At 38.0% G+C, this 72,089-nt stretch overlaps 1 long non-coding RNA gene across 1 annotated transcript; it reads right to left on the reverse strand.

The window, feature by feature from the left end:
* Positions 1 to 38,220: 38,220 nt before the first annotated feature.
* On the reverse strand, positions 38,221 to 60,026 carry LOC116439833. Its single transcript, XR_004238315.1, has 3 exons — positions 59,946 to 60,026; positions 40,731 to 40,736; positions 38,221 to 38,231 (listed from the first exon to the last, which is right to left on the reverse strand). It is a non-coding gene; the product is annotated as an uncharacterized LOC116439833 (long non-coding RNA).
* Between the last annotated feature and the right edge of the window lie 12,063 nt (positions 60,027 to 72,089).

Below are 72,089 nucleotides of genomic sequence, written 5' to 3' on the forward strand. Positions count from 1 at the left end.
GACCTATTTGTATGAGTACTGGCATTTGCCAAATAATTTTACATGATCATACGTTAATGTTGTGAACTGCTTGTGTGAAAATATATGATAAAAAAAAAAGAGAGAGAAAGTGAAGTGAAGAATCAGAAAGAAAAGTGATAAATAAAGCACTAACTGAGTATCCAGTTACAGGTAAAAGACTAACAAGGCCCAATTAAAGCATATAATTCTAATTTCCTGAAATATGAAGATCCAAACTGGTACAGAACTGGAGAAGTGAGAATCCTGAAGACAAAGGTAAGCCAGCATTTAAGATGTCTGGGTCTCAGCAGCTGTAAAACAAGAGGACAGGCTTTAAGCAAGAGTTCAAACAAATCAAACATGAAGTGACTATTTCCAGGGGAAATTGAACAACTGGAGATATAAATATGAATTATATAGATGAAACAAGAAGTAAAATATTTTTGGCACTTTTTCCTACACAAAGAGGAAATATAGAAGCTTGAATTGTAAGCTCTGAAGTGCAATGTTGATGTTTTAAGTAAACACTGTGAAAATTAGGTCTCACAGCTTCATGCCCATTCTCATGGCACTGCTTTAGTTGACATTTGAAATGATGTACTTGAAATACTTTATTTGAAATACCAAACAATTGAGTTGTTACACCTCCATGAGCATTTGATTAATTACTTTTAGTCACAATTTAGCACCAATTGTGTAACTAAAATAGGAATACTATTATATACATTGCCTTTGGCTAACATTCTCAAGGTCTCTACTATGACTGGAAGTCATGACCAGTGCCTGCTCCTGAGTTATGTGTGTATGAATCAGAGCTGCTTTTCACTTCACATATTGCCATCCAAATGAGGCACACCTCTGTGTGCAAAGGGATGTTTCATGACTAGAGTTTTATTATGGCTATTTCTGATAAAATTTCATTTTGAAAACTGCTTTTAAAACATTTAAGTACCCATTAGCTCTCAGTGCAGTATATAAATTAGAAAATTGCAGAAAACACTTAGCCCAATGAAGGGTTCTCTACGGTCTTGGAAAGTATGTGTTTCTAGTTAATCATCCAATGATACTGCATTTTCTACTTTATGTGGCAGGTGAAGAAGAGAAAAAATGAAGCCATAAAGAGACCTCATTGACACACCCATGCCAATTACCCTCCCTTTTGAGTATTTATTTGCATAGATACTTTGCAATTCTTCATATGACTTGCAATTACTACATTACTGTATTTGATCATGTCCTTGAAGCTATTCATTGAAGTTATTCATAATCATTTTCCCAGTCTCAGAACAGAAATTCCCTGCAATTTCACTTTGCTTATATTGAAAAAATATTTAAAATGCACTTTTACAATCCTCTGTTGACAAAATTAATAGTTTTTGCAAATAATCTTATTGGAAAATGAGTATCAAATGGGCTTTAATTGTCAAGGTTGATCAAGATCATTTCTCTGAAGAATGGTTGTATTCAAATAACTGGGAAAATAAAGGAAGTTTCCATGAGGAAATGAAAAAGCAAAATAAACAGCAGATGCTGTCAACAAAATGGTATGGATATTGAAGACCACGAAACAGTGCCACAGGTTTCATGGACTGTACAGTGGGTTGCAATGATGTCAGTTTCATCAGCAACTGGACATTTTCTCTCTTGCAGTCTTCAGTTTTTAGAATAAGTATCTCTGGGTTTTCAGGGTTAAAAACTTTGGCAGGAAGACACTGTAAATACTCCCCAGCCACTAGAGAACAACTATTCTGTAAGGAATATATGCTTTGCTGTTCAGAAGGGGACCCATAGCAATTTTCCATGCAGCCAACCTCCATATAACAAAAGAGGGTCACACGCACTGTTGTTATAGACAGCTGCAGAAACTTACTCACATTTCTGGCTTCCAGTGCCAAGCTACTACATCCTCAGGGATGCAGAATGGTGAGAAAATGAACATGTATTTTATGTCATCAGAAACAAAAGATGTTTCTCCAAGAGGAGATGAAATGCAAGATCTTGCCTTCCTGTAGCTATCATATTTTGCCAAGATTACAGACAGAATTAATGGATAAAAGAAAATACACTATATAAAAAAAGACATCCTCCCTGCAGTTTTCTTATGCCTGGAGGATGAATTGCTCCAGTGGATGTCCTCCTTGCCTTTCATGATGAGGTCAAGAAATCTGCTGTCACTACCACTGTTGTGATTAATGATCTGACTGGTAGTGACAGTAATCAAACCATAGACTCTGGAGTACAGCTAGTTCGTGCTACTCTCCCAGTGGCTTGAATCACTGCACTGACAGGGGATCTATCTGCTTCTCCTACAGACATCTCCTCGTGTCCTTCTTGAAGCAACTTTCCATGAAAGTACTGGCAAAACCAGAGCAAGTCATGATGATTAAAAAATTAAAACATCACATTCTATTTTTTAAAACCAAGTGACAAAAACCTTTGTTACATTTGGAAAAAGAGTGCATAATGAATAATTAAACTATTAATAATATAATCCTCTTAAAAGCATAGAATCACTACTTGAGAAGATTAGGCGTCTAACAGCTCTCAGTGCAATGAAAGTGGTATAAGGGAAGAAGCTGAATTTCCTTCTTTCTTTCTCCATTTTTTGTAACAGATTTTCAGTGCATTCACTTTGATTATATTTTAATAAATGTTCATTAGTTGAGCATACAAAAATATCTGTATATAAGTATTAGTAGGCAAAAGGTTAGTATAAAAATATCACAATTGCTAAACAATGATAAGGATTAAAGAGTTAAATTTTGAAACTCGGATGATGGTAAAGTCCACTGAAATCCTGAAGGTGAAGACAGAATACAGGAGAGGAGATGACAGCTGAAATGAAAGAGACTGATAAAAAGGTTATACAAAAATAACAATGGAAAAATCTATGAAACCTACTCTATTCTCAGAAATAAATTTCAACTTCCATCTGGTTAAATGCTATCTAAATTAATTCTTTGAATCACACAGGAGATAGAGTACTAGAAATAGAAAGTACTTACAATATTCTTGAATCTAGTTAACAAGTCAACTCCTATTCCATTTCTCACTGTTTGAAGTTCTCTCTCCAAGCCTATCCCATAGCAGGATATTTAGCACATCCTACTGTCATGAGGGAAATGATGAACATTGGCATTGGCAAGTCAAAAAGGAGCACGTGAAGAAAAGGAGACCATATTGGGGGACAGCAAGTGAGAGATCACTGGGTGCAGCCTAGTGGACTGTCGGCTTCCCAGCAGCAACTCGCAGTTTTGTTTTGTGTCACAACTTTGCTCTTTAACACACTAAGCAAGATACAGATACAAGCCTTGGCAGGTGAAATTCTCACTTCTATCAAGAGGGAGACTGGGTGGTTTGTAGGGAGAGAGCCAGACTGGGCAGAACAATGAGTTTTAATTACGTGAAGACAGCTATTTTGACTTTTTCTAACATACTGGGCTTTAGGACAGATGTTGCTATGAATGTGTGGTCTCTGTCTAAAGGAGTGCTCAGCGTGAAGAAATACGTAAGTTATGTAACTCCTACTTCAAGGAGCTATTACCCTGATCTCTTGCCTTGACAGAAGCAATTAGCTGCCTATTATTGTATTTAGTATGCTTTATTTATGTATTCATTTATCTATTTTGAAAAAATAAAATTTAAAAAAAACCACAAAACACACCATTCTGACCACAGTTTGGGGAAAAAAATAAAAGTCAAAAGGTATCATATCCAGTTATCTAAGTGTAACATTGTCCTCTAATGGTAATCAAGGTCCAATAACCAGTCTAGGAAAAATAAAAATCCTACCAGCAACAAAGGTTTGATAGCTTTTAGTACCATGAAGAAAAAAGCATGATAGATAGATAGATAGATAGATATAGATAGATAGATTCCAGTCTAATTTTAAGCTCTTTTATTGTTGTTCAGAAAATAATTTTGTTCCTTCTCATAGAGTTTTACTTGAGCGATCATCTACCAGATAGACATTGACTACCCTGTCATAGAATGGAATAATAAATGTTTCACTTTAAATTAATCTTATTAATAAAACATTCATAGAAAAGAGCTGAACTACATTTATTTGCTGCTAAATTCTGAGAGCTACATTTTAATCTCATTGTAATATGACCTTCCAAAGTCTCTGCTACTTAGTCCTTTTTGGGATGGAGGAGAGAACTGGTTGCTTTATTTTGTCCTTAACTGTATTTAAGGCATGCAGAAGAAGATACACTTTGTACTTAGTTTGCCTAGGTAAAAGGGGTATGGGGATCAGGAGGGGAGGGAAGGCAAGAGCAATAATAAGCTTTAATAAGGATATGAAAATAGCCTTCATAAAACAAGGATAAACAACATTGCGATCTAATTTACCCCCACATAAAATGCAAAATAGAACTCTGTGTGTAATAAAACATTAGTATCTTCATAGCCAGCATAATCTTAACTAATCTTTTCTTACATTACTTCAATAGTTACAGTAATTCATCTGCATGAAATTTTAATGAATAAGGTTAGCCTTGCAATTGAAACTATGCCGATTCTTACTCTTCTTCTATTCACAAAATCCTTCATTAGTATTTGCATATGTTCCTAAGTCAGTTCCAGGCAGGATCAGCCTCCTCAGAATGTCAGCAGCCCAGAACTGCTTTCCTCTGAACACCCCCTTCCTTTGCAATACATAAATACAATCTTCTGGGGCTCTGTAATTATCCAAAATGAGCTTTAATGTTGCAAATTACTTCAGCACCCCTATGATTTATCTGTTGTAAACACACTTTATAATATTTATATTCCTATTAGAACCTCCACTAATAATGAACTGACAGAACATAAATATTTACATGATAGTACATGGACAAATGCTTGATACCCTCATATTAGTTACATTTCTTGTTCTCTCTATCACACTTGGAAAAAAAATAAACCTTTGCAATTTGCCATCTTCACAAAAATATCTTTGAAAATGGCTCAGAACATTAACGGAGCTTCACATTTGCCACACTTTTCTTTAAAAGAATGGCATTCCTTCATACTTATGCAGTCTGGGTTATTGCTTCTTCACATTATGCATCATTACTCTGAGTAGGTGTCTTATCTGCAGCTCCAGTTGTTGTGGAGACGATTGGAATTAAGCACTGGAAGCTTTTTATTTATCTTACTTGCTTTATTCCTACAAGATTTTCAGCATATAAGCTTCTTTGTTCAGCTCAGAATTGGATACATTGCCAGGCATTGTAAAATTTACATCTTCCAGTTTTTGTATTTGTTCTTAAATTGCATTGAAAACAAAGTATGGCTTTAATTAAAGCTCTGCTTAACAATAGAAAATTTTTCCATACAGTGGAATTTCTGAGCAGTTGTGAGGATTTTGCAAAGACCTAATAGGTGACATTCACCACTAAGCTCCAAACAGAACTGGAATATACTTACCTGTGCTAAGTGTCTGCCTGACAATACTCACACAAAGAAAACTAATAATGCTGTCGAAATACTGACTTAGCCAACAAAACCCATGGAATTTAAAGTGAAGGTTGCTTTAAACTGGGTATGATATATAATAACTTACAAGTTCAAAGGATAAATGTTGATGTTTAGAGAAGTAAAAGGAAAGAAAGGGAAGGCAGGGAAGGAAGCAAGGCAGGAAGGAGAGTAGGCAGGCAGGCAAGCAGGAAGGAAGGAAGGATGGAAGGAAGGAAGGAAGGAAGGAAGGAAGGAAGAATATCTACTGTCTACCATTCTTCATCAAATCTAGTTTGCATAACATGGACACACAAAGTTTGGGAATACAGAACTAGAAATAAATTTCAGCTTTTCTGTCAAGGCTGATTCTACACTAGATATGCTGCAGATGACAGAAGGATGAAAAACAAAATACCCAACCAAATTTACTGGTCAGTCTGTTAAAAGCTGTTCGATAAACATCCCCATTCCAAAGACTGCCTGAGGCTTTTCTCCCTGCTTTCCTCAATATTTCACAGAAGACATCTGTTGCTCAAACACAGATTTTCCATTGCCTGATGAAATTGAAGACAGTTGCTTTTTGAAATTATTGCCAAAAATATTGTACTTGAGGTGATAATGTGTAAGAAATGCATAGACACTTCCCAGTCCGCACTGAACAAAGGACCAATAATTATATTTTTCTGGAGGGCTGTCAGAAATATCTAGAGCACCTGTCCAGCACACTTCATTTGTGACATGCTTACATGTCAGTAGCCTGGTGGATCTGCTTTGAGGATCTGAGCAGTAGGCTCTCCCTGCTTGGAGGGAGACTGAGAGTAGGAGAAGATCAGCCAGGATAACCTGCTTTGCAGAGAGAATGAAAGAAGTCACTCAACCAAGCATTACTACAAATTGGTTAATTTCTAAGTACCCTGTAATGTACTGCTGTACCTGTCAAAATAAAAAAAAAAAATGTCACCCTGAAGGTGACTCAGCTTCCTACAGAGGCTGCTTCTATTGCTAAGTCGTTCACAGCTAAAATAGAAAATAATAGAAAAAAAGAAGATGCTAAAGTAAAATCTCCAAAGTTAAGGGTATGAGATGATAGAGAAGCCCATGACAATAAAGTGCATTCCATTGCATGGAAAAAGTCCAAGGTGATTTTTAAAGTACCAAGTCTAACAACTGCCTGATACTATGTTTTTTAGCTGGGTTATAACAAGTATTGGTGTAGATGCTACAGTGAAAAGTCACACTATCATGATGCTGTGTCAAACGGACAGACTGCTCAACAGAGTCACAGTCCCACTTCAGAGCAGGTCAGTGACCAGAATACTGGGCTGCAGAGACACCACTGAAAGACTGAGCGACAGGATATCTTCTCTTTTTCTCTATTTCCATGGACGTTTCATGTATTTCATTGTGTCATCTGTGCTTTAATAAAAAAGAAAAACTAAAGGATTTCAATTTTATGTGAGTAAAATTAACAGAGATGTGGGGGAAAGGGAGATTTACTACAGCTTTTCAGTCCATAAAAGTCCCAGAAACATTGTAAAACAAGGCAATAATATAATTTGGGAAATTAATTTTCACTTAACCACAATACAAACAAAAACAAATGGACTTCCAAAAAGTATAAATAACTTCTAAACAAACACAAAATATCTAATGTTATTTGCAGTATTTTAGATCATTAAAATGTGAATATGATGCTTTTGAAAATACCACTGCATCACTTCTACAATAATCTTAATTCCTCTAAAAGATTGAGTTCTTGCCTCTTCTCCAATACTCTCCTATCATCCATCTATTTTGCTGTACTTAGCATAATTCCAAATACAGAAAAATAAATTTACAGGAGACTAACAGGCATCATGCTGTAAGTTTCATGTTTTGTTCAGACAAATCACCTTGTCTTTCTAGCAAGTACTTTTTCAGGTTGGTGTTGCTGAAGCACGTAAGCAATCAAGGTCTCCAAAACAGATAAAAAAATAAGAACTGCAGTATTAGATTAAACTCAGAGTTCAACTATATCTTTTCTCCTGGTTTGCACCAAAGCAAAAAAACCACACAGACAGCAAATGTCTCATAATCTATTCCTTCTATATTTCCTTGAAATTCAAATAGCTACAGATTTTTTTAAAGTCTGAAAAGTGTGAATACAGTGGTCACCAGGCTCACATTGATACACAAAAACAAGAAAAAGAGGAACATCTTTTTTTTTTTCTGATGGGGATTTTCATTGGTTAAACGCAATGAGAAAATGTATCAGGTTATATTACAGATAAATCAGATGCCAATGTAATTTCTGAAAAGGAGAATATTTTTAGATTTTATGACAGAAAAAAAATATGGCTTTAAAATGGGTAATCTTCTATTTCACTAAATGTGCTCCCTGACTGAGACCTTGTATGCCAAGCTTCAGCCTGAAGCAAATTGTTATAGTCAAGCTATTAACTTCTAAAAATAGGGGGATGTGATGGAAACATTAAGAAACCCACTACTGGGCACAACCACAATCCAGGGGAGGATGAAACAACACTCCTTTATTTTTCCTTCTTTACCTCATCACATTAGTGCAGTTTGTGGCACTGAACTGTGTCTGCGTTAAATGCATTTTGTTTAGCCACTTTCCTTCTAAAAAGCAGCTTATGATGGTGATATTTAATCTCTCTCCCTCTCTCTTGTGTTTGAAGAAACTTAATAGCAGCCAAATACTTCAGGTCAGGCACTTGCCATTTGTGACTTAGTACTTAAAAAAGGTGCTACTTCCTGGGGGAGAGAACAGACAGGCTGGAGGGTTGCAAGAGTGATCTGAAATTAAAATGCTTTGCAAAAGGAGATTTTTGCATTTTCACTTGAAGCATTTTGAGAAACAGAACAGTAGAATTACATTTTGTAACAAAATGTGCAGCAGTGATTTACTTTTCTGTCATGAACTGTGCATTCTCTGTGTTTTATTGTAGTGTACAAAATTTCTCATCACCTGCTATTTATTTTACATTCAGCACAGTAAAACCAAAAAAGCACTGGCTCATGAGTCAGCAGGTGGGTGCCCCTCTCTAGAGGCATTCCATGCTTTTTTGCCAAACCATTTAGCACATCTGAAGCCTTCACTAAATCATTTTTAAAAGTAATATCAGTAATAAGAGTCAGAGAGCCTTGAAAGGTATGTGTGGTATGTGTTCTGCAAACAGGCTTTCAGCAAAAATCCCTAGAGCTAGGAACAACAGTAAAAATCATCTCAAAGGAGCAGTAGAGAGTGGAGAAAATGGATCTTGGTATAGAGGACATGCTATTTATGGAGGTCAATCTGCATCAGCGACATAACATTTCAGGACTATTCAGCTATAAACACATTCTCATGAGTCGTGCTGGGTTTTAAGGAAGAGATCAAAAGATGAGCACACACAATGAGTGTGTGTGAGTGCTTCTCACAGCATAACAGACTGCTTTTCTACTTTGACTACAGAGGGGTGTGTTGCAATCAGGGCAAAGACAAACTGGAAAACAGGCTTTAACACTTCAGAAGGACTAACTAAATCAATACACTTGAGTCCCAGAAAATGCATTGCATTGCAGGAGTTTTTAAAACTGTCAAGAAACTTAGAATCTTGCTAGTGCCTGTGCTCCTGAGTCACCTGGACAGCCTAAAGTCACTCCCAGTACACCTACTGGACCAGCCCAAATTCTGAAAATGTTTCACTGCAGGTGGATGCAGACAACTGTTAAAATCAAGTTAAAGTTTCTGGGAGTGTGTAGGGTGCAAGAGGTTTGCCCTCATGCACAAACCTACTCTTCAGATTGCTTAGATCAATAGGCAACTTGTAAGAGTATTTTGCTTGCTTGTGGGGGACAAGAGATTAGACTTTCAGAGCTTAAATGTCTAACTCAATTTGAATCCCCCTTCTAAATCTATCTAAATCCCTTTGGTTATTTGACAAGCAAGGTAATAATTTGTCATGCCAGAGTCTTCCATGTGTTTTTCAGAAAACATATTGACCTCTGAAACCGCATTTTCTGGATAATTTCTGGCTTCTATGGCTACTGTTCTTCAATTGCTGCCATACCATGCTTCCAATCATCTGGTCATCTCAGCAAAACTGCCTCATTCACTTGCCCAAGAGCATGTGGCATTGCAAACCACCTTCTCTGAATTTCTGCCAACATAGTTTAGACAATACACAGAACAGTCCTCCCACAAAATTTTCCATTCCTCTTCAATCCCAGTAAGATGAATGCTTATCTGTCTCTACATTCTTTCTTGTTTTAGTCTGTGTTGGCACCGGGAAGTTTCAGAGAACCTGATAATAGAAAATCACTTCTTTCATGTGACACAGATTTTACAGTGTTTGTCAAAATATTTATTACTTCTTATTTAAAGTAATACTGTCCAGAGCTTGAAATACTGCAAAAGTTGTCCTGGATGCTGGATTTCAGTAAGTATGCACTTCTCCATGTTTCAGAAACATTACATTCAGATAAATTCAACTGACTTTCTACAGTTTCAAATGTTGAAATTACTTTGTTTTCTTTAGCATTTTATGGACATTTTTTGGATGCCCTACTAGTTCTGTGAAGTCCAAAAAACAAAGTTGATGCAAGAAAGCAACTTAATTTTTTGTGTGTTGAAATTTTATGCAGACCATAAAAGAAAGCTTAAGACAAAATGCTGAAAAAAAAAAAAAAAAAAGAATAAACATGAGAAAAAAAAATACAGAAATCCTGGAGGCACACTGAAAAAGAATGAGAAAGGAAAACGGAGAAACTTGAGAATCCAAGGAATTTCAATGTAAAGGAAACATTCAAATGATTTTTTAATGCTTCTAACTTGGAAAATTTAATGCAAATTAAAAAACATGCCCCAAATTCACCTGATAATTTCACAAGGACAATTATAAGAGATAAGTGTAAATCGTGTTCAGTTAATTGGAAGTAATGGATATAACAAAGGTAAATTGATAAGGTAAAATATACACAGAAAATGCATTTTGATAATAACAGATAGTATTTGATAGGCATTTCCAAAAGAGAGAGGGGTGGATAGAAATGAAAAAAAGGCAAAGCAATAGACCACTTTGTAGATACACTTGCAGGCAGACCAGAACTGCCTGCTGTGTACACACAAGAGAGCACTGCAATTTTATGGGGCACAAGCATTCAGCCAAGATGTCATGCCAGCATACTGCTCCTAGTTAGTGCCTACAGAATTCATGTCATGTCCTCCTCCTCCTTGCCTCCACTCCTCCCACAGTGGCCAAAAAGACACAGGAGAGCTCCAGTTGTGTGCTATTGCTCTTCATGATCGTGACAATAAAAGAGTTCACTTCCTGGCAACTGATTCTGCTCTGCAAGCACAACATAAAAATTTCTTAAAGGGAAGAAAGAAATGCTCTGAAGAGGATCCTGGAGTAATACAATAGTGAGATAAAAGACCTTTGAGACAATAATTTTCATTCTATTGGTTTGAAGAGGAAACAGTATCTTTATAAACATTTCTCTCAGAACAGGGAGAAGATGACAAATGCAGAACATTTCAACCTTACCTGCAGCTGAACAGCCAGTACTGACAGTGATTTTACTGTATAGGACTGTAATGACTGTGTCAGACATATCAGAACTATTTCATTTTTTCAGGTCCTCAGATTGTCCCACTGAGCAGGTACCACTCCTCACTCCATCCTGCCACTTTGGTGTTTGGTGTTTAGTCACACTGGCTTTGGTGTTTAGACACAGTCTATGTCTCCATAAAACCTTGCAACTTGTACTGTCATTTAAATCTCTACAAACTGAGTGCTGCACATGCCAAAAATACCCCCAGACTATCCTGACAAGACACACTTTTTTCCCTTCACTGTCACTATCTATATGGAAAAGATATCAGGCAAGTACAATCATGTCAGCGTCCCTGATCATATTAGCTACCTTCAGTGAATCCTGAAGGGACATGCATCCCTTAAGTCCATTTGTAATCTGACTATGCTGCAAAGCAGCAGCCCAAGTATGAAATGTGTGTTTCTCATTTGTAAGGTATACAAGCACTTTAGGAAAAACTGGGGCTACCTTTCCCTTTCCAGACAGTTGGCAGATTTGATCACATGAAGTTTTCAAAAAGTGACTTCAGAGCAGAGATACCATTGAATACAAATTAAACCTATGTTTCTTTTCCACCATTTGAAATTCCCGGCCCTTCCAGATAAATTTATACTGAAATGTGAGCATCTGATTGTGATTTAATGTGTCTAATCAGAGTGCCTAGAGTTACTGAGCTACAGATTCCACACTCGGATACTCTCTTGTGTTGGAAATGCCTCATATCCCTATAGTATCTACACTTACGATACAGTCACAGGGACACCTATGTAGGCATCTATAAATTGTCATATGTATTTGACCAGACATAGATTTTTCTGAGTGGCTCAGAGCCCTTGGTGTTTCCTACACTTGGGAAGACTTCTCATCAATTCCATGGGGGAATAGTGCATTGAATCTACTGAATCAGCTGGGCAGAAAAGAGAAAAAGAAATTACTGATTTTTCGCTTGGTGGGTCAAACTCTCGTATGGGATACAGGAAATCATTCTTTTGTGGGTTGTGGGGTTTGGTGGTTTGGGGGGTGGTGGTTTTTGTATATGCAATTATTTATTTAAAAGATATAACAGCTTGGAGAGGGAATAACGAAATTTTTCATTCCCTCAGACTGCTGCTTTCTGGTGTCTTTTTTTTTTAACCTGGGCTGTAGAAGCCTGGATTTATGTTTCTCTTCTAAGCTATGCCACTGGGACTGCAAGATAAGGCACAGCCTTGTCCCAGTGACTGCTGTATTGACTATCCATAGATGTCAAGGAAGTCTTTGCCTGCCTCCCAGGAGAAAGAGCTGGCCATAAGTACTTAATTCTAGAAAGTTCGTAGCTGACAATCTGATATCAGAGGGATCTCCTGTGGGAAATCACTGCCTCCCTGTGTTCTGGAATATTATGTCTGACCATGTTCAGCTCTTGGGGGTTAGGGCCCCCTCTCTATTTTCAGATTCTCAAAGCAAATAGCCTGCTCAAGCAGCTGAATCCTGCTTATTTATTTTTTCTTAAGATTATCTCTTGTCATTGTACTCAGAAAATGTTTGGGGATTTGCAGGAATGGGGAGGATGCAGCATATTTTTTGAAAGAACCTATAGACATTTTGGACCTATGGCTTTGTACTTAACTATTATAAACATTTATTTTCAGAAATAAATTCAAATAATCTAAAGAGCTTCCATTTTGTTATTTCTGATTGACAATTTTGCCCTCAAAGCACAAGGCCATGTTTCAGTGTTATCAGTGAAATGTACTTCAACACTTGGCAGAAGTCAGCAATCTGTTGCAGAAGAGGGACTTGCCTCTCCCAAGGGCACAGAAGGGAGGCCATGGCCAACTTCCTCACTTCGAGTTTAAAGAACAAGCAGAACACTTCAACTACAAGGACAAACTTAAAAGGATATCCAGTTAGGTGCACAATGCAGGTGTTTGATTTCCATGTAATAGAGACAAAGACAGTGTTTCAAGATGGACATTTCCTTGCCCAAAGGTTTCTCTGGGTAGCAAACCCTTTGCATGTGTCTCTCCCATAACCAGTCTCAACAGAACAGCGCTGTGGACAGGAAGTCATTTGCTCATATATTCAGATTCATATTCAAATCTGAATTTTTTTTTCTCTTTGATCAAAACAAAGCAAAACAAAACAAAAAACCAACTAACCAACCAAACTAACACAAAAAACATTTTCATAAGGGTTAATAGTATTATTCTGTACCCTAACTTGCACAGGTTAAAGAAAAAAAATTGCATCACGCTAACAAGCATCTAATTTGATAAAGAAATTTTTCTCATTACAACTGCATTTAAAGGTTTAGTGACGCTATTAGTGATTATTTTTCTGGTGCCCATAAAAATATCTTTTTCAGTGAAAAAAGAAAAACAACTAAAGTTGTGTAGTTTTAATTACCATCTCCTCTAGCATAAGAGCACCAAAGGAGGGAAATGTAACACTAAATGTAATAAAAAAGCAACAGTGTTCAGATAATATTGCAGAAGAAATCAAATATTGTGAAGCATGGAATTACACATCAGAAATCTCATATAAATTTAAATGAAAAGTTCTAATGGAAGGCCTTTTAATCTAATGAAAACATATGAATTTGCAAAGGACAATGTCTCTCATTTAAGCTATCAAATTTGATAAAATGATCTCAGAAAGGTTTAGGTCTAATTATATTTTCAAAAAATAACTGTTGACAGAGAAATGAAATAATCTTCTTGAAGAGAACTAACAGAAAATATTAATTAAACCAGAATGGTACAGCAGGGAAAATGAGGCTGATATGTGCCTTGTTCGCCAGTGTAGAAACACATTCAGCAAAGCAGCTACTGAAACATCAAACTTGTTTTATCAGTGTTGTTTCACCAGTATATCAAATGTTCAAGTGATTCGTTCTTGGAACATCCTTTCCTCAAGACTCATTGAGTGTGACTACCTACAATTAATCCAAAGCCTAACTATAAACCAATGAAACACTAAAGAACTTCCCTCAGATACACTTCTTTCAGTGATAAATACTCATATCAGTTAATTAAATAATTAGATATTTTGTCAAGTGATCTGGCACTGTATTTCCTGTTAATAGCAGAGATAAATGAAACAGTTTATGCTTGCATAGTTCTATATATCTGGATTCTAGCACTATTTCTTTGGGTTTTCTGGAAAGGTTAAAAACCTGTTTCAAAATTGTCACTCTTTTTTAAACATGTCTTCTTAATAAAATGAATCCAATAGGTGAAAATGCCCGGTGATACTTACATTTTTATTATTTGGTTTGTTTATAATCAGTAAAAAGTGGGAAAGTGGAGAGTTCCATATTCATATTGTACTGATTATGTGAATCTCTCCCTTTCTTTAAAAAAATGTGAAATTATAATTTTCCTTAGATAAAAGGAAACCAGCGCTCCCTTTTAACACTATTATGTACTAGTTGAGTTGAGATTTTATCACATATTTTTTATGCTAACTACATTATTTCCTAATATGATAAAATATACGTTGTCTGCCCCCAATCTGGTGTTATTTTTAAAATGTGCAGGGAATGTTTGGGTTTTACAACCAAATTTGAAAAAGCATAGACATTATCCACTACTGTTCTCTAAACTATCTTAGAGCTAATTTTGACTTCAAGCACACTTATGATAAAAGTAACTATATAAGTTTTAAGTATTAAAGAATATTCTAGACTTATTCTGTTTGAATTATACTCCAGGTCTTGAGGAAAGTTTTAAAGGACTTAGATCACTGGAAGTCATTATGCTTTTCATGGGCAATCAGAACAAATGTTATTAAAATGAATATCTCAGTAAGATTCAATTATTTATCACAGGTTTTGCTTATAATGATACCACTTTCCTTTTTTTAACATCTTGGCAAAAAAATTGTATGAAATAATAGTTATTCTCAAGCTAGTATTATTCGACCTCAGCAAAGAAAAAGGTTTTACTTTGCCTCACAGATTTTTTTCTTTTGCTGTGCTTTTTAAAGAGGGATTCAGTTTTTGTATTGAAAGGGATTTTTCAGAATCAGTTTTCCAGAAGGGGAGGTGAGTAATTTGAATTTAACTCTTTGTTCCTGTTGCCTATAGCTGGAGTCACTGAACTCAAAGTCTTCAAAATTAACATTAACTTCAGGACTACAGGAAGAACATAGCCCACAATGTCTGATAATACTGTAATGAAACAATGTGCAGAGCTCACAATATCTGATAATGTTATAATGAAACAATGTACAAGTGTGGGTTCTCAATGACATGTTGTCCAGGTCTAAGTAACTAAAAATACTTTTTCAAATCTACTCCACAAGTTATTTGCTAACAACAATTAAACAAAATTATTGTATTTTTATAAGTAGTGTTCTTATAGGATGTCAGATCTTAAAAAAATATGATAATGTCTGTATTCAAGTATGAAAAATAGTACTTAAAGCACTATGTGCTATAGACATCTTTTGGATTCAGTTACTCTTCATGATATTTTACTAAATGTCAGGGAGGTTTCCTAGACAGTCCTGTTCATCAGATCATGAAAGTAGCCTGGTTTTCTTAACAGATCACAGCAAACTGAACGCAAAAGTTCCAATCCTTACAGTTTGGTGGGAGCTTTAACAGCCTCTGGAAAAAAATCAGAATGACATGCAATTGTGTGAACAAAAGTTTGTGCGATCATTATATCTAGAGTTTGAATTCACGATAAAAAGTCTGGGAAAAGTTTTTATGCTCAGCCCATTCTTTATCGTCCTTCTAGTATTCCTTTCAGATGTGAATTTACACTCCTCACTGCTCTTCTCCCTTCCTTTCATCAAATTTTATATCCCTAAGTTATTAACACACCTGCTTATTGCCTCACACATGTACACACCCTTCAGTGAGGTGACCTGCATTCTCTCTGTTTCTGGGGATGACCCTGTCTGCTCCAACTCAGCACAGCCTATCTAAACTTAATGCTTTCTGTGAGGTACAATATAATTTTCTACCCCATGAGGCAACCTTCAAATAATATTTCAAAGCTTTCGCACACAAAAAAGTTTACATATCCTTGGGTGACAGTTTGTATAAATACCTGTTTTGTCTGCAAAACATCTGTTGTATTTCCCGTTCTTCAAAAACAGTTGAGTGAAGCTGCCAGTTTATCTTTTGACTTCCACATTCTGCATCAACAGGACCACTCTGAGAGGGACACAGCACCCTTTTGCAGAGGAGGTGGAAGGACAGCAGGAGATCTCGCAAGCCACCAGTAGGATTAAGGACCAGAATGATCTGGGAGTGGATGTGCAGTCAAATTTAGGGGTGATAGAAACAAAGTAACATTAGGCATTCTGTACACTTTGCTGCAAACCAGAAACTGGATTAAAAATAAACCTTAAGGAAAGAATCTACCATGCAAGGACAAGCACCAGGAAGGAGGTTTGTTTGCAATTTATATTTTAATTTCTCATTTCTAACAGATCTGACTTTTGCTATTAGCTGTCTCATACTAGTTTGTGTCACCATAAAACCTAGCTTTACAGAAACAAAGGTATAATAGTTTCACGAACGCTGCAGGAGTAGGGCTGAGGCCATGATATGTCTAAGCTTCAGACAGCTTAAGGTCCTTACACCAACCACAATGTCACCGGTCCTCTGTTATGCATATCTCCAGGTTTTTATAAACATTCTTCCATAATCTTTTCCCTTGTAAGTCCACTCTCAACAAACTCACCAGTGGAGGACACCGTAGAAACTTGGCAGTCTACATGTACCCTAAATATCATATTACTAAATAAAAATTGTAGAGGACAACCCCATAGACAGGGAAGAGACTGACAGCCAGATGCTGTGTAGGGTGGATGTTTCTATATACTAACAGAGTTACTCTTAATAGCATGGATTGAGCATATTCACATCTAGTCCCAGAGCTAAATTTAAGTCCCTGGCAGCCATGCATTTAGCAATATAGAAATAGTCATTAAATCTTAGAGATCCACCAGAGGACTTTTGAAGAACTGGACAGCTACAGCTGAGCAGCCTAAACTGTTTGCTTATTAAAAGCTGAATGTAATTAGCTTGGTTTCAGGAGAGATTTCTTTTGCAATATTTTTGGAAATACGTTTTCAACATTTCATTCACAAAAATTGATAAAATATTTGGCATTTCTTCTGAAGTATGAATTTATACATGAATTTGGAACCTTTAGGGAAAAATTGCATTTTATTTCCTTTATTTCTGTTCATTATTTTTTCATCTGAACATTATTATAGGTCAAGAGGGGTATAATGCAATACTGTTCACTATAGCATATTATTGCTTTCATATCCTGTTTTTCAGTTTTAAAATATTAGGACAATTTTCTCCTAGAATAAATGAAAACATCCCAAATTTCTAGATTAATTCCTTCTTTCCATTTTGAGAAATTGATGTATCCAATGTCCATGGCAATGGACAGAATTCTTGCAGCTCCTGTTGAGATGACTTGAACCAATCATAGAACAGCAGTGCTTCACAAAATGAACTTTAGCACAGGGGAACTAATCTCCCAAGTCTCCTTCTGCAGCTAATGGAGAGACAGAAGCATCTCTACAGGCAATTCAGAGGATTCTATAATCTTCTATAAGAAGAGGAATAATACTGAAACTAATTTTAGATTCTGCCTTGCCATCCAGAGGAATCTATCTTTCCCTATTGAACACCTTGAACCTGGGGAGATTAGCAACCCAGGACATGGATAGTCTTCACATTTACACCCCTAGGTCTGGACTATTTCATCATAACTCAGAGGTAAGCTGATATAAAGCATACACTCAAATATTGGTATCCGTATCAGTTTTCTTGACTTATTTCTACATATACATTTTTATAATCTGAAATATCAAGTATTTCTATTGTTTTGACACCAGCCATCAGTGATAAACAATAAATAAAATAATACTAATATACAAGATGCAGTTTTATAATAATGTTGTATATCTACACATATGCAAACTTTCTTTTTTGGGAGGAAAAAAAAACTTTTTAACAAGTTTTTTCTTGTGCTGTGAATAATTATTTTGTGACTTTTCCATAATCAAAGAGATTTAAAGAGAAATTTTGGCTTCAACCACACAGGATTTACTTGGTATGTTCAATAAAAGAAAAAATCCAAGTAATTCTGCTTTTAGATGATTTCCACTTTTGTTTATTTCATGCTCTACATGAGACTGAGACAATTAATGAATATTGACAGCACTGCAGCAGTAACAACTGCACCTCAGCAATCTCCATGAAAGAGACCCTAGTGTTGGAAATTAATTTCTTACAAGGTGACAACTCCATTTTCTTTCCAGTGCAGCAGATAAAAACTGAATGCTTGCTTTGGGCTGTGTATAGCAGACAGTACCATGAACATTCTGTCCCAACTGCATTCTCATTGCTCTCTGCCAGTGACAAAGCAAAAGGCAGTCAATACAACAGTTCTTATGAATCATCAAAGTTTGATGTGAAAAAGATCAGGAAATACTCTAACCACTACTTTTGTAAGTTGATCCAGCCTAATTCCACAGAGTCCATTTTTGAGATGGACCATCCCTTGCCTTCAGGGCCAGGCAGGCCATGTGGTTGGTCATCTTGGGACATCAGGAACTGGCTGTGTCCAGCACAGGGCAGACCCAGCCACTACCCATGAAGGCCACCCTGCAGCCCCCATGTCCACTGCCTGGACACCTGCTCTGAGTACAACCACATGCCTTACAAGACTGTGAAAAAGATTTCCTCTCCTTGGTGTCATATCTCAACCCCACTAATACCCATGACAAAACTTCAGTACTATTTTTATCCATAGCATTTGGTTTTGCTTAGTCAAAACAAACTTGTTCAGCACTTTTAAAGTTCCCATACAAAGGGGGGACTTAGAAACTTCCTTCCTTATAAACTTCCCGTTTGTTTTACCAATGCACTCATTGTTTCTGCACTTGTGACTGAAAGAATGGAAATCCTTGAACTGTTCATCCTTACTATCTCTTGTTTATAATTCCTTTTTCCTTAGCTTAAAACAAATCATTTTTATCAATCTGAGTTTGTTAAGAAAGATTTAATGAAATTTAATTCTTATTCTTTGTTGAAATCCTATTATATCACAGCTAACTGTGCATCTTCTGAGAAATTTTGTGCAAAATATTTTGTTTTCTAGGTAAGTACATCCTTTATATTTCAAGGATGCCCATTGCTCTAGACTTTGGTTGGCTCTTTTGATTTTGACATTCCACCATTTTAACAGAAGTGATTCCAGAGTAAGGGGGTAGTTTCATGGCAGTAGTACTGGACACCTTGGAGACCAAAAACAGTGAGCCTTGAGGAAAGGGCTGATGGGCACAGAGAAGTGAAAAAGCATAGATGATAAAAATCATCAAGATAAAAGGAAGAAGAAAATAATTTTGGAGCACTTCCTTGACCAAGATAAAGAGTAGGCTACCAGTGACTTCAGTCAATGAAATGGATGAAGGTGAAAATCATTTGGAAAAGATGAAGAAAACAGTTGAAGGAGAAAGCCAGACTGTTCATGTTTTGCACACAACTAATTTCCCATGATAATGCTATTCCATCTGTAGGCAGATAGAGCAATACCACAGGAAATCAAATAAAGAATATACTTTTACATTATGAATATGCCTCAGGTCTGTTAAAGCAGAGATGATGACAGAAATCCATGAGGCTGTATTTGATAATGTTTAATTACTTATATCAGGACTGGTTGTTCTACTGACATTTGCTTAAATAACTCTACAATTAATATTTTCATGTGACTTAAAATAAATGAACAATGGTTACCATTGATAGAAAAATTGATTCAGAACAGAACAGCTACTAGTCATTCTTTGGACCTCCCAGAGGACCTAATCTGGTAAAATGTATCATGGGTGCTCAAGTAGGGATTTCAGAGACAGATTTAAGGACTATAACACACAGGAGGCACTCTACCTTTAATGAACACACACGGCATTAACAATCTGTCATGTAACAGATGTAGAGCACACAACAAATACTTAGAGACACTATTCCAAGGAGGAGAAGTCACCATATTTTTTGTCCTTTTGATATACAGCTGTGACTAGACAGGCTACATTCTTTTTACGTGACAAAGTCTGCATTATGTTTGTATTTGTTCTGGGAGCAGCGATGAAATTTTGTAGATATAATTCTGTGCCTTTTAGTGCTTTACATGTGAAAAACAGTCTATTTCTTTACAAATGAAACACAGATGTGAGTTAAAGGTGACATGCAGTTTATTTTAAGCAACTAAAATGCTTTTTGTTCACTGAATTTCCCAAATAACAAGGGTAAAGGGAACAATTCTCACTTAAATGATTCAATTTCTTTTGTGTCTATGCAGCACAGGTCACTTGGAATCCAGAATAATGGACTCATTGCCTGATGCACCAGCTTTCCTGTAATCTGTAGTCTGACGCCACACACGAGAAGGAACCTCAGTTAGACACAATGAAATAATTTGGGAAAGTAAAGGAATTTTATACTTGCCAAATTTAAGAATCACATGAATACTTGAGGATCTAGAATGAATGTTTTGCTAAAAAGACTGTATGGTTAAGGTTTTATATATTTGTGCTACGTAACAAATTTAAAAATAATTTAGAATTAAACTTTATTAGATTCAGAAAGTTTTCTGCCTCCCTCATATATTCAGATACTGAGTCACATTTCCTTGTGTCTGCAACTCGGTTATCAGATCGACCAGACGGAACCTTCATGTCTAGTTGCTAATTATTCTTTATTACATTTCATATTATTTCTAATGTATATGAGCAGTTCTCAGGAGCTATAATCCCTTTTATTACACTACCATTACCATCTTATATACCCAGTAGCCTTTTATAATCACAGGAGAAGGAGAAAAAAAGTTTAAATCATGAGAAATATCTTGAGAGTTTTCTTTTTAAAGAAAAGACTGCAGAAAAAATTTTCCCAAACATAATAGAAGAAAAATTTTATGTTAATGGATGTGCAGCCCAGATGTGCTTACTCACCCTGAATAGAGGCTCTGGTATTTAAATACTACAGCTTAAGGACACAATGGGTTTAAATTAATGAAAATCTTTGAGCAGTAACAGTTTACAGGCTCTTTACACAAGGTACAGCAATTGGATTTTCAAATAGTTTGGCACTTCATCTCATTGCCCTTCCATCACTCTAAAATTTATAGCAGGTGACAATGAAGTTGCCTCATATACAAGAAATATGAAATCTATATAGTATACATAATGCTGATTAATAGAAACTGTAAGAACCGAATATTCAAGCAGCTGGATGAGGACTTTACTATCTTCCTTATCAAACTACAGCACACCCATTGCTTTGTACCATAGTTAAAATTATCCTGAGATTATATTCACTACACAGTCAATACTCAATAGCATTTTGTGTGATTTGCTTTTCTAAGAGAAACAGTTCTGACCAAGACAGAAAAAATTTACAAATCAAAGACAGAGCAATGACCAGTGTTGTCATGGCACTGTGACAAAGTGCATGAAAAGGTAACCCAGTAGTTTCCAAGCTGCTCCACTTCTGGGGTCACAGTCTTCCTTCCACTGGCAAAATCGAGATTCACAACTACTCAGCTGGTAGCAGAGGGATCTGTTCTGTGGTCTTCCAGGAACTACTTACACACACTATGGATAAAATACATTTCAGGCACCCAAAACAAGTGTTGAAGACTGGAACATAAACTTTCCTTACGTGTTGATAAACTATCTTTTAATGTCTTTTTCTTTTTTTAAATAAACCATCCTAGAGTCATTCTTAATCTTCCATTTGGTAAGATAAATAACCTTAATATCAGGAGTTTTCCACTTTGCTGTGACCTTTAACTGTGTTTATTCAATACTGCGGCACTTCTCTGACCCCCCTCCCCTTTATCTTCATGGCTTTTTTGAGAGGACATTTGAGAATTGACTTACATAATAGCAAGAAACTACAGAGATATTTTAACAATGGTAGCCCTGTTTTCTACTTTATGCCATGAAGAATGAATTACCCTAGACTCCAGGGGGTGACTTCAGATTTTTAATTTTTCCAGAATTTTATAAGTAGTTAAGGAATCAGCTATCCAATTTACAGTGTGATTTGAAGAGCTGGTGTTTGTAAATTTGCCCTCTCTGCATAACTGCTGAGGAGCATGTATTTGTAGATGCTATTCTTTTCCAAGTTTATTAATATAAACACCAGTTACCATACTTCCTTTTTTTTCCCTCCCAAAGTTATTGCTAACTCAAGAAAAGATAGAGTTATCTTCTGGGTTTTTATAAGAAAAAAAGCACCCTTCCCCTTCTTACTTTGCCTAAATGTTATTTCCTAAAAGATGCTTAAATGGTGATTTTAAAATTCCAGTCATGTGAATCATCCCCTCAGGTTTCCGCTATACCAAAGAGGTTGTGTTTATGCTCATAAATAAGCAATTCCAATTATGCTTGTTTATTACCCAAGCTCCTATCATTGGTGTATAGGCAATTAAAGATTAAAGAATTTCTTCTCTCCTCGTCCTTTGGTGTCTTGATTAATTTTGTTCTCAGCATCACAATTCCGTACTGAAAGTTCATGTGTTTCCTCTTTTCACCCTTCTCTTTTATTTGATGCTATCCTAACCACTGTAGTATATTTCTTTGGTACTTGCCTCAGTGATGTTTTCTAAGGAACTTTAAAAGGTTTTTAGGACTTCCTAATGCCTATGTTGAAATTAATTCTCAGAACTGATTGCCATTTCATTAGCAGAGTAACGCCTTAACAGAAATCCATGGTTGATTGGCAGCCAGCTGTACCATGCCTCTGTCTTTACCTTTTAAGGAAGCAAACAATCTACTTCGGCATTGTTCATATTGTGCCACATTTCCCATCTTTTCCATCAGGATAAGTTCTAGTACTACAAAATACTTACTAGTACCTAGCAATCCACTTCAAATTGTCTTATATATTAACTTTTAACTAGCGTGCTACTGGACCGTGCCAGGGCAGACTGAATCAAATGTCACTTCTTATAAGCAAAACTCATGCTCAAATTCCTATCACATCAAAGCAAAATAAATTGTGGTTGTGGTAGTATGAATTCCTTTTGCCAAGCTGTCAGGTAAAAAAAGTTGAACAATTCACAAAAACAATTATGTTCATAGGCAGTCATTCTTAAGTGTGTCATTTCTTAAGAAAGTTTTATGAATAATTCAAGTAGTGACTTTAATTAGTGTTTAAATGATCAAAAAAGATAGTTCTGCTTAAATAATGATGTGATTTTACTAGCAACTGTTTTACCACCATGAAAATAATTGAAATAGAAAACCTTCTAAGACAACTAATCAAACTTGAATAAATGCAGATGCCACTATATTTTTCTGTGGGTAAATTTGACTGCTTTAGTCACAAGAGCAGAGTTTACAGCACATCTCTGGGGAGTACACAAGGATCTTAATAAATCTCAGCTATGTCTTTCACAGGTAACAGATATTCTTAAGACTGACATCTTTAACTTCCTTATGTCCCTCTTCAACTTCTGTAAAAGTCAGAAAAACATCTTATATTGCTAATATTTGGAGGAGGAAAAGGTCCATATCAATGAGACTTACAGACACTGACAAGTCTCTTGCAGACACTGACACAAGAGGTTGTGAATATTTTGCAGCTGTCATAACCACGGGGTATAAATCCTGTTTCATGGAAATCAGTGAAAGTTTTTGCTCCTGACTTCACACATTATCTCAATCTTAAAAAGGTGTGATTTGCCTAACTGGAGTTAAACAATGTCACTTTTGGCATGCTTTCGTAATGCACCAGATCATCTGTCACCCCAGAAGAAGGGCAGTGAAACCCACTGTGTCAGATCTGTCAGCCCCACATGAATGTATGAGATACAGAAAACCTGAAATAGCACCAAATGCCTGTGTTTAGGCCACTGAATTTTAACCAAAGCATTTCTTAACTTGGGAGTTATATATAAGTGATGGAGAAGATGAAAAAAAATTCTATTTTTATATACATATTTTCTTTTTTAACACGACTTAAGCATTCTGTGATTCTGTGAACTTGTCATTCAACCAAGCCTTCTTTTAAGTAGCAATGCCTTAGGTAAAAATAACAGGAAATTGAAGATCTGAAGAAGGAGATACTAGCAGGTCTCAGTTTTAATTTTCATGGGAATTAATTTATAATATTTTTTCTAACTTTGATTGCTAAAAAAAAAATTTGTGTCTACCTGCCTCTAAATCATCTTTCTCTATTTTCCTTCCTTCTCAGACTCTAACACGGTGAGTGGAATTGTAGGCAACTACTATAGCATGAGATGACTTGTTCTCCACTGACTGTACTGAAGAATTTCCACAATGGGAGATTAACACCCAGCTAATAGGCAGGCTGAGCAGTCTTAGACACAGCCTGGAACAGAATCCTTCTTTCAGCTGCCAACACACAGGCATTTAGTTCCACTGAAACAACCAGAACAGCTGAGAGTTCATACAAAGGCAGCAAACATGACACTCAAAGTCTGCGCCTGCTGAAGGGCAGGTCAGACACTATGAGGTGTCTCAGCTGGTCCTAGATGTCCGTGTTTAGGCAACTGAATTGGGCCCACAGCACCTTTCTTAGAAATTGGGACTAAGAATGTTGCCAGATCTTTCTAGGCAGAGCATAATAAAGGCTAGTCTAGGTTTTGCTCCATGATTATTATGGTTGATGCTGAAGAAAACTGTCTGCCTTTTGTCAATCCAGTTGGCTCTCAATATATTATAAAAGTATGCAATTGGCAAGCAATATGCACAGGAGCTTACAATGAAATTTTTATAACAGTGAAATTCTGAAAACAGTGAAATGCCTTCTAATGGACTTACTGATATTTATATTTACAGGGAAGCAGGTTTCCAAAACACAGTAAAGCCTTTTCTTTCATCAGTAAAAATATATTCTTGTGAATAGTAAAGATTCTTGCATTTGTGAAGATTCATTTGGAGCAAAAGGCAATTATCAGTAAGAGGATGGTAATCTCACTAAATGAGTGAACTCACAAGCATTTCAGAATATATTATTCTCATGATGTGCAAATGTTCAAAGCAAGAGGAGTTAAGAGGAAGCAGAGTGAGGAAATAAAAACAAATAATCAACTGCTTATATTTCAGATACATCCAACTTTTTTTCATCACCATGTCTTGCAACATTGCAACAATGGTGTGAGCCAAACATATGTGCAGTGCAGGGTTTTGAGGGATTAGTCTTCTTAGTCCAACCTATACTGTTGGAAAACAGTTTTCTATGTTACATTAAGAAGTAAGACTCATTCTTCATGGGACCCTAAGTTTTTTTAAAAAAAGTAATATTTTTCAAGGTTCTTTTAAAGGACAAAGGAAGAGATGTACATAAAAATTTTGTGTTACCCATTCTTTGTCTCACATTGTTGTTTCATGAGAAAGTCTTACAGAGAGAGAAGAAAGTCACTTTGCAGTCCTCCTGGGATATAGAAATCGTGTATGAATCCATAATGTCTTCTCATCCATGCATCACTGGGGAAGGAAAAATCAAAGTAAGCTTTCTCTTCCAGCCCTGCAGTGTGCTTACTTTCTCTTTTTGCTGATTACATGCTCTCTTTACTGCTGAAATAATATTAAAAGCACATAATAAAAACTTTAACTATTTAATTTAAACCCGGTTGTTTGCTTTAAACAACATATACAGAAATGGTCATCTACCTCCCAAAATAAACTCCTGGCAAACAAACAAATTCATCAACAGCTACCATGAAATATAAGAGGGTTTTATATTTCCTTCAGCATAAAACAGGGAAAAATAAATCCCATCAGTAAGTAAATGAAGTGGATCTCAGCATAACCAATCTATGAGCTGAAAATTAGTTTAATTCCCATGGTAGGAAGTTTAAGAGATTCATAGATTAGAGGGCCAGAAGGGACTGTTGTGATCAAATTTATAAACTTATGCAGAGATTTTCAAAGGCACAGAAGACATTTGGGTATGTAATTCCCACTGACTTACAAAAGAATTTGGATTTTAATTGTGACTTCATTATAGAGCACCCCTCTCAAAGAATAGTAATTTGACCAATACCCTGAATCCTAAATCATGATGCATAACAGTCAATGTCACCCATGATTCAATTACAAGTGTCTAAACATAGTCAAAATGCAAACAAATTATAGCACCCTCAGTGCCCAGTATTTTTCTTCTGACATTGCCTGAAGAGGAGCTAAAAGAAATTTGATTGCTAGGCCTGTTCAAAGACCTGTGTAGCCACGGTGGTAGTAAAAGTATCTTTAGACCAAGATAGAAAACACAGCCTATCTGAAGTAAGCAGAACTACAGGCAAAAGCCTACTCCTCAAGGGAAAACACATTTCTTATTTAATTTATTTGACAAAATTCTTATTTAATTTATTTGACATCAGCACATTATAATAAATTGCAGTTTTTCAAGCTTACTAGAGCAGAGTCAGGATTCAACTTGGAAGGGGTTAAATGCATTTTTGTTACTAAAAGGACTCTTCTTGAACAGGAAAAGGCATATTCATCAAAAAAAAAGGAAATTTGTTAATCTCTTATAACAGACTGTTTCCCCGTGGTCTACTTCCTGTATTTAAATACAGTTTATCTTAGTTTTAAAAATAGCATTTAAAAAAGGAACAGAGGAAGTGTTACACTGAGCGAGACAGTAATCCATCTATTCCTAGTATCTGGTCTCCAAGAGTGGTTGTTAACACAGACTCTTATTTTGTCAGATATATCTGGTGTCTTCTAATGACAGTTTTAAAACTCTATTTGTATTTCTCTTCTGCTAAGCGATTTTTTTTAATGCTTGTTTACTCATTTATTTATTTCACTGTTACTGGCAATGCTTTCTGAAGTGTTGCCACAAACACAACTTCTTACCTTTTTTATTCCACCTGTGTTGGCTCTGAAGAGAGATGGTTTCCTCCAGCAGTCACATTTTGAAAATTTTGCTGTTGCTCCTCAAGCATTCTCCCTAGTTTTGGAGACAGGGAGAAAATTTAAGTCTGGGAATACTAGTAGTACTGAAGTTTTCTTACCAGGAAAAAAGTGTTTTTTCAGTGTATCTGCTGCTGCTGCTTCCTTCCCAAGGTGGCTGATGTGGAAGCCCTGACTGTCAATACGCTGACCACCCAAAAACAAAAATAAAGAAATCCCAGTAATGTGTTTTCTATTGAAACACCTGCGGTATTGGTACAATCTCAAAAGCTGAAGAGATCATGGGAACTATTTTATACATTAGTCAGTTCCATCTACAGTCTAGGTTCCTTACTTCCACATATGTTAATGGACTTAGGCACTGAAATTATAATTTTGACTAATTCTGGCCGACAACTATGTCATGTGCCTAATGGAAATAAAGAGAAATTGATTTGACTGGCAGGTTTTTTTTGTAGGGGAAAAAGTAGTGTCATTTTCTCAGAGACAGCTTTTCCAGTCAAGTACCTTATTCACTGGCTTCAACAAATCATATTTATGCCTATTCTGGAAGTTCAGGAATATGCAAAATAACAACTTTGAAATGGTAATCAAATTATTGGAAAGAGATAGTGTACATTTTTCTTTATCTTCTCCAAACCCAGCACCACCTTGTCTTTCTCTACTACTGCTAGCTGTAACAACGATTAAGCAAGCATACCGAAAAACACAAAGAAAGCTCTTTTCAGACTTAGTTCTTATTCTCTGTACAATATAGAATCAGTTTTCCATACAACCCCTTTTTTAATAGTCGTACTTACAGTCAAATAAAAAATTACTTTTGAATTTTGTAGACAGGAATGATTAAGCTAAGAATTTACTTTCATTTTATAGGGATATTTCATATGACTAATGCCTTATTAGATCATTTTATTTAACTCTCCCATCACTGATCATTAATATATGTATTCTGTTACACGGACCAGATAATATCCCAAAGCTGAATTTTCAACAGGTTGCTCTTACCTTTGGATTCATTGTATTGAACTCAAAAACCTTTAAGGCTTTCTTTTTTCTTCTTGTTTTTTTCCGTATTTTCCGCTTCTTCAACATATCTCTCTCTCTCCATTCTTCTTCACAAAAGTGGGATATAAGAACCTCTCCTATTGTCCCATCTCTCTTCAGCCCGTCCAGTGGTCACTTTCTGAGGATTCTTACATAGCTTAAGCATTCTTTTTCTCAGAGATCATCATACCTGCAGCAGTAAAACCATATAGCTCAGTTTGCACTTCAGCTAGTACATGGAAGACACAATTCCAAAGAATACTAAAAAACCTCTCCCTGGCTCCATTTACTTATTGCTTGCTCTTTGTCCTTCAATGGTCGTTACTCAAAGTCCTGCAATTTGCCTCTGTTGAAACAAATTCAGGCTAGCTCTGTTCTCTCTCTTGGCTTCAAAATGTTTGCAAACGCCATGGTTTGTCCAAGGATGCTACAATCTCACCAAGTTTAGACTGAGCACAGGAAGATTCAACTCTAAGAAGCCACTCATTTTACAACAACACTAACAATTGCAGGTTTAAAGAAGCATGAACCATCACACATCACATGGCTGATCTGGAAGAAGTCAGCAACCTGCTAACAGCAGGGATATCTCTCTCTCTCTCTCTCTATCTCCTTTCCTCTCCCATCTTTCTCTCCTAATCTACATCTTCTCTTCTATGCATCCAAAAACCTTGGTGGTTGTTGTTGGGATGAAATACCTGCTTCCATGCACACCTTGATTAAAACAGTACTTTGCTACCAGTGTGCTGGTTTCACTACTTTCTACTGATGCTGAAACTTGATTTGTTATTCTTTGCTTAAGCTCACCATGTAAGTAGTTTTCTTTTAATTGTCTCACTGGTTTTCTTGAGAATCTTATTTTTTCTTGCTTGCTTCCTGTGGATGTAGAAGCTAATCTCCCTCAAGGGTGACTGCTGTGCTTATTCAGCAAGATAATATTGCCTTTGGAATTAATTTCTAGAAAAGCCAAGAAAAATCACAGAACCTACAGATGTGAGGTTCAGATGCAAACCTCACTTTTTTTGTTTGGTTGGTTGGGGTTTTTTTGTGGTTTTTTTTTTTTTGTTTGTTTGTTTTAAGGATATAAATTCAGCATTTGTGGAAAACAGACATATAAAGACTAGTATTCAGCATATTCTTTCCTGGCAAACTGGGAAGAATCTACACTGATAGCAAATGCTGTAGTAGACTGGTATTTTTAATCTTGAGAGGTGATAAAACATCACAGTAACAGCAGTATGCTAGAAGAATCTCTATAAAAGAAAAACAATTAGAAACGTGCATTAAAATACATTTCTCTTATTTTCATTTTACTTGAATATAGAATGCACAAGCTACAGTGGGACAACAGCTGCAGCTCATTACAAACATGAAACATCAGGAATACTAACATATTCTTGACCTTTTAGCAAGAACTTCATGCATAATTAGTGTATCTGAAAAATATAATTATTGAGATTAGTTCTCCATAACAAAATCTTCTTCCATATACTTCCGCTTTTCTTTTATCCGCCTATAATCCTCCTTTCTTGGTTTCAAAACAAGAAGAGGAACAGCAAACCCCAATATAGACAACTTTTAGGCACTTCAGAAACACCTTGCTTTTACGATGTAATTATATTATGATAAAACTTTGTAGTTTGTAAAGTTTGAAGTGTTTAAAGATGCATATATGATTTGAAAGAAAAGGGGATTTTAGTTATTTTATTTATTTTAGTTATTTATTCAAAATTACCTTGAAAAATATGTTTAGGAATGCAGTAAGTTAATTTCTAAGGTGTCTTTGGTATCAATATGTTCCTTTATAAATAAATAAATAAAACTAACTTAAATTTTTCATCTTATATCTTCTGCTTCTTATCAGAGAATAGGAATAAAAAATACCAATTTCACATGTGTAATGAATGGTATTTCAGTGTTTTGTATGCCTCAGCAAACTAGGAGTTTATCTGTTACTAGTCAGAAATTATTAAATCAGTACCCTCAGTCTTCAATTTCACACATTTCCTTTATTTCACAACAGGTCCTTTGAAAACTACAATTCTGAAAATTTTTTAAATTCATTATCACATTGGTCACATCTTCAATACTGTATAGAATAGAACTGCATCCAACAGGCAAAACCTGTAGAAAAGCCTTTTAACTTTCTAACAACATTACTGAAGCAGATTTTACAGAGCAGGCTCAGAGTCATGATAGGGAGAATTAGCCTCTGATTTGATTTATAACATCTCTGTTATTGTTTATTCACGTGTAAGTAAAGTTTATGGCTGTTTTCAAATTCTGTTCTATAGTGTATTGGTAGAATGCCTGATAGTGGAGTAAGAAAGGCAAAAAAGGAAAATTGCTAAAAAGATAAAATCAGGGAAAGGAATATTGTGCCTGATTGTGGAGATGCAGCAAAAAAAACAAAGCTGTAGCTTTCCCAATTAAGACGAAGTGGTTTGAGTGATCATTTTTAACTTCGAGATATGGCAGTCTCAGTTTTATTTAGGATCTCCTAGGTAAGCAGATGGAACTGCCTCTCCCTTTTATGAAAGCATAAAGATCTTTTTCTTTCACACAGAAAGAGTTCTTTTTCCCTCCCAGATGATTTATTAAGAGTACAAAGATTTCAGTCTCCTGTGAAGTCTTCTAAATTGTTCATCTTTAAGCATACACAAGGATGTGATAACCTAATACTTTTAATGCAAAAATATGCATAAAATGCACTTACAAATACCACAGAGACTCTTAATACAGCAAAAAGAAATTGGAAAGGCACATCTGCATTGTGTTTTTCTCTTACTTAAGCCACCCTTGGAAATGGCGGGTTGGATATTATCCGCATGACGTTCTGAACACTTTATACCTTGTTAGTGAAATTTGCTCATACATTTTACTCTGCATCCAGTCTGACAGTACACAAACCATCCTGAAAGAATCCTTTAAATAATATCTTTCATACAGTGCTCTATTTTTTATTATTAATGGCTTTCAGAGCGTGGGTTGTGAACACAACTCTCACTACTTTTCTTGGACAGAACTACTACTCCTGGAGTTGTCAGCTCCAGCTGTGCCATGGAAGTCTAAAAATAAATGGATATGCTGCAGCCTGGTGAGACAGTTAAACTCCTGTGGTGCTCATTCTTGCTCCTCGGTGAACTACACTAGTTCATCAGGTCTAGACCAAAGTTCCGCCCTGCTCCCATGTAGTCACAGAGAAAGGTTTTGAAGTAGTAGCCTGTTTCTTGGGAATGGGGAGGAAACTTGTCTGTTCTTGTTAACCATGCAATAAAACGCATTGAAAGTCCTTTCAAGTCTACAGCAGTTCTGCCATTGCATGGTGCCAGCACAGGATATTCCTGCAAAGACCTAGGTTGTGAGGGAATATATAATCAATTCATCCCTACAAATCAGTGGAACAAAAATCATTCCGTGAAAAACACTGCTTTTCCCCCAAAGCATACCCTCCTTTTTTTCCTTCGCACCCATCAGTGCGCACCTTGTGTGCATGAGGCATAGCCAGTCTCTGAGTACAGCTGCTGATGTGTCATTTACATAGCTCTCTTTCTTCTGAGCATCCTTCTGTAGGCATTTTTGCCATTTTCTCTAAACAATGTGGCATCTCTGTGTGGGTTTTCCCTATCAGAGGAAAGCAGCAACACCTTGAAATAAAATCAAAGCCACAGCCTTAGAATCAAAAAATTTGTTTTCAGAAATGTAGAGTGTATTAGATGTGTCATCCCAGTAGTTTCAAAAATTGAAAAGGGGAGAGAGTCTTAAATAATTTCAGCAAAAGCCAACACAGTTAAAAGTAAGCACTAATTCAGTTCTCTGGAAGAGAGAGACAGAGAAAGCAGATAGTAGCAGTTGCCTTTATAAAAATAAATGTGTTAAGTCACTTGAAATAACCATCAGTAGCTACAGTTAAAAAAAAAAGTTACAACAAAAACTAACATCAGTTCTAAAATTCAAGAAGTTGCTCCAGACTTTTAAAATTTGGTAATAGAAGGTAATGCATTTTATAAACTGTCAGCTCAGTGATTTGACTTCAGCTTTATCTACTGGAAACCAAGAGGTCAGGGTCAAAGAACAGCCAGAAGCCTCCTGCCTTTGGGACCAGTAGGGATGAGAAGGATCCATCCTTCTGGACTTAGGGGAGGGAGGAGGTGCAGCTCACTTCTATCTGGAGCACTCCCCAAGTAGATGTCTAGCTCCAGCAATGACAATAGTAATTATAATCTCAAAGATGGCAGAATAGCTGAAACAGCACGGGACAGTATTAAAAAAAGGAAGAATCCTCAGGAGCTATTGAATACCCTTTGGAAGGCTGAGTGTGCTTGCTTTAGAAGTTTTCCTGAACAGTGAATAGAGGGATTTAAGACAGCAGGTATAAAAACATGCATTGTTGGAATCTAAGACAGTGGAAAGCAAAAACCATGAATCATCATTAGTCATTATAAGGAAATAAAGTGATATGTTCTGAATTCAGACGAAGCCCTTGACAGAGGCAGTGACAGCTACCAAAAAGACAACAGAGCTCTCAAGCCTCCCTTACAATGATGGCACTACAATTGGATTTTACACGAAGCATAGTCTGCTTGCTCCTTAGTTGTCATTTCTGAATCAGCTAGGGGCTGACACATGGCTGCTCCAACAAATAACTTACCATTGAGCTTACAAAAGGTTAAAGTTCTTTTTATTTATAGATCACAAAACCAGAGAAGCAGCAAGAGGCAATATTCACATCCATTTCTTGAAATTGTGCCCCTAAAAATTGAACTGTGAAACAGGCATTTAGCCAAGGATGTTGCAAGTATGCAGCCATTGTGGCAACTCCGCAAAGGTGTACTGAACACATTCTCAGCTGCTTTGCTCCATTGAGAGCAGAGAGAGGATCACTCCCTTCAGTTCAGGAGCAATCCTGTATAGCTACAAAAGCAGGAACAGACTTGCCTACAGGAGGGAAAAATGAAACAAACAAAACACCACCAACAAAATAAAAAACAAACAAAAAACCCCAACAACAAAACACCATACACACACACAAAAACCCAACAACAAAAAACGAAATTCACCCAAAGCCCCACCAAAAAAACTCTTCAATCAGGATAAGGAAACTATATAACAAATTTATTCTGAAGGTGGCCTTTACAGAGAGCTGGTTCAGGTTATCAGAAAACATTTTCATACTGTTCCTTGCTAGACTATGCACTGACCCTTACCTCACATTTCACCATGTAAATGAGACTGAAGGAAATTAGCTCCAAAATTTCATCTATTGCCTAGTGTAGTGATCACAAATCTTTTCAGGTTGGTATCACTGCTTCCCTGCATCCCATCTGTCGTCTTTTCCCCTCACTAATTTCTTCTCTTCCCCAGCTTCTGTCTTCATAGAGGAATGAATGAAGACTTCCAATCTTCCTTTGGAATCCAGCTAAGCTTCTGACCATCTCAAGTCTCTCCAGGACTCACAGCATCTTCTGTCTTTTTCCACAGGCAAATAAAAAAAGAACAAACAATAATGAAGTTTTTAACTTTTTTAACTCTTGCAAGATAGTGACAGGAATTTACATCTTTTGTCAAGAGACTTCAATGTGGAGGATGCAAATTGTATAGGCAATAATCACAGCATAAGACCAGAAGGAATCATTGGATTATTTTGTCTGACATCTCATGCATCATAAAACATTGCAATTTAGACGATTACACTTCATCTTATGTCTTTACAAAACTAACTTGCATTTGATTAAAACAAATACCCTCAAAAGGCATTTGAGAGAAATATAGAAATGTAGAATTTCTCATTTCTTTTGGTAGCTTGTTCCACCAGTTAATCACCCATTAAAATCACTACTAAGCCCAAAGGTTTATTTTCAGGGTTAGTTGGTTTTTTCTCCTAACTACAGCATCTTGCTGTTGGTTCTTGTTACAACTACAGTGCTTTTTTTTTCTTTTTTTTTTTAATGAAATTTAAAAGCCCTTAACTATACAGGGTGTTCTCACAAAACAGCAAACACTGTAATCAAACTGCATGTAGATCTTCCTTTTGACAGATAAAACTGCGAGAAGATACTAATGAAGTACACCTCTCCGTACTCCTCAAATTTTTCCTGTGGCTTCTTTCTGATCCACTCCAATTTTTTAACATCTTCTTCTAAATACAATAAACTTAATCCTTCTCCAGTATCAGATGCCCTACTACAATATTGAGGAATATTATAAAGCCTACAGGACATTGAGGAATTGTAGGTAATGACTTCAAGAGTGTAAGGAAAGAGTCAATGTTATTTGGGTGGTAATTCAAATGTCTGGGGTTTAGTTTCCATCATATTGAAGACTGTTTTGTAGATTTGTGTAACTATTTTCCATAATTTTCAGGTTTTGTTAGACCAGATGAAATAACTGTAAGTAGGATCTTCTCTCGGATGTTGCATCATTTAATTCTTTACTGGTTCTCTGTGCTTTGAGATCCCCATCTAGAAATCATCATTACAATTAACTTTCACATACATCACCACATTTTTGTTGCCATGACATAAATACAGGTATTCTAGAAACCACTGCTAAAATCTCTATCAAGTTCTTCTCTGTAACATAAAAGAATAATCAGTAAAGTTGAAGACACATAACAGTGGTTTTCTGATTGCACGCCTGAAAACTAAAGGCTTGAAAGTCAGAAACAATTCTTAAGAGGAGAATCCATCTTCCACTTTAACAACAAAGTCCAATTTATTTATGCATCTCTACTCATTCAGTATAATTCTTCTACATATACAAACAGAAATACACATTTATGTGCAAAGTTTAATTCCAAGGTTGGGAGGCATAATGGAGCCTAATTTTATTATACTAGATAATTTTCCTAGAGGTGCATATTGATTTCACACTGTCAAACAAACTGCAAAATACATTATAACAAAACAATTAAAACTGCTGATAATTATTACAATTAACTCGCTGCTTCATACTAATGGAATGTTCAAGCATCCGAGAATTCCTGATTATCAGAAACTAATGGATGTTCAGAAAAGGATGTCATTTTCTGTAGCAATTTGTTCTTGGCCAATTTAATGTTCCCTCAAAACAGTTTTCCATTCCCAAATGTCTCATTTGTGGCTTTACAAAGGAAGGAATCATGACAGTATTGTTTCAGTGCTTATTTTGTCTTCAGAAGTCTCAGGTCTGTTCACTTTGCTGTTATGCCAGGAGCATATAATCCAAAATAAAAGAATCATAGAATCATTTTATACATTGATTTGTTAAAAAGAGCTGGAGGATTCTCATTTAAAGCAGTGTTAAATGTGAACTAATTCTACTGAAGTGTAAGATTTTGGCTGAAAGAAGACACTGATCCACTTTATCTAGCTACATTTCTCTGTCATGTGTGCTACTTTGGCTGTGTGAAACCTCCTTATTATATGCATCCTTATTGATGCCTGTTGTTCTGCTGGAACACTTGTGATGTGATTCCAGTGCCTGAACATGATGCTTTTCTATCAAGCACCCAAGTAGAGTTTTGCTGTTCAAATCTGACCAGTTACTGCAGTAGCCCTTTGATAGAAAGAGCAAGCTAGGAACAGCAAAGGACAATCCCTTAAAGCTTACTTCTGTCCACATGCATGTTTTGCACTTACAGTGCCCGATGCACATCAACTGAATGTTGCCCTGCAGTGGAATATTTTCTGCAGGGACTCGTACAGCTGGTTTGGCAACCACTTTATTGTGCCAATGTTAAAAATCATGATACAATAATTTGCTTTATGAAATACTGTTATGTACTTTTCAATAGGGAGCACTGTGATCGGGGTGGCATCAATTCTATAGGACACCTGTTTCACAGAACAGAAATTTTCCAGTGATTAATATCTCGGGAAAACACGTCTCAAAAGCTACGGTTTCTGAAAAAGCCTGAGACAATTAGATTCTTTTTTTAGATTTGTATTTCCAGTATCTTTATTTTGCTATTCAGAGAAATAAACAGGGACAAGCAAGTATTATTACTAATTTCTTCAACATCATCCACCTGGTTTTGTGTATTGAACTTACTGGAGAACATCTTGTGATGTAAACGTCTTACTGTCTCTTAGAAATAAACAATACAATTAAAATAAATAAGCCAACACAGCCTTATGAACCTTCCCACAGAAAACAAAAGAAAGTGAGTGAGAAGAAAAGTTTTATATTCCTTCATTAGAATTGTCTAAGATATGATAAATTTTGAAGAATAACAGTCTCTCTTTGAATTTTTAAATAAAATTTCCAATAAACTGGGGCAGAATTTTCAAGGATTACTTTAAGACCTTTAATCTTTTTTTAAAGTAGGAAATATATTAGTGTTTTGCTGATTTTTAAAGCAGGAAATACCCTAGTGCTTTGCTGAATCAGGGCCTAAAAGAGCAATCCATTCACACTCTGGGACAAAAATATCACAGTGTGTAAAATATCCATAATGTGATTAAGAAGAAAAAGGTCATTTTGAAGCTTAAAAATATTTAGGAGTTTAAACTTTAAAATATTTCCAGACTCAGGGTAAGCAATGTATAGCTTCACTAATACATTCACCTAGTAACACAGCTTAGCTAATTACACAGCTTGAACAAACTGCTTTGTGTCACTGGGGAGAGAAGTAAGGAGCACTTAAGTCCGTTCTGGATTTTAGTGGCTGAGCAATAGTTCTTGCAAAACACCACAGCTAATGGAGACTGAAGGCAGAAGTCCTCATCATGCCAAATTTCTTTTACACATACCTGGAGAAGGAGCCAAGTATCTCAGCAGTTCTGTGGTAAACATTGTTTGGAGAGACAGCACAGGGCAGTGAAAGATTTGCCAGCAACTGAGCAAAGAAATTGCCTGTTGTAGCCTGACTGCTCTCATTGAAAAAGGAATTTTTTTGTAAATAAGCAGGGTGGCAAAAAATAAATACCTGTCTATCAGAAACTCCTTCTCCTAATGGGAAGACCCCAGAACATCCCAAACAGGGGGTTTTTTTACATGTTGGAATCACATAACAACATATTAGTGCCAAAAGGCATGAACACCTAATTATTGTCCCTACATCTGCTATACTAGAGTTCAGTGTGTCAAATGAAATCACCAGCTGGTTGTATATTTGCACTGAATTACCTAATAGACCTATGATTTTGACTACAGACATTAGGTGCTGTCACAGTAAAAAAATTTTTTTTTCCTCTTTCATCCTAATTTTAAAATGGAGAATTGAAATACCAGTGAAAAATTAGAAAAGGCCATAACATTTTTGAAGGACTTGGGAGTACTCTGGGCTAGAATACAAAAAACCTATTAGCTTCTTTTTCTCAAAACCTAAATGTGGGCTCACATCTTTAGCAAATATCTGAGAACAGCTGAATTGTACTATAATTTTCTAGCACACTGTTCTTTCATGGTTTTTTTTTTGCTACAGGGTCTTCCCTCCACCCCTTTTTCAGACTCCATAGCCAGGCTGTCATAAAGAGATCCTTAGAATGATTCACATTTTAACAGTACTATGGATATATAAAACATGAATTAGACCTACTAAAAGAAATAGAATCAGAATGTAAAGAAGAGAAAATACTTTCTCAAGGAGCTGTGAGGTTCACTGTAGCCTCTGAACCCAATTCAGCTCCTGGGCTTACTACTTCACAGAAATTGCACAAGCTACCAGATCAGGTAAATAGATGCCACTCTGTAGCATCTATCTCTGCTGCGTTCAATCAAACACATCCTAGGTTCACGAGTTTGACATGCTCAGACAACTTATTTGTGTTTGCAAATTTTAATTTAATTTTATTTTTAAAATATTTTCTTCTCTGTAAGAGATTTTCCCATGAATCAGATGGCAGATGCAAGGCATCACATCTTTGTTCTGACATTTCAGTACTCTTTTTAAACCTGAAGGCCATTACCACATTCAAGGATCTGAAATGCACGTAACACGCATTTTAATTCTGGCTATATGACAGACCAAACTAGGAATGAAAAGATGAAGATGTGTCATCACAGATGCCTGGAAGAACAGCAGGAGGCATTGAAGGTAAACACAGTAACAATGTGTCCCAGCCCAAGATTTCAGCTGGAAAATGAGAAAATGAGCAAAGATCAATTCAAGTCCCAGCTGAGCCATATGACACTATTAAGCACAGAGAAAACCTTTATTTCCTAATATCAAGACAGCCAAAATCAGCTTCACTAGATGAGTTTTTAATTTTTCATTGTTCACATAAGAATGCCCCTCCCTAAAAAAAAAAACTAAGCCAAATCAAAAAACCCTGAGTCTGTTGGCAGGCTAAGCTAAAAAGATTGCTAGCTGTTGGTAAGTGGGAAAAACTTTTAATTTGGACATTTTATGAAGTACACAAGTGAAGTAAGATAGTTGAATCAGTTTTTGCCTCCTGCAGTGAACTTTAAACATCCAGAAAAATAAAACTCTGTCATCACCTCAAGCAGTTTGTGGTCAGCCTTGTAGATGGGCTGAAGCATGTGCCCTGAGAGTGTGGGGTGAAGACAGAGAGTCAGTCAGACTCAAACTTTTGGCTTTCCCACTGAACAGAGGCTCAGATAGGTCATGGAGGTGAATCACATAGAGCTTTTGATAAAGTAATTGAAGCTGGGTAGTATTTTCCATTGTTTACATCACTTCTGGAGGCACACAGAAAGATTATTTGCGTCTCCAGCGGGAAAAGACTTGCCTTTTTATCCCAGGAATGTTCATCTCCCATTTTCTTTCAAGGCCGAAATATCGATTACTACTTCAGAACAAACGTGATGGATACAAAAGTAATCAAGCAGTGAGGGAACCTGATGAGTGCATTTCACATCTGGGGCTTGTTTCCCTTTCTCTGTCCCAGGCTGAAGTAACTGTGAATTATTTTAATTAATCTGCATTAGAATGTCATAGCCTAAATGAGTTCAAAAGATTTCAATACAATCTGTAGCACATCACAAATACTACCTTCAGATACAGTAATTTCTGTAGTCTTAAATCTGAGAGACATGCAGATAAAATGACAGGTGTAGCATAAAAGAATAAAATACAGTAGAAATCAATTACAGTCAAGTAATTTTTCTTTCTTAAGCCACATTTTTATAAAAGAGAAATTACTACAACCAAAGTGACTGTAATTTCCTTAATGATTGAAAGATCTACATATTTTCTGTAAAAACTAAATTTTTTTTTCAGTGTAAATTATAAATAAATTCACCAGTTTTCCATGATTGCTATAGTTCATCACATTGAAAACTATGCCACCTGCACCAAGAGAGATGCATTCATGTCCTAAACAATCAGATGTAATTAATATGATAGTCAAAATTAATATGATGTTTTCATATCTAAGATGAAACAGACAGATGGGGACAAGAGTCTCACATGCATCTGGTATCACATAATAGGAGCCTGGCACGAGTTCCTTTTCTTGACTTCCTATTTACATATTTGATTAAGTAGAATCATAGAATCATAGAATTGTTTAGGTTGAAAAAGAATTCTAAGATCATCAAGTCCAACCATAAACGTAGCAGTGCCCAGTTCACCACTAAACCATGTCCCTAAGCGTCACATCTACACATCTTTTAAATACCTCCAGGGTAATTACTCAACCTCTTCCCTGGGCAGCCTCCTCCAATGCTTAACCACCCTTTCACTGAAAAAAAATTTTTCTTAATATTCAACCTAAACATCTGGAGCAACTTGACGCCACTTCCTCTTGCGCTATTCCTTGTTATCTGGGAGGCCGATCCCCACTTTGCTACAATCTCCTTTCAGGTAGTTGTAGAGAGTGATAAGGTCTCCCCAGAGCCTGCTTTTCTCCAAGGTGTACAACCCAAACTCCCTCAGCCACTCCTCATCAGACTGATGCTCTAGACCCTTCCCCAGCTTTGTTATCCTTCTCTGGACATGCTCCAGCACCTCAGTGCCCAAAACCGAACATAGGACTAGAGGCGTGGCCTCACCAGTACCAACTACAGAGGGACAATCAGTTCCCTGGTCCTGTTGGCCACACTATTGCTGACAGAGACCAGGATGCCATTGACCCTCTTGATCACCTGGGCACATTGGTTTGGGTCCAGCCAGCTGTTAACCAGCAGCCCCAGGTCCTTTTCTGCTGGGCAGCTTTCCAGACACTCTTCCCCCAGCCTGTTACACTGCAGGGGATTGTTGTGACCCAGGTGCAACTTGGCCTTGTTGATCTTCATACTATTGGCTTTGGTCCATTAATCCAACCTGTCCAGATCCCTTTGCAGAGCCTTCCTACCCTCCAGTAGACCAGCACTCCTATCCAACCTGGTGTTGCCTGCAAAGTGACTGAGGGTGCACTTGATCCAAAATGCCCTGGTTGTCCTGCATGTTGCAAAATGACACTCAAGACTATCTGCTCTGTGACCTTTCCCAGCACCAAGGTCAGGCTGACAGCCCTGTAGTTACCTGGATCTTCCTTCTGGCCCTTCTTGTAGATTTTCTAACTGCCAGTCAGCTGGGACCTCTAGAATACCAGTTCCCACAGCAAAACTCTGTAGGACTAATACTTTCAAATTGAAAAACATTGTCAGAAATACATTAATTGTATGTGTATTATTTATTAATTGAACTTCTACTACTATGAGGGATTCGTCTTGTTAATGGTGTAGTCTATTGTACAGCTGAGAATAGTATTTTTACATGACTTGAAAAGGTTGACTCCCTTTTTAAGATGGAAAGATGGTGGGCTATATGAGTTCTATATTTTATGTTTGAAACCAGAAGATTACCTTTAGACTAACCCTCTCACGTCTATCTGAGAGCAGCTTTCACAAACTCCTTCAGTAAAAATTGTATGTCTAAGTAAGGTAATAGGCAGCCTGACTCTGTATCCTGCTGTTATATTTCCAAGCCCATCTAAGCTTGGAAAATTCAGCCAGCGGAGAAGGAAATATCTCTACCTTTTTAATAACAGGTCAATTTTTTGAGCTTTCATTATGTATGAAATTTACATCCTGTAAATCCATCACCTGCATAAATTTTGTGTCTCCCTTTCATGTTGAAGTTGTTCCATTTTTTTATGGAATAATTATCACTGGGTTATAGCAACACTCAGAATGACCCTTCACTTCTATCAGTTTTGAGACAGAGGATTCAAGCTAAGATCAGGTACTAGATACTAAGTAATTCAGTTTCTTCTTTCATTGACATTTTCTTTGTTTTTATAATTGTGTTCTTTTCTTCTAAATATTATATTGGGCCATAATAAAATACATGCTATTTTTTTGTGTCAGTCTGCCTGGACAACTGAGGTACTGGAGAGGCAGTAACCCATTCTCTTCACTATTACATGCATGTTTTCTTTCAGCTACTGTATTCACCCAAACTTTAACAGTGCTTATTTCATATGGGGATTCATTTGGGTTTCTTTTGGGGTTTTCTTGGTTGCTATTTGGTTTTTTCCCCGGTAAGTTCTACAAACAGGAAATAGATCAGTTTTGCATTATGGATAGAAATGCATCTGGTCAAAGTTATTGTTATATATATATAAGTACTGACTAACTATTTCAGATAAACTCATGTGAATTCTATTTCCTAATAAGAATTCTATGAGACTAGAGCCTCATATGAGGCACTACTATTAAAAACTCTTTACCAAGTTTTTGTTAGTGGTTGTTACAATCCGGTTTAAACTCAGAAAAGCAAAGGAAGCTAGGTCTCTGTGCATAAACCGGAAGGAACTTAGAAGGTTCAAATTATTCCCAGAAATGAGATTAAAACCAACGAGGTCCGATGTTGATGCCAAAAAATTGAAGTATTTTATTTAATAGTAGAGAGGACAAGAGAAGAAAAAGAAAGAAAGAAAGAAAGAAAGAAAGAAAGAAAGAAAGAAAGAAAGAAAGAAAGAAAGAAAGAAAGAAAGAAAGAAAGAAAGAAAGAAAGAAAGAAAGAAAGAAAGAAAGAAAGAAGAAAGAAGAAAGAAAGAAAGAAGAAAGAAAAAAGAAAGAAAGAAAGAAGAAAGAAAAAAGAAAGAAAGAAAGAAAGAAAAAAGAAAGAAAGAAAAAAGAAAGAAAGAAAGAAGAAGAAAGAAAGAAAGAAAGAAAGAAAGAAAGAAAGAAAGAAAGAAAAAGAAAGAAAGAAAGAAAGAAAGAAAGAAAGAAAGAAAGAAAGAAAGAAAGAAAAAGAAAGAAAGAAAGAAAGAAAGAAAGAAAGAAAGAAAGAAAGAAAGAAAGAAAGAAAGAAAGAAAGAAAGAAAGAAAGAAAGAAAGAAAGAAAGAAAGAAAGAAAAAGAAAGAAAGAAAGAAAGAAAGAAAGAAAAAGAAAGAAAAAGAAAGAAAGAAAAAGAAAGAAAGAGAGAGAGAGAGAGTGCATGGGGGTTGGGGGACAGGGAGAGGTGACAGGGGTTAGGTGGAAGCACATCACCCATCCGAGAGTCCCAACAACATCTCGTTGCTCCCCTCCATCTGGTCTGCTGGTGGTGAGGGTCCTCGCCACCGCATACCACACCACACTGCCACACGCCACTGCATGCTGCCACACACCACCACACCACACACCAGAGAGTACAGAATCCCGTGGATTAATATATGCTTTGGCCAGGTGGCCCACATGTCTCCCCTTGCAGGGGCCAGCTTGACACTGTCCCTTGCAACACTGAGGGTCTGTTGCATCATCTCTGGTGCTCTTGTGCAGGGTCTGGGGACCCCTTTGAGGGGGGCCCCTTTGATGGACCATGTCACCCCCTCCTGCTGTGGATAAGTGTGGGGAAACATAAAAGGTGGAAAAGCTCTTAGGTGTGAGAAAAAAACAGGTTTCCGAAAGAAAGCAAAAAAGAATTTAGGAATCAGCTCTAGCTGCAAAAACTTGAAGATAGAAGAGGATACAATTATATAGCAAGCAAGGACATAAAAACAATGGTTAGAGTTTCTAGGTTTGGCTGAGATAGGTTTTGAAGTTGCAAAAAATATTCTTAGCAAGATTGATAAGTTTAAGCCTAATAATGGAATATTGTGAATTGTTGTATAAAGGCACAACAAGCAAGTATTGAATACAACAGATGTATGTGCGCTGTTGAGGATTGGTTAAAACAGTTGTCTGTAACTTTAGAAGCATGCTAATTGGCTAAGAAGCTTTTAAGAATGCTCTGTAACAAGGAAGTCTTTGGATGCCTGTGACAGTGTGATCTTTGTACCATCTCTGTCTCAACTCTGTATGTAAGACTGATAACGGAATAAAATAATAAAAGGATCCTGGAACACCTGTCCAGGCTCCCCATCCTGTTAGCTCACTGAAAGCAGTGACACTCTCCCCCCACCCCCCCCCCCCCAATCTCCCCGTGAGGACCCCTCAGCTGTGCTCCTCTGCACAGTGGAGGATGGGCGGTCACTGCGCCTCTGACCAGAGGCTTTTCCAAGATACCCAAAGCCTCTCCTCCCTCCACCCCTTGGTGCAAGGGTCTGTTCGAGCCTGGCAGCTGATAGCCCTGGGGCTGTGGTCTCCACCTTGGAGGTGTTAGGCTTGTGCTCCATGAATATCCCCAGCCCTGAGTTGTTACTTTATCTTACCTTCATCAGCGAGCAGTGTAAGGCCTCAGGGCCCCATTCAGGGGGGTATCTTGGTAGTAGACCAAGAAGGTAGAAGACTACCTGTGGTAGTCTTCTCTGCAGCTTTTGTAATACAGTTTTAAAAGTCCTTTAAGAAAATGTTTAACTCATAGACTATAATATTTCATTCTCTGACAATTGGATCAAGTGGTTGTGGGTGACTCAGCTGAAATTAAGGGGAACCAAATAAAAGTAGTTCTATAATGAAGGTTTTAAATTCTGTCATGGGTTAGCAAGCATAGTCCCGGAAGTGATGTTCTTGCTTAGGGGTGCTTACAGCTTCCTCTGTGACCTAACAGAACCTATCAGCTGGCCAGTTTGAATATGGACAATTCTTTGAGCTACTTAAAGTTGTGACTGCCTCTGTGATCCACACTTAAAAATAGAAAACACCCCCCACAGCTCTGTCTCGTTTCCAGCGTTGGGACAGGTGGCTGCGGGCCCCGTGCGGAGGCCACAGCCATCCTGGAACCGATGGGCCCTGTTCCACCTGCAGAACCCCCCCACAGTCCTGCTGTGGGCAGCCGGAGAGGCTCGGCTCCTGCCCCACTCCACTACGGCCAAGATTCAGCTAAAGCTGTACCGCTGACCAACAGCGATAAGCGAAATTCCAGCTGCAAGGCCTGGGTGAGATTAACCCTTTTAGTGCTATGAAGAGCTGAAAACCTGAGGGAGGAGAAAGAGGAGATGCTTAAAGCTGAAATTCTGTTGTAAAGCTATGATATATCAGAGTACCCGTCGTAATTTCATGAAGGCATGGGGGGTGGAGCATTCAACTTGTACTTGTGAGCAAAAGCACCTGTGCTGAGATAGGCAGATGCTGAAGCAGCTGTAATTTCATGAGAAGTTTGAACAGGGAGAGATGGAAGCGATGAGGACTTTTGCTCCAAAGGGAAAAGGAGAAAACCTCAGTTCCTAGAGATGCTCCTAGAGATACTCTTAAAGATGAAGATGAGGAAGACCCTTTGCTCCCAGGGAAGGAGAAGGGCCTCTGTTCTTAGAGATTAAATGTTCCCAGAGATGGGTGAAGAGAACTTTTGTTTCTGAATTTTACCCCAGTAATTTCAAGAGTGGACCCTCGAAAGCAGTTGTGGGAAAAGCTGCAAGTCGGGGGGGAAGGGACTCACATGTGAGCAGAGAACCAACACGGGTGGCTGTCTCGTTGTGATAATGTTTTCATAGCATGGACAAGAGAGACTCCTCTTCCTAAATGAACTGAACAAGGCTATTACGGAAGTGGTAAACAGACTGAACATCTCAAGGGTTGTCTTTTTACATTGTCACTGGCAGAAGGGAGAAAGGCGGGGGGAGGAGAAGCATTCTGAAGGTGTGGTATGATTTTTTTTCTTCTTTTAGGTCCGTTAATAAACTTCTTTATCTTCTTTCAAGATTGGTGCCTGCGTTGCATTTCTCCTAATTCTTATCTCACAGAAGGTAAACAGTAACGAGTATTTTGGACTAAACCAATACATTAAATTGGTGTTTTCTGACTGGTTACAAACCCAACCCGCTACAATTCAGAAGAGAAAACTTTCAGGAATTGAATGTAGCACAGATTTAGAATGTCCCTAAGCCATAAGCATGGGAATTCTCTTCAATTTTCATTACAAAGTGGAGGAAACTTGGAGAAAAGGGCCTCAAATCTAAATGGATGAAAATAGTGTCTTCAAAAGCGAGAAAAAGAGAAGAGCTACAAGAAAAGGGGAAAAAAGTTTAATCAGTAGTGAAAGTTATGTGTTACAGGTCAATATGTTTAGAGAAGAAGTGAGAACTGCAAAAGTCAAGATAAATTAGATCTTGCAAAGGATATTAAACAAATACTGAAAAGTTTCTTATCCACATAATTAAAAATAGATCAAGAAAAAAGATTAAATAAAATCTAGATATGGCCCCAAAACTTGAGTTAATATATTGCCTCTGTTCTTTGTAAAGTTGATGGCATTTAGCATATTAGAAGAGGCAAGCTGCCTTATAGAAATCAGGGTCTACAAATGTAAATTACTATAAGTAGGGTACAAAAAATCTCAGTAGATATTCAATGTACTCAGGTTGGAGGAAATTATAATCTTTATCAGAAAGATTATATGATCTCTTGGGTAATTCTGTCTTTCAGATGAGCGTAGCTCCTGGGTTTAGTCCATACAGTACCACTGTGGTTGTGAAAATAAAGTATTATTTGGGCAGCTATTGTTACCTAATGATTTAAAAGCAATTTGAAGGAAAGAATGATCTAAGACTTAAAAGTAAACAGATAATAATGTAAAAAACCCTAAGAGCCCATCAAAATTGTGTTGGCCAGGATAATAGACTGCCTAGATGTTCTTCACATATGATTTTAAATTAATGGTAGATAAATTAAATGAGGGTAAAATGACCAATGCAGACTTCAATGAAGAATTTGTTACCATAAATCATACTAAAAAAAATAATTGTATAGAGCAGAAGGTTTTGCAGTTTGGGAATAATAACAATACTTTTAGCTATCAACTAGGATTCTATCATTCTGAAAGGACAAGAGGGAAAGAATTCATTTGACAGCAGGATAACTATGGGCCGTGGAAGTGAAGTGGTTGGAAAACAGTGATAGCAATAGGAAAATGCAGGAGTGAGGGGAAGACAGAACAAATCTTTTCTTAACAGATTCATATGTAAACTCTTTCATTAGCACAAAGCTGCCTCTGTCAGTTGAAAGGTTTACCTTTGGTTTTTTATGGCACAAACTCCCAACATACACTAATTTAAAGTGACATTTAATAAAATTATGTATTTTTTATCAAATGAAAAACCAAAAGTAGAATAATATATACACTTCTTTAAAAATAAGAATACCAATACAGATTTTTCAAGTACATATTTACTCTTCCAAAATGGCACTACTATAATAATGACACAAAAAAAAAGAATATAATGACATAAACATATCTACAGAAATGAAAATAATATTTTAGCAATGTTTGAACATGTATGTATTTGGGATTGATGTCAGTTTCTCTTCTGAGTAGATCTTATTCACTATTTCCCACAGATTAATATTTACATAGAATATGAAACATAGAAACACACTTACAAATAATAATTTGATTAGCCTCCTCACTTCAGACTGGATTTCTGAAAAAAAAAAAAAAACCAGCCATGAAGATACAACCTCTGCTGCACAGTTTTCAACTCGAAGTGTTTTGTGCAGACAGATGGTGTCAAGAGTGAACAGGCAAAGAAAACAAGTTGACTTCACATATCACATCTGTTGGCCTTATGTTTCTTTCCTAAGACAAAACATGCCATACATATCTTACGTACTTTTACCTTCATATTCCACGTCTGATTCCATATTTCAAGAGAATTAGGGAAGAAATTCATTTTTAGAATTTACAGAATTCAAAACAGGGTTTAACAGCACTTGACTGACCAAAAGGGAGACACAGTCTACCAAAATCCAAATAAAAACATTTCTTCAGAGGGAGTTCTAGTGTAACTATCTGCTCAGAAATAATTCATAAGTTACCATTTTTCACTGGCTATTCCACTCAGGTGCAACTCAATAAGGAGCATTCTGTTAAAACTTATATCCAAAACCCCTTTCAATTTCTGAATATAAAGCTGAAAAAAAAAGTGATAAAGCTTCCAAATGTTTTCATCTCTTAGGCTGTTGCCCCTAGTTTCTAGATGTCAAGGGCACACTTGGATATATCATTTTATTGGCTAGAAATAACTTATTTTGGTAAAACTTTTAAAAGCAAAACTTATTTGGTATGCTGTACAGATTATTACAAAACGTTAGAAGAACCAGTTGAACTAACACAGAAATGTTGTGTGAAGTTTCCTTTCAGGAAAATCAGGCCTACTTACCTTTCAATTCTTCCATAAACACAGCCTAGGATAACTGCTTTGTCAGATGAACAGTTGTTTTCCAACCAGCAAGACACAGCCCCATATTTGCAACCATCTAATTCAAAACCATATTGACATCCCCAAATATTTTAGAAACAGACATGAATATGATACAATAAATATCAGTCTGGTATAGAATTTTAACGTATTTCAATGAAAAATGACTGGTACGTTTTCTGCTGTGCTGCATGTTCCTTTATTCAAAACAGTTTGTTTATGTATTTGGATTAAAGAAGTAATTTATGTCTCTCAAGAAGAGTTCCTACAGCTTTTATAGGCTTCCATGGACTAATCATATGCTAGCTCTTTTTTGTAGAAAGGCTTACTGAAACTTAAATTGATCTACAGAGTCTCTCACAGTAGTAATTTGACAAACAAGGATATCAGCAGTACCCATATAAATGAATAAAAGCATAATATCAACACTGTTTAGAGACAACATGCTATTCCTAACTCTAAATTGAACAATGATATTATATGCCTTAATGACATGATAAATGAACATACCTTCAAATTCTTATATTAAAAATTATCTGAGTAAATTAAATAATTCTCTTGTGATATCTCCACCTATGTCTTTTTTTATGAAATTTGCTGCTAAATAGTTATTTTGGTGATTCAAATACCTGGAATAAAGCACTATTCTGACATGATGAACTATTCACAGTACCTTCATGCCTCCTGTTACAAGCTCCAAAACTGGTACTTTAAAATTGGCGAGGATTTTTCTTGTTTTATTTAGCAGAAGTGAACTCCTTAAGAATAGTATTCTTTCTGAGATGTTATTTTCTCTGCAAGTTCTCTGAGACTATTAACAGGATGCTCTAAAGTGAAAATCAATGTGAGTTGCAACAGTTTTGAAAGAAAGGCCAAAAATACTCTAAAAATGAAAAACCATGGTGCTTCTTTCCTACCAAAACATCGTAACTGTTTATCTCTGTTTTCCTGTACCTAAGATTGGGTATAGATTACTAAAACTACAGTTTATGCAAAACTAAGCAATGGACTGGGTCAGAGAACACCTAGGCAATCTTGACATCCTCAAGTCCATGGGTCTTGATGGGATGCATCCATGAGTGCTGAGAGAGCTGACAGACACCATAGCCAGGCCACTCACAATCATCTCTGAAAGGTCATAGTGATCAGGACAGGGGCCCAAGTACTGGAAGAAAGCAAGTATCACCCCAGTCTTTCAAAAAGGGCAAGAAGGAGGACCCAGGAAACTACCGGCCAGTCAGCCTCACCTCAATCCCCAGGAAAGTGATGGAGCACCTCACTCTGGAGGCCATCTCTATCCACATGGATGACAAGAAGGTGATCAGGAGTAGTCAGCATGGATTCACTAACGGCAAATCATTCTTGACTAACCAAATAACCTTGTACGATGAAACTACCTGGATGGATGAGGGGAGAAAGAAGTGGATATTGTTTACCTCAATTTGAGCAGGGCTTTCAACACTGTCTCTCACAACATCCTCATAGGCAAACTCAAGAAGGACAGTGAGTGGATTGAGAACTGGCTAAACAGCCAGTCCCAGAGGGTTGTAATCAGTGGCACAGGGATGGATGTTGGATGCCTGTCTCTAGTGGTATCCCCAAAGTTCAATACCGGGCCCGGAACTGTTGAACTTATTCATCAGTGGCTTGGGTGAAGGGGCAGATGCCTCCTCAGCAATTTTGCTGATGACACAAACCTGGGAGGAGTGGCTAATACCACAGAGGGCCGCACAGCCCTTCAGAAGGACCTCAACAGGCTGGAGAGATGGGCACAGAAGAAAAGTCTGAAGTTCAACAAAGGCAAATGCAGGGTCCTCCTGCACTGAGGAAGAATAACCCACCAGGACAGGCTGGGGGTTGATCTGCTGGAAAGCAGCTCTGGGGAGAAGGACCTGGGGGTCCTGGTGAACAACAAGCTGTCCATGAGCCAGTAGTTCTCCATGGCCAAGAAGGCCAGTGTTATCCTGGGCTGCATTAGGAAGAGCATTGCCACCAGGATAAGTGAGGTCATCCTGCCCCTCTACTCACCCCAATCTGAAAAGACTCTGATCTACTGCAAATCAAATCAAATTTGTTTATAAGGTAAAATCCTGTAATCATGGCCCCAAAAAACTCAGTGGGAATTTTATCTTTGTTTTCAGCAGTGTCAGGATCTCACCCACAATAAATAGTGCTGGTAGGGGAGGCATAGGAAATGCTGGCAAGTGACTTAATAGTATTTTGCAGCCTACTTGCTGTAAAGTACCCTGCTCCAGGCAAGAAAACTCTAATTTTACAAGGTGGCATGAACACAGGTTATAGAGACTATATATGTTTTTTTCACATATATAATACTGCTGACTTATCCTTTATTGGAGTAAAGGTCTGATTATCCCCAGAGATATCCCAATGTATTTCTTTAGACCAGGCTTTAATCCCTCTGCTGATCCATCATTTCTTGGGTCTATTTCACTTGACAAGGCCTTGACCAAAGCCAGACTCCAAAATTCTCTAATCAGGAGCTTGTAATTTATTGCTCACAAACAACTCTAAGACCTGTGCTCCCACCTATGAATCATAGGTCATGAATCTCGGCATCATGTTAGAGCTTGATTGCAGACAAAAATTCTCAGATTACTTTTCAGAACAACACATAAGCAGACACACTACTTGCACTGCATACACTTAATTTTCATCTGTTAAATAAAATTCATCTGACCTTGATGGTGTGCTAGCCAAAGTGTGCATACAGCACAAATGTGGAAACAATGAGCATAAACTCATTTACTGCCTTCAGGATAATGGATTTACTTCTATGCTCTGGGTAGAATGTGCTCATCCAGGAAAGCAAAGGAGAAATCCCAAAAGGTAGCCTTTTCCCTACTCTGCAGAACTGCATTCTAACTCCTCTCCCACAGAGCACTTCTGGCAAGTGGTCAAGACTGGTCAAGATTGCTATTAGATGCAGCAGAATAAATCTTTAAAATAAATGTAACCTTTAAGATCACCTTCTGTCTCCGTGCTGAAAATGTTGATTGTGGAGTTTAATTTTCATTTTTCACTTCCAGTTTTTCCCACTCTTCTACAGAGCTTGCCAAATTTCCTCTTCTAAAGTAATCTATACCTATTGTAAAGTGGGTTTGAAAGACCCAGTAGCAGGAAGAAGAAAAATTATTTAAACATAAATCTATCTGGTGTTGAGATGCATACTGTATTGGAGGCTTTTTTTTTTAACCAATAGTTGATGTGATATTTAAAAAGTGCGTGCTATTACTTTCCATATGTTCATATAAAAAGATCTATTTTCAAATGTGAAACTGAGCATTCACCGTATTGTTAAGTATTTTTCTGTAGTAGTTACACTTTAATTCTCTTTCATCTTAATTTTTTTCCCTAGTAATATTTTTGTGAAATGACATGCTTCTCACTTAGTGTTGCTTCCAGGGAGCCAGGGGATGGGCAACCAAGGTGTGCCACGACCTTCCTAGAAAGAGTGTCCTGCAAGGAACAACTCTTCCAGGGGCAGTGGCCGGCTTCCCTGGGCAGCAGGTGATTTCAGCAAGTGTAGTGATTTCTCAGCTACAAGTGATTCCAGCTCTTGTGATTCAGCCCTTTGTGAAATCACCCAAGGCAACTCGGGGATAGGGAGACAGAAGCCTCGTATAGCAGTTCCACAGAGGCAGCCTTTATTGTCCAGCAGCCTCTGTGAAGGGAAGGCCAGGGACAAGGCTCCCTACACCAGGGCCAGGGGGCAGAGGTTATACGGGGTAGGCAGGGGGTGGGGTAGAAACCAACTAGCCAACTGGGTACTGGGTATTACCATATAGAAACAAGGCATGCTGGGCGTGGTTCACTTTCTCACCATGACCCCGAGGAAGGTTGCTTATCTCTGGGGGAGATCACCTTGGCCTCAGGCCTCTCTCCTCCAAGGGAGTGCAGAGGGCTCTTGTGGCAAGGGCTCCCAGCCCTCCTCAACTTAGTATGTGGTGCACGTTCAACAAGTATTGCTTGATAAAAACAGAGCTAAATTATTTTAAAAATACACACAATGCATTACTCATTGCTGGAAATCCAAACTGTGCTTATATTGCTTTATGTCTTCTGATGGCTAATAGTCCCTGCTACCACAGTATACACAATTTAGAGGTTGAATTAAGTTTAATATTTAGGGCTTACTTTTCATCAAGTACTACTGAAACAAGGGGAAGACATTTACTGGAAGAATGCAAGATTTCTTCATTCAACTGTTCTGTCGCAATTCATTTCCCTGACATCAAGTATACGAGAAGGTCACTTTAAAACAAAGCAAACTAACTAAGCAAACAGAAAAAAAAGGCAACCAATGAAAAAAAAAGCACGTTAAATGATGCTAATTTGATGTCATTTTAACTGATTTTACATTTCTACATTAATTAAGCTACTTTGATTTTTCTCTCTTCATGTATCACAGTTGCATTCCCTGTTTTAATGTCACTTTATCACTGCTTATTTTTACCCCTCCCTTTCACAGTTCTCACTTGCTAATGTCAACTTCCTTCTTTTGTCACATTCTCAGGAAGATGCCAAATGAAAGCATCATTAGCATGTACACAAGTCTTCAATGACTGAGTTCCCATCGCTGGGAAAATCAAGGCACTGATATTTAAATACAAAATCCTTCATTTGACAAAGTCAATCTGGCAGTTCTTTACCTTCCAGGACAACAGAACTCCCAGTCTAACACAAAAATGAGCCTTTTGGATGGCTGAGGGTTAAACCAAGCTGCTAGGAAAGCCAGAGAGAGGATCTGACTCCCAGTTGCCTCTGCTAGAGAAATTAATCCTGGAGTTTAGCATCTGGATCCTTCAACTGCCAAGCTTGCCCCAGTTGTGTGTTTCATCGCTGGGCTAGATTAAAAAAGAGTGATGAGCAGGAGCAGGTTCCACTCCATTGGTGACAAAATAAAAGGGGAAAAAATATCACAAAAACAAAACCCAAAAATCCAGGAACAAAAAAAACTTAAATCAAGAGTGTCTTGCCATTGCATGTGTATGCTAATACACACTGAAACAATGCCCTGCTTTAAAGCTATGTCAGGAAAAGTCAGCCATGTCTGTCAGTTTGTTTTTGCAAACAGTGTGAAAGTTAGAGGTGGCAAATTTGTGCAGGTTCAAGCTCCTATTAAGGTGCCACCTGTCAAGATTTTCTTTGAGCACACAGGTTTATAAAATGCATTTTCTTTCAGGGTGAGGGCAACCCTAATCAAGCATTCCACTCTCGCACACACCCTGTACACTCATGGTAATGTGATTTCAAAATGCAGATGTGCTCCACCTGCTAAACTAAAATCCAGATATGGGCATAGTTCCCCTTATGAAGTTCATCCAGGATATTCTGGGGATTTGAGCTAGTCCCATCATAGCTTGGAGTCCATCTGCGAAGCTGAAGTGTATCCAGATTCAAAAATTCCTACTTCGTAATTCATGTCAAGATCCTCATATTTTTATTTGCATAAGTGTAGGATGCTCAGGAGCACATTCTGACATCTTGCCTATCCATATGTTTTAACTGCAACATTTTGGATTCTAGCCTTACCCAAAACTCAGTAAAATTGTCCTTTGCTTTTTCCCTCCTCAAAACAAATTTTGAGAGCTTTAATGATACCATCAGAAGTCAAAAAATCTGGACAAAACATCACTGATCCACCATATTTATGGCAGAGATTGAGTGAATCAGGAAGGTGAGGTGAGGTTTTAGAGAAGTCTCTCAAAGGTAATAACTTTCCTGGTGAGGCCTATCTGATTTAGAGAGAGGAAAGTTAATCCAGCTCCATAGTTTCTGTAAATAGTTTCCAGCTGTAGTTTTATGCTGCAGGATTACTGTGTGTATGTTACATCTAAGGGAGATGCTGTCTTGATGGCAGAAAATGTATCTCCTTGAACAGCTACAATCTGTCATAGGTAATGATAATTTATTTATCTGCATTATAGAGAGGCCAGGACACATAGAAGTTGGTGATAAGAAGAAATGAACACTGGGAGAAATAAAAGGGTGAGAACTCCAGAAATGCTATTCAGCTCTTCTTGTTGATGCTGGAAGAGTCTATAAGAAAGTACACATCAGAAACTGGGCTACGATGCTCAGACCAGCAGATACCCTGCTTTCCCCACATAGATCATAGAGTAGAATGCTCTACTCAGTCCTTTCCACTACAAATGTATAATGCAGTCATTTTTCTTCAATATAAACTGATAATGCCTACTGGCTTAATACCAACATTGTGTCATGGCTGGGCTTCTGTGGCCAGACCATATCCAAAACACCCTCCTAGTGTTACATTTGGGCTGATATAAGATATATTTACAAATATAAGCACAGGGGGGAAAAAGTAGAAAATTGCTTCTGCAATGAGTACAGACAAAAATAAATTCAGTTTTTAAATCTGTCCCTTACTCCATGGTTTGGTCAACATGGCTAAGACTTTCAAAAGTTTCGGTTTCTGCTAAGTGACATTGTTCTTCAGATGATGCATTTTAAAGAAATATCTTTTTTCAGACCACTGGAGTCAAACTGGTTTAAACATTCAGTTTTCATTTTCTTAAGTAGGAAAGCAGAAGACATCCAAATAGTTACTCATTTTGGAAATACTGGACCACACTACTTATTGATCTTACATATAGCATAGCTACAACATGTATTTGCTATTGTTACACTAGACATGAATATACAATTACAAATATTTGGTCAAGCAAAAGGAAATGTTTCTACACACAGATAATGTGGTTTTTGCAGATAAAAAAAAATATTTTCAAAAGCAGAATTCTTTCTATCTACAGAAATTCTTTTTTCAGTATTTTTTTTTTAATTTGGAAAAAATTCCTTCTTTACAGATCATATCTTTTCAATCCTCTTTCACAAATGAAAATGTAAGACAACTTCACTATCATTTTCTAGCAAAAAAAAAATTGTGTGTGCCATAGGACAAAGTCAGGCTCTAAGTTCAGTTATTTTCCACAAACAATCAAACTTAAAGTAAATGAATGTTTATTAGATTTTTAGATAAGTGTGTCGTAACTGAAGAAATATTTATGTTACTAATTTACTATAAAATACTATGTAGGCATTACGATTTTTTTAAAAAATTCAAGTAGCTGGGGGCTAAGGGAGGAAGTTTTCCTTCATGCCTTGTAGTGCCTATATTACTTTGTACCAAATTGATTCCTGCCCCTGAAAACTTCTCCTTTTCTCAAAAGCAACTGAGCAAACTCCAGTGGAAGAAATGTATGAAATACACAGTTGTATTGGGTTGACCATGGCTGGGTGACAGGCACCCACCAAAGCTTCTCTATCACACTCCTCTCAGCTGAACACGAGGGAGAAAATGTGAAAAAGGTTCATGAGGTGAGATAAGGACAGAGAGAGATCACTCACCAAAGATTGTCACATGCAAAACAGACTCAGTTTGGGAATATCAATTGAATTTGATACCAGCACAAACAGAGCAGGATAATGAGAGGCAAAATAAATCTTAAAAACACCTTCCCCTCACCTCTCCCTCCATTCCAGGTCTACCTTTTTGCCCCCATCAGCTCAGGGAGACAGGGAATGGAGGTTACAGTCAGTTCATCACAGATCACTCCTGCTGCTGCTCAAGGAGAGGGGTCCTTCCCCCATTTCAGTGTGAGGCCCCTCTCACAGGCAATAGTTCTCCATAAACTGCTCCAGCATGGGTCATTTTTTCCACAGGGTGCAGTCCTTCAGGCACAGTGTGCTCCAGCATGTGTCCCCTTGCAGGCTTCTTACCAGCAAACCTGCTCCAGCATTGACTTCTTTCTCCATGGGTCCCCAGGTCTCTGCCAAGAGGCAACATGTTCCAGCACAGGCCTCCCACAGGGTAAGAGCCTCCTTTCAGGCATCCATCTGCTCCAGCATGGATCTCATCCACAGGCTACAGGTGGATGTCTGCAGTCTCGTTGACCTCCATGAGCTCCAGGGGCACAGCCTGACTCACCATGGCCTTCACCAAGACCTCCAGGCGAGTCTCAGCTCCAGCATGTGGAGCACCTCCTTCGCCTCCTTCTCCACGGACCTTGATGTCTGCAGAGTAGTCCCTCCCACAGGTTCTCACCCTACTCTTCTCTGGCTGCAATTACATCTGCACAATAACTTTATTTCTCTTCTTAGATATGTTTTCACAGAGACATTACCATCATTCCTGATTGGTTTGACCTTGGTGGCTCCATCCTAGAGCCAGTTGGCATTGGATCTGCTGGACATGGGAGAAGCTTCTGGCAGCTTCTCACAGAAGACACACCCATAGCTCCCCCCACTACCCAAACCATGCAAGTCCAGGCCATGCAAGTCCAGTACAACAGTGAAACAGGCAGATGAAAACAGAAAATTGGTAATTTTAATATAAACAGATCCAAGAGACTTACAAGAAAAACAAGGAATGAACTTACAGTGGAAATAAATAAGTAGGATCCAGTCTGTACAGGAACTGCTCAATTTAAGTTTTGCTGTGTGAAAAGCAAGACCCTTTTATCTAGTGTGATTTCCTTTTGGCAGTTTTAGTTTGTTATATTTCTGACAAACACAGCTTTAAAAATTGAAAGATATAAGGATTGATTATGTTATCTTTAGTGTGCTCTAAAGAAAGAATGGGACGGTTCCACTCCATGGCCTTGGCTGCCTGGAGTAGCACTATCATTTTTGTAAGCTCTTTGTCCAGATACTTAAAGCAAGTACAAAAGAAACCTTGGCATAATATAGGCAATCTGACTGTAGACTGAAAAAATTATTAAAAAATACAAAAATCATCCACCAAAGAAAGAAAATTTGTACTGTTTCATGGAGATGTAAAGTGTAAGTCGATAATATGGGACAACTCAAAGATACAAAGTAAATGGAACAAACTATAGCTGGTACTAATTCCAGAAATTTGATAGGGAGGTCATAAATATGGATATGTCTTGTTTAATCATAAAATTTAATCAAGAAATGAAATTTACTAGCTGATGAGAAATGTTGAAGAGATGGCAGAATATCTCTCAGAATAGAGTCTGTGTCCTAATCAGAACACATATTCTATCAAGCAGACAAGTCAAACTGCAATTCAGTAATTTCAAAAACCCAAGCTAGATATTATGAATCACCCTTGCAAAACAGGAGGGCACCGTACACCTCCACAAAACATTGTGTGGACAGCCTTTTCCTTTACTGCTTCTTTTGTGTCATAAACCATGCTATTGAGGACCAGATGCAGTATTAGTCCCTAACTAACATAGATACACTGTAACACGTAAATTTAGGCCTAGTTCCCAGAATGAAAGTTTAATCTTAATCTTAGAACTAGGTAAATACATATAACCTGTGTACAAGGAATGAAGATCATCTCAGAAGGATAATGAAAATAAACCCATATGATGAACAACAAGCCAAAAATAAGACCCAAGGAAGTGCTGATCACTAAACCTGCCTGGAATTAAATGTTGTGTCTTGAACTTGAGACTCAAAAACCTAGGCACCCTTCTTCATTTTGGATTCCTGTCTGAATTAATTCCTGGATCTACACTGCAATTATTGCTTTTTTCAAAGAACGAGATATCCTGGATAGGGTCTCAGGTATATTCACACTTTGGAAGAAGGAGCAGTGCTTGTTGTGAAAAAAACATAGAATTAAACTCTTCTACCCCAAGGAATTCTCTTTTCTTCATTCTTAATTGTTTGTATGTTTGCCCAATGACTATTACATTGCGCAGCTTTTGACCAGGATAGAGTTGCTGAGCAAAGCTTACACAGAGCCAAGGCCTTTTCTGCTTTTTATACTGTCACAGTGGTGAGGAAACTGGGGGTGCAAGGGAGGTTGGGAAGTGACAGCTGACCCCAGCTGACCAGGGATATTCCAGACCATATGACATCATGCTCAGTATATAAAGCTGAGGGGGGTAGAAGGAGGAAATAGAGGACATTTGGAGTGACAGCATTGGTTTTCCCAAGTCACTGTTATGTCTGATGGGTCCCTGCTCACCTGGAGGTGGCTGAACACTGTCCATGGGAAGCAGTGACTTATTTCCTTGTCTTGCTTTGCTTGGGTGTGCAGCTCTTGCTTTTGCTGTTGAACTGTCTTTATCTCAACCCACAAGTTTTCTACCTTTTATTCTTCTGATTCCCTCCCCCATCCCATTGGTGGGGGAGTGAGCAAGAGGCTGTGTGGGGCTTGGCTGCTGGCTGGGGTTGAAACACATCCACATATAAAAAAAACCTGTCAGAAAATAATATATTATGATGCCGTGGTAGGGAACGACTTTAAAAACTGTAGTATGGAGCTATTCTTCCTTAGAATGCTCTTCCTGATCCTGCACATCTCCTACACTTCTGCAGTGTTACAGTGGTACGATATCAAGAGGAACATGGATCTTGTCTTCACATAACTCCACCTGACTCACCCTTTGCTGCATACTCCTTAAATTGAGGTTTTAAGTGACACTCCTGGCAAGTGACAATGCTGGGATTCAACTCCTTCGTGCTAAAAAAAAAACAGGACTAAGATCTTCTGTTTCTGTGATTGCCCTTCCTACCAGAGGAGAGAAAAGTGAAGGAAGGAAAAAATTATTCCAGTCAGGTTTTAAAAAGAAAGCAGATTCAGCAACATTTTATTACATGCTTAATTCAACTTTGTTCAGTTCCTATGTAGATCCCAAGAAGGTGTAGGTGGGTGATCTTAGCCTGAGCAGTTCTGGGTATGCACAAAAAGAAGAAATGATAACAATAAGGACTTTTAAGGCTGGACATGAAGATTGAATTTTAAACATTTTTAAACATAGTGAACACTAAGCAAAGATTTCTTTATGTAATAATACTGGATGTGGTGTACTTTTGCACTGTTCAGCAGAAAGCAGGTTCCCAGGAAGGAGAACGCATGTTCTTTGGCAAGTACTCCATATAGTTTAAGTTCATTACACTGTATATGACTTACAATGAGTCCTAAAATACCTATTGATCAGTTCCACATGTATCAGAGCCACATGCAGCATCTGGTATCCAGCTCTACAAAACAGCCCAAACCAACTTATGTCCTTCATATTCCATATGGCATCACCCCAAGAACCTTTTGGAATATACTTATAAGACAGACTTGAAACTGAAAAACTCAGGACCCTGACATCACCTTCCACTGCATTTCAAAATTACTCAAAAATAGCACCATGCCGTTTGGAAAAGTTCCTGGACCCACACTTAAAACTATACACAGGTTTTTTTTACACTTCCTGAGTCTTTTTTTTTGGTGATTAGTACCACTTGAAAATAAATTTTGAGGACTACTTTTGAAAGGTTCTCCCATGTAAAAAAATTCTGTCGCTAAACAGTCATTTAGAATCTCTAACTACATATAAGCCACAACAGGTGCTTAACTTCAATCACAAATGCCATGGAAACATTGCTTGAAAAAGCCAAATAAAATTAAAAGATGATTTTTCTTATATTTAGGTAAAATCAGCAAAACTGATCTATTGTTACCTGGATAAAAAAGGCTAAATTTTGAAATTACATACTCTTCAAGATGTAGCAAATTTACACAGAGCAACAGGAAAGATTAAAAAAATTTAAAATATAATTTAAATGAAACAAATGCAGTATAAGTAGGTCCACATTCTGAATGATAACAGGTATGTATCATTCAGAAAACGAAATATTATTGACATTACTAAAACAGGTAAAAATAAAATATCCTGAAAAAGTAAAGGAGATCTGGAGGCTGTTAAATTGCACTCTGGAATTCCTCTTATAAATAAAATATATTTTAAAATATCATTACAAAATAATCAGAAACATAGTGAAAGAGCATTTGAAGAAACACTGTTAAGAGTCATCTAGAATCTGCCTGTGGACATGAAATCTATTAATGTAGGAGACCTGTGTCTGCAGAATCTCATCCCAGGTAGTCTCTTGCACTCCTCATCAATAATCTGTTCTGATAGTAGTTTATCCCTTTTCTGTATGTTTTTTATTTGACTATCATTTGTGTCAAACATAAGGAATTGGGTCTTGTACCTTCAGCTACAGGTTATAAACCTTTTTCATTCAAATGAATCTATTAGTTAGATGCGGGAACTGAATAATATAAAAATAAATCTTTTCACTACATCAGTACAATAACAAGGTTTTGATGACAACTAAGGCTCCATTTTGTGTAAAAAGAAAATAATAGTTTTATAAGCTATAATGAGAAGCAAGAAGGATGATTCATTCTGGCATCCTTAAAAAGAAATGAAAAATAATTTTATCTCACCAGATAAGGGAATTGTCCACCTCCATGTAGTTACTAGATAAAAAAGGGAAGAGTAGGAAAAAGTACTTTGGACAGAGAAATACCAATGCAAATTAAAATGATAGATCACTGAATCTTATGGAATGCTTTTGAAGAACCTACCAACATATTATTTAAATAGAATCATAAATGGAATCATTTATAGAAATTAAGAAATAAGCTTTGACTTTAATTACATATATGTATACCTATATAAAGTCAAGTGTCATGACTGGTTAAGCGCCAGGCATCCACGTAAACTATTCACTCATTTTCCTCTGCTATAGCTAAGCAGAGGAGGGGAAATTGAAAACTTCATTTTCATGAGTTAAGGATTATTGAAAAGAACTTTAAGACAAAACAGGCTCAAAACTTAAACAGTATAAGACTTATTATTGACAGAATTAAAAGTAAAAAGCGTAATTAGAGAATCAAAGCAAGACCTTTTTTCCCCAGTCCCTCCCTCTTTCTACCGACCTCGCAAGGAAACAAACATGGGGTTTTGGTTAGTATTTCACTCCTTAAGAGTCTTTCTTTATGTTTAAGGAAAAGAGTTTCTTCTGCTGTGCCATGGGATCCTTCCCACCGGAGATAGTTCTCTGCAAACTTTTCCAGCATGGTTTTAACTTTCACAAGCAACAGCCCTGCCCAAACCTGCTGCAATGTGAAATCCCTCCCATGGGTCAAGGAGTCTTCCCACAACTGCCTAGTGTGGGTCATTTTAGTTCATGGGCTTTAGTCTTTTAAGGATGAGCAGTTCTAGTTTGGAAGCGAAGGCTCTTTTCCTCGGTCTCTAAAAGCAAGGGTCATCTCTCTCTGTTTGAGTTCCTCACTAGATTACAGCTTTTTAGCATCCATGGGCTCCAGCATGAGCACTCTTCTTCACGGGCTGTGTGTGGACCTCTGCACCCCCCCATGCACCTCATGAAGTATAGGGAAGCAGTCTGTTGTATTATGGTCCTCACCACAGTTTGCAGGAGAATCTCAGGTCCGGCGCTTGGAGCACCTCCTCCCTCTCCTTTTTTTTCACTGACCTTAGTGCCGCCATGTTGGTTTTGCTCACGTGTCCTCACTTTTCCTCTGACTTGGAAGAAAGTTGGTGTCTGTAAGTTGCAATTGAGAGGTTGATCTTGTCCAGGCTCCACATCGGGGAATTGCTCACCATGTCCCTTGCTGCTGGCCATGTGGTCCCTGTTGTCACCACACAGGCGGCTACAGCCTCAGGAGGGGCCTGGCCACGCAGTCCCTGGAGGCCCCTGGCAGGATGGGCCCCAGTGGCCCTCCCCTGGTGGCACGGCCCCGGTTGCCACACCAGGAAGGACCCGGCGGCCGTCTCCAGGAAGGAGCCCGGGGGCCCCCTTGCCACCCCTTGGAGGGGAGCAAGAAAGAGAGCTTCTTGTGGTTTTTACTTTCTTAAATATGTCATCACAGAGGCGCCACCAACTTGACTAATTGGGCTAGTAACCTGCCCATCATCAGAGCCTTCAGCAATTGGCTCTGTGCCGGACATAGAAGTTTCGAACAGCTTTTATTTTCTGCCCCCACAAACCAGGTTTTGTTAAACCAACACATCAAGATACATCAAAAAACATAGCTATGACTAGCTTATTCCTTAAGCAATTGAAAAAAAAATCAAAATAGGTGAGTAAATCCAACTATGTTACATAAGCTATTACCTACCTCATTTGTCAGGAGTTAAACAGAAATGGTCTTCTACAGCAGTAGCAGCAGCCACACAGTGTGTTTAATGTTGAAGCAATCAGATGAGCAACCCACTGAATTAGCCCTGGGAGTCTCAAAACTCACAAGCAATGTTCCAGGAGGATTCATGCACTACTGCTTTATAAAACAGAAGAGGTAAAAATGGAATAGAAAGGACTATTCTGACATGTATAGGGATCAACACTCATTTTAGAAACCATTTTGAACTGCACTGTTTAGTCCCTTCTGTGCTTTAAGCTGGGGTAGGTCTGTTATTTCAATTCACTTATTTCATCTGCATTGTGCAGGCATCAAAACGAAGAAAACCAGTAATGAGGCAGGCAACTATTTCCAAAATTCTTCAGAGATGTCATGTATCTATTCATTCCTCTTCCTGTTCCCTCTGCTGAACAATCACTGTCATTGTCTTTGGCTTTACTCATCTACATCAATGCTTCCACTGCTTTTAGCAAACTCCTTGTTACCCTCTGAGGTTATACTGCTTCCATTTAGGACAATGAAATGATTTCCACTCATTTTAATGGTCTAATGCCAAGGTCTAAGGTACTAACTCTCCACAGAATTATAGGATGGTTTGGTTTGGTTAAGTTTGGTCTGGTTTGGTTTGGTTGGGTTTGGAGGGGACCTAAAAGATCACCATGTTCCAACCCCCCCTTATGGACAGGCACCTTCCTCTAGAGCAGGTTGTTGAGACACCCATTCACCCTGGCCTTGAAAACTTCCAGGGATGGGGCATCTACAACTGTTCCAGTGCCTCACCATCCTCACAGTAAGAATTCTTCCTAATACATCATGTAAAGCTACCATCTGTCAGTTTAAAGCGAATACCCGTCATCCTATTGCTACATACTTTTGTAGAAAGTTCCTCTTTAGATTTCTTGTAGGATCCCTCTAGTTACTTGGAAGACTGCTATAAGGTGTCGCTGAACCAAAACAGGTTTGAACCTGTCTGTGTAGAAGAGGTGCTCCAGCTCTGTGGTCAATTTAGTGGCCATCCTCTGGACCTGCTCTAACAGGTTGTCATGGGTTAGCATAGCTACGGAAGTGATTCTCTTGCAAAGAGGTGCTTACAGCCTCCTCTATGACCTGACAGAACCTATCAACTGGCTAGTTTGAATATTTTCAACTTTTTAAGCCACTTAAAGAGCTTGACACGCCTCTGTGGTCCACGTTTAAGAATGAACAAACATTCAGGCCAGGCCCAGGGCCAGGCAGGGACACAGCCATCCTGGAGCCATGTGGCCCTGTTCCATCCGTGGCTCCCCACACCCCTGTTACGTGCAGGCGGCGTGGCCCGGCTCTACACCCCCCTCCAGTGCGGCCAAGATTCAGCTGAAGCTGCCCACTGCCCAGCAAAGATCATGTGACCAACAGCTATAAGTGAATTCCAGCTGCAGGGCTGGGTGAGATTAACCCTTTTAGTGCTGTAAGTTTCCTCCAGAACAGATGAAGCCTGCAGACATTAAGTTAAGAAGGAAGAGCTGAAACCCTGAGGGAGGAGAGAGGAGATGCTTAGAAGCTGAAATTGTTGTAAAGCTATGGTGGTGATGGACTATGATATATCAGAGTACCCGTTGTAATTTCATGAAAGCATGGGGGGTGGAGCGTTCAAACTGCACTTGTGAGCAAAAGCACCTATGCTGAAACAAACAAATACTGAAGCAGCTGTGATTTGATGAGAAGTTTGAACAGGGAGAGATGGAAGCGATGAGGACTTTTGCTACGAATCAGAAGGAGAAGACCTCTGTTCCTAGAGATGCTCCCAGAGATAGTCCTAGAGATGAAGATGATGAGGACCCTCTTGCTCCCAGGGAAGGGGGAGGGCCTCTATTCCAAGAGATGAAGATGCTCCCAGAGACAGGTAAAGAGAACCTTTGTTTCTGAACAGCTCAAGCTTAAAATGGTACCCCAGTAGCTCAAGACTGGACCCTCAAAGCAGTTGTGGGGAAAGCTGTAAGTCAGGGAAAGGGACTCTCAAATGCAAGCAGAGAACCAACCCGGGCAGCTGTCTTGCTGTGATACTGAAGCCATGAGAGAACCTCTTGTGGAGATGTCTCCATAGCATGAGCAAGAGAGACTCCTCTCCCTAAGTGAACTGAAAAAAGTTATTATAGAAGTGGTGAACTGACTGAAAATCTCAAGGGTTGTCTTTTTACATTGTCAGTGGGAGAAGGGAGAAAGGTGGGGGGAGGAGAAGTGTTCTGAAGGTTTTGTCTGACTTTTTTTCCTTTCTTTTAGGTCTGTTAATAAACTTCTTTATATTCTTTTAAGTTTTGTGCCTGCTTTGCTTTCTCCTAATTCTTATCTCACAGAAAGTAAATAAGCAAGTAATGAGTATTTTGAACCAAACCATGACACTCTAATTGGTGTTTCTGCCCGGTTTACAAACTGAACCCGCTACACAGGCCCACATTCACTCATGCAGGCCTCCTGGTAGTTTTGCCCAACTTCCTTATTGTTGAGATGCATCTCTCATGAGGTTGAAGGAGATGATCTGTGAATATTAACCAACTTCCTTGGACCTCTCTTTCCTCTAGGGCTTTATCCTATGGTAGATCAAGCAGATCCCTGAAGAGGCCCAAGTCTGCTCTCCAGAAGTCCAGGATAGTGAACTTGGTGCACACCCCTTTCACTTGCCCGAAGGATCCTAAACTCCACCACTTCATGGTCATTGCAGCCCAGGCTGCCCATGAGCTTCACATTCCCCATCAGCCCCTCCTTGTTGGTGAGAACAAGGTCCAGCACAACACCTCTCCTCACTGGATTCTCTGTCACTTGGAGAAGGAAGTTATCATCAATGCATCTCACTAACCTCATGGATTTCTTAGGCCTGGCTGCATTGTCCCTTCAACAGACATCAGGGTAGCTGAAGTTCCCCATGAGGACCGTGAATTGTGAACGTGAGGCTGCTTCTGTTTGTCTATTAAGAGTCTCATCTGCTCAATCTTCCTTATAGGGTGGCCTGTAGCAGATCCCCACTATAATGTCACCTGTCCCTGCCTTCCCTTTAATTCTGATCCATAAGCTCTCAGTCAGCTCCTCATCCATCCCCAGGTGGAGCTCCATGCACTCCAGCTGGTCACTGATACAGAGGACAACACCCCTTCCTTGTCTCTCCTGCCTTCCTTCCTAAAGAGCCTGTATCCTTCCGTTCCAATGCTCCAGTCATAGGAGCCATCCCACCATGCCCTGCAGGTGTGTGCACATCCCCAGCTCCTTTTGTTTACTCCCTGTGCTCCATGCACTTGCTTAGAGACTTTTAAATTGGGTTCTAATGAAGATGACTCACTGGCTGGAGTGGCTCGAGTTACTATTTGCTGCCTTTCATGTGCCCTCCCGCCAACCTGTGATCCCTCTCCAGGCTATGGGCACCTCTTGCTGGCCCTGGCATCAAACTGGTATGAGTGGGATAGATTGATGTTGCCATCCCACAGCAACTCTAATTTAAAGCCTTCTTCACTAACTTAACAAATTTATTACCGAAGATTCTGTTCTCTAACAATTGGAACCCATCTGTCCCCAGGTGATCGGGTTTCCAAAACTGAGTCTCACGGTCATCTTTGTCTGAATTCCTGTCTAATTTTTTTTTCACTTTTTGAAATAGCTTATAATGGTATTCTCTGCCTCCATTAGAAAATCTCTCTATTGCTGCTGTATTTCACTTACACTCTATAACATTTATATTATTTAATTTGTGAAGAGTTCTGGGAAATAGTATAATGAATGGCATTATACAAAGCAAATGTACGTTGTATTGTAATTTGGTTTGGTTACTTTAGTGTGTTTATATGCTTCAAGACTTTCTTCCCTAATAGTTAAATTCATTTATGTCACAGATGTTTGGTTATTGGTCTCCTGCCTCTTCTTAGAGGTACTGTAATTGAGCACCTGCGTGTGGGGACAGAGGGAATTGGGGGTTCTTGATTAATTTTCTCCAGCTATAAATTATTTATTGCCTTGTACCAATCTCATCATCCTCTTTGGGACTCCTTTAAACTGTCAGAGATACCTATTTACTTTTAATTGATTGCTACTCTGTGCTCATTCAGTTTTCCTAGATGACAAACACAGAAGAAATATTAAAACTAGCCATATCTAACTACAATAGGAAGAGGTGGCATAGTACAAATTATTACTAACAATGGAGTCTAATCTTTTGAAGTACTGAATTGCAGATAGGAATAGCTAGATAGCCTCAAAGAATGGCTAGTGAGTTTAAACTTCTTGGGCAAATTGCTGCAGCTGACCCAGTCTGAGCACAGGGATGGACTGTCTGAACTCCAGAGGTCCCTTCCCACCTCAGAAATTCTGTGATTCTGTGACAGAGCTAGACAGGCATCAAGTTATCTCTTTCATGGAAAATTAGGAAAGTGAATTTGGCTCCTTAAAATCTTATGCAAAAAATTGGGCAGTTCCACTACTTATCCAATCTGTTTCTCTGCACTGATTCTCTGGGCCTAATGGTACTTGCCTTCTTCAGTATGACAGTTGCATATATGTTAAAAAAAATTAAATTCTTACTACATTTTATATTAATGTTATATTGCAACTGTCTTTGTTTTAACATTTTCTGTCTTTGGAATCTGCCAAGCATTTATCCCACAAGATTAATGAGACGTTTTAAAAAATACCAGCCCTTCAGATGTTAATATTGTCATTCTGGCTCAAAAAAGCCCTTGAATAAGAGGAGAAAAAAAATACCTCACCACAGGAAAATACTGTCCACACTATCATGTGGAAAAACTATCTACCTGAAAATATCTGGAGAACAGCAGTTACTGTTGCCTCACGAGTGCAGAATCATTATAATATACCAACTCAATAGGAGGTCAAAGGTATGGCACCAGAAAGGTCAGGAAAATGATAACAGCATTTGGAGGAGCCAGTGGAATTGTTAGCAACATAACATCTGGCTGAAGGCTCCATAGACTCATAAATAGATTACTGTGAGCCATCATTTGTGGAAAACAACTGGATACAGGCAACTCATATTGTAAGTGACTTAAAAAAATATTGTAGGGATGCATGGAAGAATTTATAACAATCTACAGTAATATTTTAGATGTATCAAGAGTGGGATTTTTTTAAAAGCACTCAAATATAACTACAATTTACTATATTGAAATTATCAGATGTAAGAAAAACATCCCAATTCAAGATATAATCTCTACCAGAAACCCTGGACCCTACTTCCTGAAAAAATGTTCTGGTTGAAAAAAGGAAACTTTTAAAATGAGGACACTCATGTCTGCCTTCAAAATATTTATTTATATAGCCCAGAAGGGCAACACACTCAAAATACACATTGTCACATGGGATGTGTACAAGGCCCTATCAGCAGAGATCCAAAGTTATACCATCCCATTAGGTTTTACTGGGAAGAAAAAATTATGATACATAGCATACTGCTATATCTAAAGCTCATGTCACAGTGCTGTGCTGTTGCTCAGCTTTGATCAAATTACTTTACACCCATATTTTACACACGATGAGAGATCCACAAGAAGATAATTGAACTCCTCTTTCCTGGACAATCAAATAAATCCTTGTACTCCTTTTTCAGTTACTACCTGAATACATTTCAAATGGTCTACTGCAGCCAAAAGCAGCCACTGGAAAGTAAACTGTGTAGTCCCTTTTCTTTATTAGTGCCATTAACACCCTTTCTGAAACTGATAGACAAAGAACATACAATGGAACATAAAATCTCCAACAAGAATCTTAAATTACTTATCCTGATTATTTTTTTAATAATCTATTCAGCTTTGGGTATTAACTCCATTCAAAAAGAATGAATATACTTATTAGAACATACTTTTACGTGTTCTGTATCATAGGCATTTGTATTTATACGTGAATTTTAAAAAGATATCTTCAATGGTATTTGCTCACCCCAACGTACATTCACCCTCCTCTCAGAAAAGAACTTTCAGAGAGGGTTGGCACTTAAGCCAAGCCATATTTCTATATTTAAACACAGTTACACCAAAAATAAAACCATCATAACAGTGCACCCACGTATACATTGCAATTCTTTAAAGGAAGAATAAAAGATTCCCTCATTTAAATACAGTGCATGAGGAACTGGGGTTTTCATTTCTTAACAAAGTATATTGATAGTATTTTAACTAAGCCATTATCTTTATTGCACTTCTAGAAAGACCTTATCATAAAACAGTGGTGCTTAAAGCATACTAAAATTGTAAGGATTTTCTCTCTCAAAGAATTAGCACAATGTCCCTCTGGCACTATTCAGAAATTCTTCATTTGCTCCACAAACATTAAAAAGCTGGAAGAGCCTAAGTGTAAAGAGGGAACACCAAATAAGCATTATCTAACTGCATTCAAAATCAGTCTAATTTTTAAAAATTATTTCTTGAAGATTTATGTCATGTAAGACAACTAAGAATACAAAGGACAGGAAGTTTTCAAAATTCAAACCTAAGTGGCAAAATTTGTAAATATTAGTGTTTCTGCACCATAGGATTACTTTTCATTAGCAATAAAATCAGCCTTTTAAAGCAATTACAATGCCTGTGGATCAGCCCTGATCAGCCTCTTTCATTTCTCTATTAGTCTGTTCTAGGTAGACAACAAGTGGTCTTACACCAAGATAATGTGTTTGAGTCAATGATAAAATATGTCACTTTTCTTCTTATTCAAGTCAGTTTTAGTAATTACACACCCCTCCTTAGAAAGCCCCTTTCAGCTTCTTCAGAAACTTGATCAAAGGGTGTTGCGCTCTTGCTCCAGCTGACTCCTGACGAGGGAAGGTCACACACCATTTCGACAGGGAGGTGGAGACCACATCATAAGTACTGGATCTAGAGTGGATCACAAAGGGACAGCATTTTGTACAGATAGGAACAAGAAAATCTGGATCAACTATTTCAGCTCAAAGGAGACCTCAACCTCCTTAGGATGGATGCAGCTCTGCAGAACTGGGCCCATGCTCTTCATAAAAAATTTTCTTCCTTGTGTTCAATCTAAATCTACCCTCTTCCCTCTGGACCCGCTCTAACAGGGAAGTCCTAACCAATGTGGTTAGGACTCCAGAGCTGGATGCAGCACTCCAGGTCGAGTTTCACAAGAGCAGGAACAGAGAGGCAGAATCCCCTTCCTTGCCCTGCTGGCCATGCTTCTTTTGATGCAGCCCAGGATAGGGTTGGCTCTCTGGGCTGCAAGTGCACATTGCCAACTCATAACCAATTTTTCGTCCACCAGTCCTCCTCAGAACTGCTCTCAATCCATTCACCCCCAGCTCATGCTGGTAATGGGGATTGCCCTGATCCAGATACAGGACCTTTCACTTGGCCTTGTAGAGCTCCATGACATTCACCTGGATCCAGTCCTCAGTACTGTAAAGGTCCCTCTGGGTGGCATTCCTTATGTGTCAATTGCAGCACTCATCTTACTGCCATCTGTAAACTTGCTGAGGGTGCACTCGTCTCCACTATATATGTCATTGAAGAAGATATTAAATGGGTTTTGTCCCAGTACAGACTCTTGAGGGACACCACTCGTTTCTGTTTTTCACTTGGACATTGAATATATGACTACAGCACTTTGCAAGTGACCATCCAGCCAGTTCTTTATGCATATTGCAGGTCATCCATCAAACCTTTATCTCCAATTCAGTGGCAAGAATATTGTGGGAGATCATATCAAAAGTCTTACAAAAGTCCAGATAGATAACGTCTATTAATGACTTCCCTTGTCTACAAAAGCAGTTACTTCATTGTAGAAAGCCACTGGATTCATCAGGCACAATTTCCCCTTGATGAAGCCATACTGGCTGTTTCTAATCACCTCTTCGTCTTCCATATGTTTTGACACAACTTTCACAGGGTTCTGTCTCATTATCTTACTAGGCATTGAGATGACACTGGCAGGCTGTGGGACTTTGGTGGGTTCAGTCTGGACCGGGCGTAGACGAGACGGACGGTGACGAGAGATCTCTGAAGTCAGATCTTGGAACATGCGGTTTATTGCAAAGGGCGTGGGTATAGGGGCACTGCTTAGAGCTGCCAGACTCAGCTCAAAGCAGGCCCAGGAGAGCAAGAGAGTAAGCGGGTAAGTAAAGAGAGAGAGAGAGAGAGAGAGGAATGAGAGTGAAGAAGTAGAAGTAGTATGAGAGAGTGTAGTAAGAGTGTGCGAAGAGTAAGAGAGGAATGGACTGGTGAAGTCCTGGTTACAATACAATAAATCATCTTCTGTACTGAATATTCTAATTGTCACTAACCAATCTAATACAAGATACAAATCCTATAGCATTTACATACAGCCTATAAGAGTTCTTATATTACCATAGAGTGTTACATCTTAACTTCTAAAAACTACTCTTTGGATCCTTTCTGCTGAGCTAGTAGGGTCTGCTCTGACCCTTGGACCTGCCTGCAAGGAGAGGGTATTGTTCCATCAAGAGGGGATTACCTTCAGTCGGCCATACCATTGTTTTCCAGTTGTTCAGTAACTAAGATTTGGTATTTCAAAAGTGGCTTTCATTTCGATGTCGCCTGTAGTTTTCATATTCCCAAAATCTTTTGTCAGGCAATCATATTTATAAGGCTTTCCTGTTTCATCCTCCCCAACATCAGGCTAATAATTCCCAGCATCCTCTTTTTAATCCTTTTTAAAAACGGGTGTGATATTTCTTTTTTTCCGTCACTGAGGTCTTGCTTTTGTAGGATGCACCAACAAATTCTGAGGAAACTGATGTCATTGTGATGCCAATCTCAATTACTTTTGAAGGGTTGTGATGATCAGCAGAGGCTCTTTAGGGGCTGGAAGAAAGCAAAGGTCACCCCTGCCTTCAAGAAAGGTAAGTAGGGTCCAGAGAACTACAATTCAGTCATCTACACCTCAGCCTTGGAGAATGCAAATAGCCCTGGAAACCTTTTCCAAACATGTTAAAGGAAAGAAAGTGATTGTACTGGTCAGCAAGGATTTACAATGAGGAGATTATGCCTGATCAACCTTGTAGCCTTCACCACAAAAGGACTAGCTCAGCTCAGGGGGCAAAGGGGGAGCAGGGAGTGGGGAGAGAAATGGCTGTTGCTCCTTCCAACTTTCATAAGGCTTTCAAGACTGTCTCCCATATAAACTTCATAGACAAAATGAGGAAGAATGGATACGTGGAAAGTAGTGTGCACTGAAAACTGGTGGAACCACTAGGCTCAGAGGGCTGTGCTCAGTGCCATGAAGTCCAGTTGCAAACCATTCTGCAGTGCATCCCAGCGCAATGAAATTTGCATGCATGAGACTGGTGCATTTATGACAAAGTAATTTCTAATCACAAGTCTTTTAAACACAAGTGTCTCCAAGATTACTTCAGAAAGAAAAGTACCAGTGCCAAGCAAACATGCACTCAAAACAATGTAGATATTTATCTATGGTATTTCTCAGACATTCCTTCGAGCCTTTTTTTTTCAGTTACAACTATCTTTCTAATAGTATGTGAAAACAAAACTTACCCAGAGAGACAGACATCAGGCTCAGACTTTTGATTTTCTGTAATTCACCTTGAAAATAAATGTCATTAGAGAGTTCATATACTTAAAAGTGAGCTTTATCTTTTCTTTTGGTTTATCACAAATGGTGTAATCCCAAAAGAGGTCTATCTATTGTGCTACCTCCAACAGTGTAAATACATGGTTAGTTACACCAACACATGGCTTTCATACATCCTTAAGACCTTCAAAGTAAAATAAAGTTTAATTTTTAAATACAGAGGGTCAAATAAAGAGCTCTGAGCAACCTGGTCAATTGGAAAGTGACCCTGTTCACAGCAGGGAGGTTGGAACTAGATGATCTTTAGGCGCCTTCCAACCCAGGCTATTCTATGAATATGACTCCATGAAATATGACAAACCAAAGGCAACTATCCAGGCAACATCCAAGAGAAGTAAAGAAGAGTTCATACTGATGCAAAGCAACTGTGAAACATAGTTCATTTAAGCATTTTCTTTTTTTAAGATATGATGAGCCCAAAAAATTTGCCAAATGCAATCATAAGGAAATGCAATGCAAAGAACAAGAAGGGTAATACAGATGAGATGCTAAGTGGATCAGATCATAAAGACTAGGGGAAAGGAGGAAGAAAGACAGAAAAATAAAAGGGAAGATGATCTGAAGGGGGATTCCATAAACCAATTGTGTAGAACAGCAAATCTAGCAGCTCTGGGCCACCATCTCTGAGCTCAGATCTGTCATTCTTCAGTAAGGGATTCTGAGATCCGAGTTTCTGCTGCAAGTAATTGCTATGTATTTCCAAAATTATAACAGACAGTGCTAATTCTCTCTGTGGTGAAGGTAACTATTGCCCTTGAGCATGGAATGCTCTGGAAAATGAGTTATCATTCAAATGCTCAGAAGAGAGGATATGACGCTGGTAGAGAAACAGACACTGGCATGTGCAGCAGTCATGGGTAATGCTTCATTTACTTCAGTAGCTCTCTTTTTCCCTCCCTCTCCTTCCACACTCCTTCCCAGTTACTGATTATTACTGCACTGAGATGAATTAGTGGTGCTTTAAAAAGAAGGGGAACATGGCATAATAAAAGATCTAGAATGCAAAATATGAGAGAAACATACTGCACTGAAAAATAAAAGTGCTAAATTAATAAATAAAAAGCATGAACCTATATTACCACTTACTCTTCAGCTACATCTCTGACTGAACAGTACTAGC

Source organism: Corvus moneduloides, chromosome 2, assembly GCF_009650955.1.
Source record: "Corvus moneduloides isolate bCorMon1 chromosome 2, bCorMon1.pri, whole genome shotgun sequence".
NCBI classification, from domain to species: Eukaryota; Metazoa; Chordata; class Aves; order Passeriformes; family Corvidae; genus Corvus; species Corvus moneduloides.